At 34.6% G+C, this 68,494-nt stretch overlaps 2 protein-coding genes across 15 annotated transcripts; both read left to right on the top strand.

Annotated features, from left to right (window-relative positions):
* Positions 1 to 4,065: 4,065 nt before the first annotated feature.
* trdc (T-cell receptor delta constant) lies at positions 4,066 to 7,611 on the top strand. Of its 2 annotated transcripts, none has more exons than XM_076295211.1 (5): positions 4,066 to 4,529; positions 5,962 to 6,219; positions 6,423 to 6,482; positions 6,761 to 6,892; positions 7,282 to 7,611. In XM_076295211.1, the coding sequence occupies exons 2-4, from the start codon at positions 5,988 to 5,990 to the stop codon at positions 6,883 to 6,885; spliced, it is 417 nt and encodes a 138-aa protein (XP_076151326.1). In that variant the 5' UTR covers positions 4,066 to 4,529; positions 5,962 to 5,987; the 3' UTR covers positions 6,886 to 6,892; positions 7,282 to 7,611. The 2 variants fall into 2 exon arrangements, with proteins under 2 accessions (XP_076151326.1, XP_076151327.1); XM_076295212.1 differs by lacking the exon at positions 4,066 to 4,529 and adding an exon at positions 4,554 to 4,727.
* Positions 7,612 to 22,721: 15,110 nt separating this feature from the next.
* Positions 22,722 to 67,787, top strand: LOC143134651 (M1-specific T cell receptor alpha chain-like). 13 transcript variants are annotated; one of them, XM_076295197.1, is made up of 5 exons: positions 22,722 to 22,833; positions 65,958 to 66,158; positions 66,291 to 66,335; positions 66,481 to 66,583; positions 67,093 to 67,787. In XM_076295197.1, exons 1-5 carry the CDS (start codon positions 22,737 to 22,739, stop codon positions 67,094 to 67,096), a joined length of 450 nt encoding a protein of 149 aa, XP_076151312.1. In that variant the 5' UTR covers positions 22,722 to 22,736; the 3' UTR covers positions 67,097 to 67,787. The 13 variants fall into 13 exon arrangements, with proteins under 13 accessions (XP_076151312.1, XP_076151314.1, XP_076151320.1 ...); XM_076295199.1 differs by lacking the exon at positions 22,722 to 22,833 and adding an exon at positions 31,128 to 31,284; XM_076295205.1 differs by lacking the exon at positions 22,722 to 22,833 and adding an exon at positions 31,920 to 32,016.
* Positions 67,788 to 68,494: the final 707 nt, after the last annotated feature.

Genomic DNA, 68,494 nt, shown 5'->3' with positions numbered 1-68,494 from the left:
AGGCCTACCTGCAAACAATGTAAGAGGCCTATGCTGACTGCATCAGTGCTCAAAGTATTCTAAAAGTTTGTCAATTAATTGTTAATAACTAACTAACTAACTTCTATTCAACTTATATTTCTGGGACTCGTTCAAATGTTCATCCAAATTCACAATTCACAAAGTTCTCATCAGGTGAGTGAAAGTTAGAATGGTGGTCATTCCAGATGCCAGCATTTCATAAAACTCTCATAGTTTGAGAACTTTAAATTATGTGTAGGATATTGCTTGTTCACAACTTGAGCTGTGTATGCAAAGACACAGAGTTCAGAGTTCACACATGTTAAATAAAATATACTTTTGGGACTCCCTGCTAATACTTTTGGGAATGCTAAAGAATACACTAATCAGCAGAATACAGAATACACTAATCAGCTACAAGTCAAGCTCTTTCACTAGCATGTCTCTTACAGTATGCATTAGGAGGAAGGCTTTCACACTGCACGGTTTCGTACCAACTGGCTACTGTTACGTGAGTATGATGCCTACATGACAGTCTGAGTGACTGAAACTACAGAAACTACATGTCTTGTGGGGTGTTCACAATATGCAGCGGAGAGTACCTAAAAGTGGTTGAAGAAAGGACAACCAGTGAACTGGCAACAGAGCCCGAGGCAACAGATGCTCACTGATGCTCGTGGGGAGTGAAGGCTGGCTGCGTAGCCACAGTTTGGCCAGAATGCTGATCCATGTCCACTGCCAAAAGCACCTACAATGGGAACATGAGCCTCAGAACTGGACCAATGCAATGGAAGGAGTCCCAATGACATGGGTGTGCAATGGAGGCCAGGCCCATATTGCTCACCATCCACATCACCAACCCCACTTTCTACCAACCACTCAACTTCTTAATTAAAATAAAAGTATTTGGTCTGATTGTGTGACAACAATTTCAAATAAATGTTTGGTGTAATTTGTGCCCCCTTGGGAAAATGCAATGCCTGTTTGTGAATTTGTGTCTAATGCCAGGTCTGGGAAGAAGATGACCTCATAATTTTCTTTTACATCATGTGGACAGCCGGGTGCATGTGAATGTTTTATCTGGGGAAAAGATGGCAGCAGGGTGTTTGTTAAAATTTGCACATACCCCTTCATGGCAGAGTTAGGCAAGTCTTGCGTGACAATGTACCAAACATTAATATTGCTGTATATTTAACAGAAATATACTCTACAGCACCCTCCACATTTATTGCACCCCTGTTAAAGTTGAATAAACAGGGGTATACAAATAATCTTTTAGCAATTATTTAGTCTCTTAATTATCTTGAAAACAATGAGGAAAAATCCAACCTTGATGGGATGCAAATATAATCAGAGAAAAAAAAGAATATCCCATAAATAAACAAATATTTTAACAAAAATACAAAAACAATTTTTGGCACCCCTAGAAAATCTTATGAACTCTACTGAACTGAAGCTCTTTCCATTTATATTCAACTTCTTTAAGTTAATCAGAGGCTTGATGGTCTTTAGGGCCCCCACCATCAACTTTAAGGCACCTAATCTTAACCCTAGACCTAACCCTAGAGCCTTCCAGGCAGTGCTGCCTTTTAGCCAACAGTGGGGGCCCAAAAGACCATATCAGTAATCCATTCTAAACAGTACAAAGCCAGTGTTTACAGGCAGTCACATACCTCTGTTTCCCTCAGTTGCTTACTGTAAAGTCAAAACACTGGACGTATACTGTTTATTCACAATTACTGAATTAAACATGCATAGTGGTGTCTCGTAAGGATCCTGTTCATGTTGCTCAGCACTTGTAATGACATTTTTAAAGCACAAACACAGTCTGAAAGCTGCTCCCAGAGAAAAACTTTGTAGCCGCCTGGCTGTGCTAGCCACTAGCAGGGTAACTCAAGCTATGAAGCACCAGTTAAAACATAAAAAATCTTACCAACAGTATGCGGTGACCCCGAACAAGGAGTTCCCCTTTCAGACTTATTAGGGGCCTCAGAGTCAGAATTCCATTAAACTCCACCTCTTCCTGCTTAAGGCCTACTTTGTATGACCTTGCTTGCTGGCATTTGTTTATTTCCCAAAACAAACTCACAGAAATGTGCTCTTGGCTGAAATTAAATTAAGTGCATATTTCTACCTTGACATCATACCCTATCATCAGTGTAAAATGTTGAGTACTTAGAGTAGAGGGCATGAGAGAGTACCAGAAATGTTTGTGGTAATTTTCAAACTTTGCATACAAAAACATGCATAAATAGGCTAAATACATTGAATTATTTCAATGCATAGCCAAGCCTCTTAATACTTAGGGCACTTGGTTTCTTATGAGATATTGGTTATTTATTAGTAAGTCAAAGTAATATTTGCCTAAGATAAAATGTTACCGAATTGAAAGAATTCATGAGAAATAATACTAGGTTATAAAATGAACTGCAGAACTGTTAATGATTTCATTTTTGGTTTTAGGCAGGACTGGGATGTTATAGAGGCATATACCAGTAGTTCAATTTTGATAATAATATCACAAACTACACATGCCTAAGGGCACAGAGACCTGTGGGTTTTTGATATGCATTTAGACACTGTGACGATTGGACTGGGTACACACAGTGATACAATATCCAGTGAGCCCTGTACAAAAACCACAACTAACAAAGACTGCAATGCAAAAGCCCTATCCAAAACTGCAACAGGAAACTTGAAGTAGCCTAGAAAGCTATTAAAGAAAGCTATAGATCAGTGTTTCTCAAAGTGTGGTCCGGGGACCACTGGTGGTCCGCAAGCTATCCCAGACGTGGTAAACTATAAGATGAGTTGTTTGCAATATTGAACCAACTTGTATTTAAACCCAAACAATTCTGCAACACTGTCTATGTAAGATATGTCAGTTTAAATCATATGAATCCTCTGAAACAATAAGCAAAGTGAAAAGACAATAAGCAAGGTGGTTCAGTGAGTAGGCCTATTGTGTAGGCTATACTGTTGAAGTAGGTCTAATCTTTTCTTTAATTTTTTAGCTAGGTGGTCCGTGCGTTTCTTTTTTATTGGTTAAGTGGTCCTCCGTTTGAAAAAGTTTGAGAAACACTGCTAGATGACTACGCCTATTGTACATCACAAACTCTAGGTTCTGGACAGATAAAAAAAAGTCTGTAGTCCACACGCCTGAGTCCACACAGCATTATTGCTCCTGAGAAAATGTAATGATTTACAAACGTCGGGCCCAAGCCCTTCCTCAGACATGAACAACCATGCACAACAACAATAATAAACATGTATAAAATTATTTCATTAGGTTACAAATGAGGTATCATCTTTTGAGACAGTCACATGCTAGCTAGCCATTTTATTTGGCTAACAACCAAGAGCGCCCATTTGACGTTAGCTAACAATATAGATGACATTAAATTAATTTGTACTGTGTAAATTCAACAAGGTAAACATTTTTGCCTTGATATTTCTTACACCCCATCTGTCTAACTCAGAGGATTTCTAATGTTATATGTTCTTTAAGGAGGAAATAATTAGCCTTAGCACCAGAGCTTTGACCGCACATGAAGTGATAGGAGACAAAAAATGGGTGAAAGTTAATTTACTAATATAACACACATTATGCTATGTGAAATAATTAATTTGGCTGCACCTGCATACATTCCCCATCCACTTTGATGACTGTTACTTTCTGCTCTGAATTATATCACTGTGGGTTGGGGTACGGTACCACAGTGATACAATCGCCTTACAGAGCTGTACAAAAACTCATCTCATTGCATTGCACAGGTGTAATGGGGTTTACATTGTCTCACTTGAATTTCATGCACATTATGCCGCACTCAATAATAATAGGTTGATGATACCGATTATAAAAAGAACACCACACACTGTAACAAATATTTTACCAGTATTGTACTTATATATAATCCTAAATTGATTACTATTTTAAATGCACTTTAAGCATTCTTAGAACATTGGAACCAAACTCATAGCCTAGGCTACTTTGTCCACTAAACAAGAGGAGGGGCAAGAGCACTTCAGACAAGATCTAAGTCTCATTTTACTGCTTGAGAGTTTATGTATACGGTTCACTCACAGTGTACGTCTTCTACCACAGTGGTTTATTTTACACTGAGCTCCATACAAGAACTCGGGCTAGAATTGTCCATCTTCTTCAATTGAATTTTCTTCCAAAACTGTTATTGATGGCGCTTTCGACTTCAGTTTGGAAAATGTAATGTGAATCCACATGTATTGGATGTATCTGATGCATTAGTCCACTCTGTTAGGCTTAGGGTAAGCAGTGCAGCAGAAATCATTCTGTTCCAAATGTGAAAAAAGACTAAAAAAGGCTAAAAAAGTCTGACAACTGCTTAAATGTAAACAACCCAGATCCAACTCTTGCAAGTTTACTGCTCTTAAGCAGTGTTTGAGTTTTTTCCAGTTGCTGGTAGTATACTGAGGGTTTTTGTAAGAGGATCTTACTCTGTGGACTGATAAACTAACCTTCGGAACCAAAATCAGTCTCACTGTCACACCCAGTAAGTATCATATTTATTTAAATGTATCTTCCTATGTCTGTCCTAGGTGTCCGACTTGGTAATATAGGCTTAGTTGGAGGGGATGTGTTATTCTCTATTAATCAAGTCCTGTAGAGTTTTTGTAGATGGGACATAGGTAGTGCTCCTATACGGAACCCTTGACTTTTGGAAAGGGAATTTCTCTTCAAGTAACACCAAGTGAGTATATTCTTACAAAAGCAAATATTCTGCCTGGACTTCATTTGGCATTACTTAGCCTAACAGTTAAATGTATTGACGGGCAGTTAAAGAAAAGTAAATTTGTTGTAGTGATTGTTTCCTAGCCATCTATGGTGCAATGGCAGTTACTGTGATAAGAAATGTGACTCAATAACTATCCATTGATGCATATGAAGTCTTTCATTATGTCTGCAGTATTAGTAATAGAGGAAAAACTACCTTTGTTTATATAGTGTGTGATAAATGTTTTTGTGGTAAGGTTGCCTTGCTCTGTGGAGGTCTTGTGAAAATGTGTGTTGCTTTGTGTATGTTTTGCGTTTATAAGTGTGTGTTGCTTTGTGTATGTTTTGCGTTAAGTGTGTGTTGCTTTGTGCATGTTTTGCGTTTATAAATGTGTGTTGCTTTGTGCGTGTTTTGCGTTTTTTAAATGTTTGTTGCTTTGTGCAAGTTTTTATTTTATAAGTGCAAAAAAAATTATATAGATCTATATGTATGCTTAAATGTAAAAGACATATTAAATGTAGCCTATGCGCACTAAATGTGAGATTTGATTGAAGCACCTTTCATCACTACACTGAATGAAAGGCGATATACAAATAAGATTGATTGATTGATTTGTCTTTTTCTATAGCTTTGTAAATGTAAAATGTTACTGCTGATCATGTGATATAAACTGCTAAAACTCTGTGTATAGACATGAGTCATGACCTCATGTGAGTTAAACAAAGCACATTTAAAAGAAGCCAAAATGTGTACTCTTAGTATTTAGAGTTCTTGTATATATGGGTGCCTATTTGTGCTTGTTGTATGTTTATACGTGCAACAAAACTATAGCCAAAACTATAGCCAAAATATTAGATGTGCGCAGTAAATTTGAGATTAGATTTAAGCATCTTGTATTGTACAAATAGATTGATTGATTGATTGCTTGATTGATTTTTATTTGTTGTCTATAGCAGTAATTGTAGAATTTGTGTTGTTTTCTAAATGTAAAATGTAACTAATGATAATGCGACAAACTTGGCTTGTAGACATGACCTCATGTGAGAGGAAGCACATTTCAAATAAGTCAAATGTAGTTCTTGTGTTTTATCTCATGAGCATATAATTCTCAGACTCTTTGGGGCCAACAACGCTTCTTTTAAAATTTGTACAAAGAATGTTCTTAATCGGAAAAAAAGAGTTGGAGAAAAGTTTCTCTTTTTGTTTGCAGAGAACCCTCCAACATCTCTCCCTACCATGTCTATTCTGGATGGAAAGGTTTGTCTGGCCGAGGCGTTTGGGAATAAAACCGGGACTATGACAGTGACGACTGGCAGCAGACCAACTTCTGTGGATGTGTCAGATGCAGTCCTGGCCAGAACAACCAAAGCCTACTACTTTGCTGCCTTTGAGACTGACATAACGGAATGCAGTCTCCAAAGTCAAACTGCAATAAAGGAAAATACTTCCCAACCACCAGTCACCTCAGGTATGGCACTGCACTTTACACACACGCTTGTATATGTAGATTAATGTTGTTTTAATCTAAAAAATTATGTTTACAAGGGGTTTAGTGCTATTAAGTCTTTTTAATAAATGAACAAACGCTGGGTCTTGTGCATGTGTTAGGCTACGTTTAACACTTGCCTGCTCCTGCCTGTTCTTATGACCATTACGGTTTTCTGTCTACAGCTGAAAAACAAACTCAGTCTCCTCCTGTCAACTGTGATGACAATAACACCAACCAGACGGGTTAGTTGACATTTCAAGTTTAAATGTTAGCATCCTAGCAACCCTGTTGACAGTGCTCGCTACTCTGTTGTTGGTGTTTAAAGGGTTTTTGTGTTAGATTGCAAGTTTTGACCAAAACTACTGTAGCTACTTCTTCCTTGTGAATGTTAATTGAGGCACAGATTCACACCTTTCAATTAATGTAAAAGATAACAAATTGGTATTACTATAGCAATATCCCAAACATTTTTTGTACATTCTCTGTGAAGCACCAAAGATGTTTGTGTTGCCCTTTTCAGTGGTGGCTCCGGCTCCAGATCCAAAGATGAATTTTATGTCAGTGTTGGTTACTGGTCTGAGGATTGTGTTTGCCAAAGCGGTGGCAATTAACGTGATAATGACTGTCAAAGTACTGGTAATGTGATGGAGAGGTAAGAAAAACTGTATCATGAGACCACTTATCTGCAATGAATCAACGCTATAGTAACCATGTACCTGGCCAAAAGTGAATTTGCAGGAATATCACATTATCATTACACATTTGGAATGGATATTATTTATTGTTGTTCATTGAATGAATATTTTTTTTGGTATGGTATAGGCAATAGCATTTCTAAAAAAATATGTGCTTTGATAAAACACATTTATTGTCAATATACAGTCAATTGAAATAATAATTTCTGTGTGTTTTTGTATGGAAAAGGCCTGAGAATGGTATTTCAAATGCAAATTAACTGAATAGATGTATGTATGATAGATGTATGTGTCCAAACCACTGACATGATACCTGTGTGGATATTCTTGTGTTTTGTTTTAACAGTGCCACATGACTGTCAATATGATTGATGTCATCAATATGATTCTGCGGGCTGATTTGCAGCCTTTCATTTGCAGTAAATCATGTTGGATGATCTGTTGGATGGACGTATATTTACAATATTTCTTAGCTTTCACAATATTCATCTATGCATAGCATAACTTTTTAGTCATGAGTCTTTGTTCAACTTTATTCAAGTACTTGTCAATGCTTTTGTTTCATATAACATATTTAGTTAATGACTTTAATTGTAAGAATATATTAATTGTGTATCTTTCGTGTGAATTTATAATAATAATAATAATAATAATAAAGAGCAACATATTTTTGATTTACTGTCTTTGCTTTTTCGTTTATTTCAAGTATAGTTGATATATTTTAGATGCATTTTATAGTCTACATAATGTGACAAATTAATATAAAAAATGCAATGACAAGAATGAGTCACCCTAGAGCACCCTAAACCACTTGTTTAACTGCACAGCAGCACCAGGCAAAGCCTCTAACCACACTGCCAGATAAGCTGCTGCAAAGCTTGGTTTCCAAGAAACGATGAGTTAAGTTGTGTCACTGGGTGCATGGGCCTGCAAAATATAAACGGATGTTCATAACCCCAAAGTGATATGCATACTGATAGTTATACAGCATAATTTGGGTAGCTGCTCAGTGTTCTTATATAAAGTTATTGGGTTTAAACAAATAAGTAAATAAATACACAGATACATAGAGACAGAATTACATAATTCAGTTTGACAAGTAAAAATAAAACATCACTATCAAGAATGGAAAGTTTCTTCAATGTGCTTAGCCATGTAGCTAACCTGGTAATCAAAATATTATACAAACATAAAGTTTTGCATAGTATGTAGGCCTAAGTGTTCCCCCTATTGCAGTTAGCTAACCTAGAGTTCTATCTTAAAAGTCAGCCATTGGCCCAGAAATGCTTTTCTGTGGAATGTCAGAAACTGTCTATGGGTTGCCACACTGGATTTTCCGGGATTGTTCTCTATTCTGAGTGACTGTCCCGGATAATTAATAATCTTTTCCGTCCTGTTTTTTGGTGAAAATTAACTTCTGATTATAATGTCTGCTGAAATGGCATGCGGTTATCTTCTTGGTTGTGTTCAAATCCTTTAGCCTAGCCTACGCACACAGACATAAAAGGCATGCTCTTTAGAAGAAATATGGATTTCCTAGCAACTGCTGCGCAACTACAGTTATACCCCAGGCCCAATTTGTTACACACGCCTGTAGCCTGCAAGGGACCTGATGAAACTCATGAATAGAAAAGGAACAGCAGCAGGGAAAGGAGTCCAAAGTGAGTGGGAGTGTGTCTGTGTCAAAGAGACTCAAAGAGTGCATCTGGGATCAGGGCAAATATAGGTAAGAGACAATAGGAAATGTTTCAACATTGTAGGCTAGGCCTATAGGCTACACAGCAGACTTGGGGGACTCGAGTCACATGACATTTTTTAAGACTTGCTTGATCAACATGTATAAAAGACTCGACTTGACTTTGACTTGCTATTCATGACTTGAGACTTGACTTAGACTTGAGACAAATTACTTAAAATGACTTGACTTTTTATTTTTTCATAGATATTAAGGAGTTAACTTTTTACGATTTTAGAAAATCTAGGTGCTGTTGCATGCGTCAAGCGAGCGAACCTGTCATTGTACCAAGTGACGCGATGCAACAGACCAACAGCAAGTGCCAGATCAAATGAGACAGACTGAGGTAGGCTAACTTGTAAATATGGAAGGCTCTACGTTTATACCAAAACATAATAATGTTTGGCTTCACAGATGATGTATCTGACAAGTCAAAGGAGAAATGGACAGCAGTCTGCAAGTGTACAAAATAGCGACATAACCACCACCGTTGATTTTCATCCTTAGTTAGTCGTGTTAGAAACCTAACGTCAAATTTGAGACATGTTAAGAGTTGGCTTTGAATCTATTATGCTTTTTAGTTAACGCCATATTAGGTTAAAATGTGTGAAATGGCAAAGTGAAACATTTTCTTGTCTAAGTTGTATCTTGATATAGGCTATAGCGAAAATGTTGCCAATGTAACAAGTAGGCTAAGCGCCTCTCTTTCTCCCTCCCTCTTAAACACGTCCCTGTTCCATACGTTACAGCCTAGTAGTAGGCTAACAACAGCAAGTAGGCCTAGCTAACTGCCAGCAATCAGCATAGAAAAGTAGCTTATTTCACATGTTAGGCTTATGTATAATATGATATAGACGGTCCTAAAACCTCCTAAAACCCATTGCACTGTCGCGCTTGTAAAAGTTTGGCAGTGACGTCGGCGGCAGCGTTTGATTGATTGATTAGTTCACTTTTTCAACATTATTGGTTCCCTGGAGATCTGACAGTTCAGGACAGGTGTAACTTGAACTGTTTGAATATATTTTCATGATTTGATGTAGCTTAGGCTAATATTTGAGGCATATTGAAACAATAATAGGCTATTTTATAATAGGTCTACTTGAAATACATTTATTTTTATTCGTATACATTTCATCTTATTCTATGTTTAGATGTAGGCTATGTGGCTTAAAATGAATGCAATGTCTATTTGTGTGTTACAAATGAAACTCCAGCAGTTCATAACTAGCTTATTGTAGCTTATTTTAAAATAAAAACATGGGTAGGCCCATCATGAATTTCAATGACTTGACTTGACTTACTTGACTTGACCCAAGCTATGACTTGACTTGACTTGTTTGACTGTCACAAAAAATGACTTGGACTTGCTTGAGACTTCAAGGTTAAGACTTGAGACTGCTTGTGACTTGCACATGTGTGACTTACTCTGACTTACTCCCACCTCTGCTACACAGTATACCACTGCTACCACCACGCGCATCATGCACTAGGGCAGTGGTTTTCAAAGTGGGGGCCGCAAGGGGTTGTGAGGGGGGCCTCAGCAAGTTGTAAGGAAACATAAAAGCAACAAATAAATACATTTGAAAAATGTAAAATATACCTATTACTATGAGGGTTGTTATACAATGCCATTATAATAATTTGTTGCATATCTGAACAATATATATGATGATAATGACTGGGAATAATAGTAGAGTGATAGCTCTAGTGATAGTGACTAGGTTCTGTTCAAGTACCCCCTTGATATGTTATTAAACCCATCTATGGGTTTAATAACATATTGAGGGGGTCCTTGAACAGAACCTAGTGGTATTTGGGGGGCCTTGTCGTGGAAAAGTTTGGGAACACCTGCACTAGGGCACCAACAGAGGGGTAGGCTACCAAAATGTAGCTTGTAGAAGTAGTTTTACTACAAACTGCTTTTCACTCTTCTTCGAGAACGTTTACAATGCCAAGGCTAGAGTTTATGGGCTGTACAGTATGTACTTTTAGTGCTTCCAATCAAGTTTTGGTTTGCCAAAATACAACCATGTTTCTTCCCACGAATTAATACGTCGTATTGATCAGGTCATGATTGAATTTCTGGCAAGGCTATCTGCTAACTGCTGTCGCTCCATGCTCCATGATGTCATTATAGAACGGGATGGATTTGGCTGTGGATAACTTTCAGTGGATATAAGAGTCCATTATGAGTAGGTGTGTTTGCTTGTGTCCTGAGTGAGCATTGTATGCTGCTAGCCAGATTAGTTTTATTAAAAACATGTGGTAAAAAGCTAGCATCATCAGGTGTAGGCCCTAGTTTCTAACATTAATTTACGCCTTGAAGTGCGCAGTACTTTATTTGTAGGCGACATCAAAAATCGTGGAATTCACAGGTATTAAGATCTTAGTGTATACCAGGCTACAAGATAATATAAATACCAAGTCCCGCACTGGACTTGCAAATTTGCAACTCACGCTGTATCTAACCAGTCAGGAGGTAGGCTAATGGTGCTAAATGTCACTGTTGGAATTCTGGGTAGCCTATTTACATGTGCTTTAAAGTTTCTGCGATTGAGTCGTCTTATTTCAGTGTTCTGAGATGCATCAGCATCCCACTTGAGATGCAGTAGTCCAGACAGTAAGGCCTAACGTTAGGGTCACCAAACTGACGCCCATGAACCAGTGTGTGTTTTTGATACATGCTTTTAGGCTCAAAGGTAGGCTGCAGTATATATTAAGGACAAACAGTGCATAATGATGTCATATCATTGGGTCTTGGGGATAATTCAAATAATTCAAAAACAATACAAATGTTGTGACATATTGACCATGTAGCCTATAAAGGGTGCTCTCTTCCTTGTTATCTGACAGTTCATGCTGTTTCCACAAAGCTGGTAAATGCTTCTGTCCCTAAGATTGTAAAACCAATGGAAAACCAATCTGCTGAGTATGCTTGTGTTGTATATGCTGAACAACTTCAGTCAAGCATTTGATAAATATTTGCTTACATTTTACAGGCGAGTGATTATACAGTATAAAACATATAGAATATCAGGACCAAAGGAAAGAGTACAATTATAGTTAATTAGGCAATGTTAAAGGGAAACTTGGCAGGATTTCCCCCTCTGCTGGAGAAATTGTGCATTATGCTATTTCAAGCTGTGGGAAAAGGTAACGATAAAGCACATGGATTTGTTTACAAGCTAGCGAACGGTTAGCATAAGTTTGGCAGAACTATGTGGATATTACAAGGTAAGAAACACGATTTAAAACGAGTTTCTTGTTTCTCACTTCTCTTTCCGGGACGGTAGTCTCAATGTTGCAAGGTTGGTTTTCCGCCTGGGGACGCTAGGCGCAGCAGGGAAAGTCACCATTTTCACCGGAACAAGTAATTTAACCATCCAAATGATTTCTAAACAGGTTTATTACATTGAAATAGTTGCCAAGTTCCCCTTTAATTTATAGTTGATCAACTATATCATTATCTAGAACCATTGCCTACAGGCACTACATAACATTTAAGGGAAATAATAAACTTTGACGATATGTTGAAATTCCATTTTATATGGTAAGTAATTTGGTGGAGTATAGCAGCAAACGCCAATAGCTCTTGAAACTGCAAAAATAACTGAAGAGCTGCAAGTACCCCCCCTCCACACACACACACACATATACACACACAAACACATACACACACACACACACACACACACACAGAGATGGAGGAGGGCATGATTGCACTGAATGCAACAGTCCTTCAGCATCATATGCCATAGCTGGAAGGCTCTTTTAAACATTACAGGCACAAATAAAATCCCCCAAAACATCTCTTGTCACAGAAGTAAGCTTTTCGAGGAAGTAACATTTTTAAACTCATTGTACTCTCATACATTGTAATGTACCATTGCAGGTCAACAGAACGCCTGCCTCTCACTGTGGCCCCCTTGTGGTCAAAAGTGGATGTAAGCGTACCCAAATAATCCTCTACTGTTTGCTCTAAGATTATTCACAAATAATTCACAGCATACTGTTTTCTTTTCTATGATATTCAGAATTACTGAATTTAGGAATAATTATTCTAACTGTATAACTGTATCTCATTTCTGTGATACAGCATCCAGCGAGGAGGTTGTATGGAGGACAAGGAAAATATGTGTTTACCAGCCGTTAGTTCCACAGAGGGAACTGGTGACCCCTAGTGCTCAAATGTGGTCATCGCACAATAAAACCTCACTGGACAGGTAGGGGCTGTTCTTGTCATGAAATGCAAACCAAGCAACAGTATGTTTTAATGAGAAATGGTTAATACTAATGAAATTATTCATTCCCTAAACCCCATGTCATTCAATACTTGTATAGGTAACACTTTAATTGACAGTATCGGCATAAGAGTGACATGACAGCCCTCTCAACCAAAAAGCTGTGGAGTTGCTGGAGCCACCCATCCCTCCCCCACCCCACACCTCACCACACACTATCTCTCAACCCTCCTCCTACAACCCACACTGCCCATTACACACACTTCCCACCCCACCTACCACCAGGCACTTAAAAGCAAACTGGATGAGTGGACATTTTCAATACACAAACCGTTAGTCTTTTTAGGAGATTCTAATCTCAATAGGACCCCCCACCCCCTTCACCCACCCAAATATACAAATTGACAGTTACCCCGGAGCCACCACATACCACTTTGCCAAACCTTTACAGAAAACAACCTCTTTTCCCCAAGTGAAGTTAGTGGTCTTGTCAGTGGGCCTCAACAACAAGGACCATGACCCCAAAAACACCAGCATCAAACTGTTTCTCACTCTCTACAAACATGCCTCTACAGTCTTCCCCAATGCAATCATACATATTCCACTCATCAACTTTTCTCATCAACTTGTCTGTACCACATACAGCATATCCATTTACATTGACTCCTACCTCAACCCCCTTTCCAACAGACACCCCTCCTACCTCAAGGATATGTGGCATTACAGGATATTTGCCCTAGACTACGCCACCCCAGGAATTGCCAGGGACCCCAGGGACACCCAACACATAATTACAGGTCACACAAGTTCATTGACTGAAAAGGCAGAGACATGGCTTACAAAAATATAATATGATTTATTAAAGAAAAGAGAAAAGTCCACTCAGGACTTAGGCTTGTTTTCAGGGAACTTAGGAGAGGATGAAACATCCCCAACCAAGAGGCAAGTCGGAGTGCTCCATAAAAGACATATCAAGCTGGGTGATTTAACAATACAAGTCAATAGGCATGTGGGAGCAGGCCGCCCTTGCCAAATGCCCCCTTCAACCCAGTTTTTATTTTCCTTACCTGGATTATATAATTGGATCTTGGCCACACCCCTTACAGGATTTTGACACCTTCCTAGACACACTGAACTCACATCACCCGTCCATATCACTCAAGGCCACAATTGACCCACATCAAATTCATATCTTACCCACACATAACATTTTCAGTTCCAAAATGTATTTTAAACTCACAGATACTCTCTCACTTTTGCACAAACACAGCAATAACCCCAAGCACACATTTAGGTAGTCCATAGTCAAATCACAATTCATCCGCTTTCATCGTATCTGCTCCTACCCCACAGACTTCCATCATGCCATAAAACTTTTGTTTCAAACCCTCCGTAAGATTAAACGTTTCCTCCGCCACATTAAAAAATTGACCCTGGCCGGCCTTGCTCCCACTCACTCATACACCCCAAGCACTTCCCCATCATCCACTCCCACGCCCTTCTTCTAACCACAACCCTGACCCCAAACCTGACCCTGACCCTAACCCTAACCCTAACCCTTTTCCTAACCCTAACCCTGACTCTAATCCCAACCCTTTCCCTGACCCTAACCCCAACCCTTTTCCTAACCCTGACTCTAATCCCAACCCTTTCCCTAACCCTAACCCCAACACTTTTCCTAACCCTAACCTAACCCCAACCCTTTTCCTAACCCTGACCCTAACCCCAACCCTGACCCATCCCAACTTCTACCCCTCATCAGCACCTATTCACATGGCATACAACACCTACACCACACACTGAAACAACATTATACTGACTTCCAAACAACACTCCCCACTTTCCAACAACACACACTCATCTCTGCGTATAGACGGGATAAAAATCTTAAAGACCTCCTCATACGCACCACCTTCACTTGTCACCTACAACCCCCACCCCCTAAAAAAACCTACACTTCATCCCTCACTTATTCAACACCAACATCCATGGTAACTACATCTATAGTAACTACCCCCACTACCCCATTAAATTTAGACACTCCCAACTTAGGGCCCGTCCACACGGAGACGCTTTTTAGGTTAAACGCAGAGGTTTTGCTTCGTCTTGGCCGAGCGTCCAAACGAATCCTGTAAACGCACTGCCCGAAACCGCACCTTTCTGAAACCTGGTCCCAGAGTGGAGAAATCTGAAACCGTAGCCCGTTTGAATTCGTTTAGACAGCGAAACCGCACATCCTGCTTGCATCGATGATGTCATTGCCACACCTCAGCTGCCCTGGACTTGCACTTATAGTATTGCCTAGTTTTCATACATGACATTACCTACGATTACACTCCGTAAGATAAATATCACAACTGGTGCTGCGCAGCGCCGATAGCTTATGACTTGGTGGACTGAACACTGTTTTTCCCGGTGTTTTTTTTATACATTCTAGCTACTGTCAGTGACGCGAGAGAACTTAAGTTATTAGGAAAGTGCGGTGTAAGTTTAGGCTACATTAATTTGTGCGTAGTGCCAGTGTCATTCATTTATCATGTCTTACAACATATATACATGCATTCACAGTCGAGTGAAATCAGATATAAGCATACAAAGACGCTTAGAACTCACGTTAAGCCGATGGTAGCACACTGAATGCGAATGCGCGATTTGATGCAGGCAAAAGTAGGCTATTGACTGTTACTAACGAGGGTTTTATAGCAATAGTATAAATGTGCGACAGAATAGCCTAGAACTTGGGTAAGCCTTGCGTTTAGTAGCCTAATTGCGGTGACTCTAATGTGAATCACGGACTATCCTACAACCAAAGAAAGTAAAGGTGATTAGTAGGCCTACCTGCATTAGCCAAATAAAGGACGGGACTGCACCCTTCACAAACCGTAAAATAAAGTTTATTAGTTTTACAGTTGACTACAGTTGACAGTTCACCATCAGTCCACACAAACAATTCTGGTTTCCTTGCACTAGCCATTTGGTCGTAGCCTATTCTGTCTGTTTGTAAAGCGCAAATTTTGGTCAATTTCTGTAAAGAAACAGTGCCACCTATAGGCCTGGGGTATGAAGTAACGTGTTGAGTCGTGTTGAGATGGATCCGTTTGGACGCAAATATTCTTGATGCGGTTTCAGGGAAGACGGAGGAAAAAAAGATCGGTTTCGTACGTGTGGACAGGCCCTTAGTTTATGTTATCACCTGCACCCACTGTCACATGTTATACATCGGGGATTTATTTTAGATTTTTACTTCTCTTATTATTTTTTATACTTGTATGCTTTTAGATGGGAATAATGGGGCGAGAACTACTGGCCAGTGCACAATATAGTAAAAAAAAACTACCCATTAAACAAAAATCATAATTCTAAATGTCCTAACCCAAACCCTAACCCTAATCCTAATCCTAATTTGTTATGACAAAAACCGAATGTCACTTAATAACATAAGCAATATGTCATAAACGTTTATGACTTGTTTATGACACGTTCATGACAGTGTCATGTCACTTTTATGTTGAAGCTGTCAAGTAAAGTGTAAGCCTTGTATATATAGAGAGATAATGACAATATTTTCCCCCAGATGTTAGTTTACACTTAATGTTTATTAGAAGTGTGCTTAGCTGCATTGAACAAATATAGGCCACAGGTGATTGTTAGCTCTGACAAGCCTATCAGTTTAAAGTAGGCTAATGGGTCAACTGTGTGTGTAGTAGACAGCATGGCATATCTGAATCAGCTTCTTGAAGACAGGCACTGATGCACATGATGAGAATGAAGGTGATCACTTAAGGGACACAGTTGATACATGGTTCCCAGATGGAAGTCACAACCTTTGTGTTATGTAGTTATTTGAGCTAATTCTAAGACCATGATGGCTAGCGGTTGCGTTCAAGGAAGCATTTTTGGAGTTATTCTATGACCTAAGGAAAGAAATGATTTTGTGCTGTGTGTACACTGCACTGGCCTTACACTAGACCTGACTGAAGTTGGCTTTTAAGAAGATGCCCTCTCCAGTGACCACCAGTGGATATTGAGTCTATGTGGTCATCATCAAGACAGCTTCACAGGTTAGAAATGTATAATGTAATCTTATTTTGTGTATTCTGTTCTCTCGCTTGTTAAAGTTACAAAATCCTCAGGTTCAAAAACAGTTCTCATATGGTTGGACTTATAGTAACTCAATAGTGCTGTGTTAAACTAGTTTTAGAATACTTAGTTACCTAACTTGACTGATTAAAATATTTTCATTAGTTTTGAGTTGTACTGTAAATGTATTTTTTTTGCAACACACTCTACAGCATAAGAACAATGGGGAGAATAGGCCTCAACCTGTGTGGCGGGTTTTATGTTAGGGAATGTTGCACTGTGGTTGTCCTCATCCAGCAACAGAGTGATATTTGGATCTGGAACGAAGCTAGTTGTAAAGACACGTGAGTATACCTAATTTCATCAACCTTGTATAAAAGTCAACTAAATAGTATACAGTATATTAACACAATTTATAAATTCCGTCCAAAATAGAAATTCAAAAAAAATTTTTTGCTTGCAAAGCATGTCTACTATGTTACAATTCTACTTTTTTAATGGGTAGATTCTTCACACCATTAACCTCATTAGGTTACAATAGGCAGCTACTTGAGATAATAGAATAATTTTGGAAAATGGCACTAAAGGGTGACTGTTGAAACAAGTATGTTTTATATATCTAGTAAAATATCTAGTAAATATCTCTAATGCAGGATAAAGGAGGAGGTTAATACATAGTTGTATTATGAATATTAGCAAAGATCCTTGATTACTAACTCCGCTTTAACCCTCTCTGATATTAGTATGCTTCTGTTAATGATAGTGAATCTTCAAACTGTTACAGTTTGTAACAGTTAAGTGAGCTGGGTTTGAATCTGAACATCATGAAGACATCAAAAATGGCAATATTAGTGTTTGAAATGCATGATTTTACAGAATACACAATACACACTTTGTGCCAGGGAAGTGCATGTAGTTTTTGACATGCCATGTAGCTCAGTGTGAATACTGGTGGAGGCAATAAGATTTTGTTTGGACATGGTACAAAACTGCTTGTCGAATCACGTAAGTCCCTTTAATCCATGCTCACATCCCTAATGCCCTCATGTTTATGTAATACCATCTATGTTTATTTTGTATTTAAATCCATATTTGATACTAATATAAGAGACCAAAAGTATTATAAGGCTGTAAGTTGTGGGGAGTCATAATAATTTGACCAGAGTTTGCCACTGAACTATTTCATTAAATTCTTCCATGGGGCGCTTTCCCATAATATGTAATTGCCAGAATTATCTTTTTTAGCATATTTGCATAGCAAATATTATACATCAGCACTCGGCCATTGACTTTATTAGTTGGAATTGACCAAGACAGATAGGCTACTGTTTTGAAAATCATGATGAGCAGCTTCAAGTCTTTGACCACATAAAAAACATTGAAATATTCCACAGTATTTACTTAAGGACCTTGAGAACAACAGTAGTTTCTGAGGATGTAGTATTTGATATAGTCCTAAGTAGAGTGTGACTTCAAGTGGAGGAGGCTATAAGATAGTATTTGGAAATGGTACTAAAGTTGTTGTTGAATCTGGTAAGTTTGATTTAAATGTGTGAATATCATTCCATTTCATCTCAATAATAGAATATTTCATTACAAATGTTCCTGTATCCATATACAAAAATAGGTGTTTGATGTTTAAAATTCACTTATGAAATAACTAGAGTATGTTATAGGGTAATTCACAATAGTATGCAATGCAGCCTCAATTATCAGATAAATGTCAAACAGCAGTGATAGTTGCTATTGGTAGTTTTTGACATGGTGTGTTGCTCGGTGTGAATAGAGCGGACAAAATAATCTTTGGACATGGAACTAAAGTGATTGTAGAAACACGTAAGTCTGATATTTAATGTTGCCCAATAACTTGTGAATGGTGCTCAGGTAAGTAAAAATGTTCCATACTGAAGTAACTGACAATTTTATCACTTTTTCTTTCAAAACCAAAAGCAGATATTATAGTTTATTAAGAACAGTATGATCATTATTATATAGCACTCAATCCTGTGATGTCAAATTGGTTTCTTTTTTCGGATACATAAAAAGATCAAAATGTTAGTTAATGCAAACAATACAGCTGCCTGTTTATGTTACACATTTGTATAGTGTGTGACTGCGGGTACAGGTGCTAAACTAATCTTTGGTGATGGAGCTAGACTTGTCATACATTCAAGTAAGTTTTTAAGAGTCATCATAAGTTCATATTAGTTATGGTTATTGACAATTTTATGAAGATAAGAGCAACATAGCTCTTTACTATTTTAGGTTTGAGAGATAGTGAGAGGGCTGTGTACATGTGTATAAAGGACAATTTGCTGTGCAAAAGTTTACTTTAACATTGTATGCCAGCACAAGCCATAATGTCAAAATAATATGCTTTGGACAACCAGCTGATCAGGCTTTCATAGAGACGTGTGACAGGGCACTATGACATGTTTGGACATAAAGTGTGAATCACATAATGTCCTAGCCATTATAGAACTGAAGGAATTATTTCATTACTTTACTCAGTGCTGATAGCAATAGTGTTGAGCTACTACCATCCAAGTATTCTATATTTCCTGTATTGTATTGTCTTTTATTCACATTATCTTGAAAGACCTGTCGATAATGAGGGAATCCACATAGTTATGTTGCTCAAATTTCTACATTCTTCTCTGTTTGAGAAGAGGGATGGCAGTTTTGGACAAACTGAACAGATGATTAATCACCAATTACCATTAATTTTTGATGATAATCATTAATCTTAATGACATGTACAGTATAAGGCCAGAAGAGAACTTTATCCCTCTGTATTGTTATAAAGAGTTGAATGATGTCTAAAGTTATTGTAATACAGATTTCTATAGTGTGCTTGCTTCCTCCACTGGAAAAATACTTTTTGGTAAAGGCACCAAACTTTACATCCATTCAAGTAAGTCATTACAAAGTGCATATACTTGGATATATTACAGTGGCTTTTTAGTGATATCTTCCAGGTATTGACATGCTGTTGTAAGTAGGCTATTGTTAGTATGTTACAACACCTCATTTCTTAAAATAATTGTAAGATACTGGTACAGTGTTAACATTATTTTAAGAAATGACTACTATTAAGATTCAGAGTATATTGTGTCATGGAGACTAGATCAGTGATGTGGGCAGAGAGTTTTTGATATGTAGCGCATCTCAGTGTGAATACTGGTGGAGACAAGATCATCTTTGGCCATGGTACAAAGCTGATAATAAATTCAAGTAAGTCTCACGAACAAGCAAAAACTTACTATATGAGAGTAAAATATGAGTAAATAGTGCACAGCAGTGTATGTCATTTGGATTATCTGAGAGAATAATATCAAAGTTATAGCTTATAACATTCGGTTATTAAGTCATGATACAATAACAGGCTGATAATTCTCTTCCCGGGTCCAACGGCTTTCAGAGCTGCTCATGTTTCTCCATAGACAGTAAAATAAACTTTTTCCCACTATTCAGTGTAGCCTTTAAAGCAAATTGTCATCCTACTACTCACTTGTTGCCTCAACCTAAGAAAATCCTATTTTTCGTGGAAGCCTGGACATTACCCGTGATTATATCTGGCTGCACAGCTGCAGTAATTACTCTGTTAAAGTTAAACAATTTTGTTTTATCCTCACTAAAATGGAGGTGATGGTGACGAGATTTACAAGTTGCGAAAACTGCCTGGCTGCTCTAACGTTTTTTGACAAAAAGCTTTTGGGCTCGTGATGTCAGACTTAACAACCAAATAGTGACCTCATGTTATCAGTTTAGTGTAGTAGGTTTAGAATAATGAAGTAGCGATTCATTGGTAAGGCTGGTATTTGATATGGTGTGTAGCCTTGTGTGACTACTGATGGAGGAGGAAACAAGATTATATTTGGAAGAGGCACAAAACTGAGTGTTGAATTGAGTAAGTTTTGATTTACTCAGATTTTAACCTAATATAGCTGTTAATAACCTGACCATGTTGTGCTGAGACAGGACTTTCTGTGTAGTTCTGTGTAGTGAAGTCAATGCATCTTTATTCATCCACAAGCATGCACATGCTTAATACATAAATACATACATAGATATGTGCATGTGCTGTATTCAATTATGAATGAATACTGAAGAACAAACATACTGAAGACAGAACAAACAATCCGGTCATAATGAATACAATAATTAATGAGTTCTCCAGGTTGTTATGGTTTCGCATGGTAAATATGAATCAGTTTTCCATTTTCAATATCTTAACATAACCCATTTTGAGATGAAGATGAACATATACATAAACATGTACATGGAAGAGTATTTGACAGGGAGTTTGTCTCGGTGTGACGAGAGGTGGAAGTGATAAGATCATATTTGGAAATGGTGCAAAATTAACAGTACAATCACGTAAGTTATATGGTTTCTACATACATCTTCATCAAATTGTTTTGTTTGTCCTCTGGAGTCATGCTCATGAAATAGAGAGAAAACTTTTCAATTTGTGTTATATGTTTCATTATAATAATTGTATTATTGCTATGTAAAGATATGTAAGTTGGCCAAATGCTTAGCCATTTTGTGTGGATAGGACAGTATGTGATACAGAATAGTATAGCATGATTAAAGTCCTATTTGGGAGTGGTTGCAAGTTAACTGTCGAAGCAAATAAGTGTAAGACTAAGATAATGTTCCATGGGGGTAAAATATATTCAGATAAGGACAAAAGTCAATCTGCTTTCCATTTTCACTGAAATCTGGTTTCAAATCGATGCCCAAAGTATTTTATACATTTCAAGCGAGCAGTTTAAGAATGAAGAATAAATACATTATTGCTGTATGTTGTACCTGAACATAAGTACGTAGATTGAACATTTACGAAGTAAAGTGCTTGATCCTTGTATTGATGTTTGAACTTATGGCGGTAATCGGCAAAGCAGTATTTGACATATATTGGAGTATAGTGTGTCAGGTCAAGGAGACTACCGAATCTTATTTGGGAGAGGCACTAAATTAACTGTTGAAGCAAGTAAGTTAAGAATGTCTTCTAGAATGTTTTTGAAATCTAATGTAAAATCCAAGATGAAGCTTTCACATGTAGCATTGTAACGATGGTCATTTTTAGACATTGCATTAGAGTGACTTTTCCAGTTAAGTAGGAAACAGTATTCTGAAAAAATGGGCATTCATACCCATCTGCTGATAGAATATAAACATGGTAAGATGTGAGTTTTAACTCTTGATATAGTGATAGGCTATTATAGAGGACTAAGATTAATATAATCAACATGATCTATTATATTGTATTGTAAAACATTGTGATATCAAATTGGTTTATTGCTCTGATACAGTAAATGTTCAAGATGCCAATGAATTCAAACTATGCAGCAACCTGTTTATGTTATGTAGTTTTGTAGTGTGTGAATACTGGTAGTGGTGGGAAAATAATCTTTGGCAGTGGAACTAAACTTGTCATACATTCAAGTAAGTTTTTAACATATATTGACTAGTTCATAATAATTATGGTCATTGACAATTCAATCAAGATGAGAGTGACATAACTCTTAGTTATTTAAAACTTGAGTGAGCTTCTATTCATGCAACTTTCTATGTGCAAACAGAGTACAGTGATGCTGGACAAGAGTGTATTTTGATAATGCAGTACTAGTCCCAACAGTAAGGATAGTTTAAAACTAAGAAAAGTAATGTGTTTGGTATATGATACAATATATTCAGGCACTATATTTTTGGTGCATTCTAGTATTGGCATCGTCTATGAGTATTAGGTACAGCGTATATCTTAGTGTGACTTCTGGCACTGGTGGTAACAAGATCATATTTGGCCATGGCACTAAATTGATTGTGCAGTCAAGTAAGTGTAAGATTTATTTTGCATTTGAGAACTTGTGAATATATTATCCTTCATAAATAAAATGGTTTTATATACATATGCATATAAGAATTAATGAATGGTTATAGTAAATGTATAATTGTTACATAACAACATAAAATAGATGATATATTTTTTCAGAGATTTAATTGGTGGAAATTGTGGGGTGACAGAAATGTCTGAAGAGAAGTTTAAACCTGTATTTGCCCAGTAAACTGCTGGTTGTCCATATTTGTGTTAGTAATCATGCTTTCTGTCTTACCTAAGTAGAATTGAAGAGTTCACATTAGTTTATTCGGTATAACATAGCAGTGACGTGTATCTGCAGAGTGGCTCAAAAGGCTCAGAATTAATTTTACTTGAATATGAACCCTGCTACTAATTTGGGTAAAATAGTTTTAATAGCATAACAAAATTGGATGGTCATACCGAACATTCTGTGAGATAATTATTGTTATAAGTGTTACACTTTTAGAATCAGCTAGAGATTCAGTTTTTTTGTATGATGGCAGACACAGTGTGTATGGTTCAGGGAACAAAATTATCTTTGGGCGTGGAACTCAACTCTATATAGAAACAGGTGAGCAAACACAATTATTGTAATGTATTTGCTCAATTTAAGAATGGTTTTGAATGGATTTGGTCAGACCATTAGCTGAAATTAATTAAACTTAATCTAGTAAAGTGATTTACAGCTAAATTGACTCGCAACATTTTATTTGAACTATACTATAGCATTGATGACATAGGTTTTACTAGCTCTGTTGCATAGGAGGTTACAATGTGAGAGAATTTGATCATTTTAGCATATGCTTCAACCTGTTAATATTTATCTTATTTGGCGGCGGCACAGAGTTAATCATTGAAGTGATGCTGAATATTGCAAAATGATTTTATACATAAATGTATTAGTCAAGCATAGGCAGACAGCTACAGCAGCAGTTTGCTAGTTTATGATATGGTGAGTGTGACGGTGTGTCTGGAAACAACAAAATCATATTTGGTAGTGGCACTGCAGTGCTGGTCAATTCAAGTAAGTCTCACTTTACCAAAAGATTAGGCATTACTTTTGATAACAATTTAAAAAAATTGCAGGATTTATGTGCCATTTTGCATGGCATTCACTGTAAATTCAAATTAATCCCTTTGCTTCAAATTAAAAGGATAAGCAATATTCTGTTAAAATAATATTTAGGCTAAGACATAACAAACCTAATGTATTTCTAAACAAGTTAAATTGTGTCTCTTTCAAGTAGTTTTAATGATTCAGTGCAGCATTTTTGTCATGACATCACATGTAGTGTGACTACTGATTATGGAGGCAACAAGCTCATCTATGGAAGTGGTACTAAGCTCTTTGTAAAGTCAAGTGAGTTTAAAAATGCTTTTCTTTTCAAAATGGACATATTTCTCTCCTTCCTAAATAATTATATGCATCAACTATCGATACAACTTTGATTACATTTGATAGGTGAAATTAGAGTGCTTGTAAGCAATGCTTGTGTATTCCAGAGCAAAGCTATGTTGTCTCAGTATTAACCAGTTTAAAGTGGTATACAGCTGATTCCTTACCATAGGTCACTGATCAGCTTAGATTTTGTGTATGGTACCGTACATTGTGTGACGATAACGTCAGATAAAATTGTCTTTGGCCATGGAACTCAGCTTTATGTGGAAATAGGTGAGCAAAAGTATCAATATTGATTTTAATTGCAATTAATTGGATATTTTAAGTACCTATTTATCAATAATGTGAGTGTTCAAATCATCCTATCAGCCACATAAGTTGATTCAGGTGACGAGTACATTATTGTAATGGGATGCTATGTAGTGTGAAGGAGGGCACTCTTGGGAAAATTATCTTTGGCCAAGGTACCAAACTCAATATTGAAAAAAGTAAGTATTTATTTTTCATGGCAGGATGCAACGTACAGGGTCACAAGTAACATTCATATATTTAGAAACATATTGCCTATTGTAAACGAGCCATTTTAACTAACAAATATTGTTATTTCAACACAATTTCATTCATAAAAATGTTTCAAAATGTTCAGTTATGGTTGGTTTTTAGTATACCTCAAGTGTCAGAAACAGTAAATAATAGGTTATTATTAATACTTATTAAAGTGCAATAGAAGTGCACTGAAGTATTTGACATGGTGTCAATCTTAGTGTGAATCAAGGAGCTAACAAGATAATCTTTGGCAGTGGCACTAATGTGATAGTGGAATCACGTAAGTTTCAGAGTTTTTGGTTTTACGGATATATTGACTAAATTAAGAATCGTATTGAGTCTAGTTTTAGGCTATTTTTAATGAGCAATACAGTACATGATGCTTAAATGTTGTATACCAGTAAAACAGGATTAGCAAAATACTGTCCATATGGTAATATAATGTGACTTATATTTGGTAGTGGCAATGCAGTGCTGGCCAATTCAAGTAAGTCTCACTTTACCAAAAGATTAAGCATTATTTTTGATAACAGGGTAAGAAATATGCAGGATTCATGTGACATTTTGAATGGCATTCACTGTAAGTTCAAATTGATCCCTTTACTTGAAAATCACAGCATAAGCAACATTCTGTTAAAATAATATTTAGGCTAAGACATAACAAGACTTTCTTTTAAAACTAATGTCTTGCTAAAATTACATTTGTGTCTATTTCAATTAGTTTTAATGATTCAGTGCAGCATTTTTGTCATGGCATTACATGCAGTGTGACTAGTAGTTCTGGAAGCTACAAGCTCATCTTTGGAAGTGGCACTAAGCTCATTGTTGAGTCAAGTGAGTAGAAAATAGCTTTTCTCTTCAAAATGGACATATTTCCATCTTTCCTTCTGAATTGATTCTACATTAACTATTGAGGCAACTTTGATTACATTTGTTAGGTGTAATTACAGTAGAGTGCTTGTAAACCATGTTTATGTATTCCAGAGCAAAGCTACCATGTTGTTTCAGTAATAACCAGTTTAAAATGGTATACATAGCTGATTTCTTACCATAGGTCACTGATCAGATAAGGTTTTCTGTATAGTACAGTATAGTGTGACGGTAACATCACATAAAATTGTCTTTGGCCATGAAACTCCGCTTTATGTGGAAATAGGTGAGCAAAAGTATCAATATTGATTTTAATTGTAATTATTTGGATATTTGAAGTACCTATTTATCAATAATGTGAGTGCTTAAATCATCCTATCAGCCACATAAGTTGATTCAGGTGAATAGTACATTATTGTAATGGGATGCTATGTAGTGTGAAGGATGGCAGTCTTGGGAAAATTATCTTTGGCCAGGGTACCAAACTCAATATTGAAACAAGTAAGTATTTGTTTTTCATGGCAGGATTTTCTGATGCAACATACAGGGAATTAATCCCATTAATATATATATATAAACATGTTGCCTATTGTAAATGAGCCATTTTAACATGACAAATGGTGTTATTATAACAAAATGTAATTTAAAGAAATGGTTCAAAATGTTCAGACGGTTTATGGTTGTTTTTTAGTAAACCTCAAGTGTCAAAAAGCCGTTAGTAATATCTTATTAGATTATTATTGCTACTTATTAAAGTGCAATAGAAGTGCACTGAAATATTTGACATGGTGTCAGTCTTAGTGTGAATCAGGCAGCTAACAAGATAATCTTTGGCAGTGGAACTAATATGATAGTGGAATCACGTGAGTTTCCGAGTTTTTGGTTTTATAAAGGATATATATTGACTATTTAAATTAAGAATCTTGTAGTTTTAGGGTATTCTTAATGAGCAGTACAGTATATGATGCTTAAATTTTGTATAACCGTAAAAAAGGATTTGCACAGTACTGTCCATATGATAATATAATGTGACTCGTAGTGGCATTGCATTACCTAATTTTGCAGTTACCCACTTTACCTAATGATTAAGGATTGTTGATTAAGGATTGTTTTTGACAACAATGTAAGAAATATGCAGGATTTATGTGCCATTTTGCATGACATTCAGTTTAAGTTCAAATTGATCCCTTTGCTTCAAATTAACAGCATAGGCAATATTCTGTTAAAATAATATTTAGGTTAAGACATAACAAGACTTTCTTTCAAACCTAATGTCTTGCTAAAAAGTACATTTGTGTCTCTTTCGAATAGTTTTAATGATTCAGTGCAGCATATTTGTCATGGCTTTACACATAGTGTGACTACAAGTTCTGGAGGCAACAAGCTCATCTATGGAAGTGGTACTAAGCTCATTGTTAAGTCAAGTGAGTTTACAAATGCTTTTCTCATCAAAATGGATGTATTTCCATCCATATTTGCCAGTTTAAAATGGTATACATTTTATTTATAAACATACGTTTCCTACTGTAAATGAGCCATTTTAACATGTCAAATAGTGTTATTTCAACAAAATGTTACTCAAAACAATGTTTCAAAATGTTCAGATACTGTAGGCTATGGTTGTTTTTTAGTATACCTCAAGTGTCAAAAAGCAGTTAGTAATAGATTGTTATTGCTACTTATTAAAGTGCAATAAAAGTGCACTGAAGTATTTGACATGCTGTCAGTCTTAGTGTGAATCAAGGAACTGACAAGATTGTCTTTGGCAGTGGCACTAATGTGATAGTGGAATCACGTGAGTTTCAGAGTTTTTGGTTTTATAAAGGATATATTGACTATTTACACTGAAACTTATTGACTTATCTTATAGTATTCTTAATGAACAGTACATGATGCTTACATTTTGTTTAACAGTTAAAAAGGATTTGCACAGTACTGTTCATAAAATAATATAATGTGACATGCACATGAAATACAAAATGCAATTTCAGCCGTTTTGTGTTCTTGGAGGTAGAGGAACAGTTTGTAGAACTAAGCATATAGTCTGCACCCTGAAGTTAATGTGCTGCAGTGCAACATTGTGGGATAGCTGATTCTACTGGAAGAATTTTCTTTGGTCGTGGAACCAAACTTTCAATTAGTGCAAGTGAGTACATAACTCTTCCAGAGGTGTATGCTTAGCTCATTTGTTAATGAAGATGTTAACTTATTCATATGGTAATCTTATTCATTCGTTAACATTTGCCATGTGTTGTATTTTGTATACCCTACCTGAAACAAACCTGAGCATGCAAAGTTGTTTGAAAATTGTACAATATCAAAGGGTTGATATCAGTGTAGCCAAAAATTAAGCAGTTCAATGCCTTTAGTGAATACCTATTTAAACCTTTTAATTTAAAACTCTATGTATACGGTAGTCTTACAGATGACTAACAGCTCTGACTATTAATGACACAATAAGAAACAAGATACACTTCAGGGGTCTTTAAACTTTTGGCCTTTTTGTTGGAGATGTACAGTATGGAGTCAGTATTTGTTGTGGCCTGTACTTCAGTGTGACTACTGGGGGGTATGAAAAGATCATATTTGGCGGTGGTACTAAACTGAGAGTGGAATCACGTAAGTTTGTTTTAAATTTGGTCCCACTTCAGTCCTTTTTGAATGTTTCCAGATAAAAAAAATTACAGTCAAAGCAACATTAATGATATTTGATGTTTAAAATTCCCTCCAGTTGAAATGTTCAGATTAAAATTGAGAAAAATCCTTACAATTTAAACCCAATATTCATGAAGAATTCTATAGACATTTATAAATGTTTATAAAGTATTAATAATGCGTTATAAAGACCGTCATAAGTCTATGTAACCATAACAGACATGACTGCACTACTATGACATAATGCTCTAGTAAGTCATACACATGAAGCTGACCTCCTTAAAAAGCATTTGTTATGCTGTTAATAAGAAGTAAAAAAAGCTCTATGGTACTTTAAGCTTATACTAATAAAATAAGGGCTTATACAATAAAATAAAAAAAATGCTTTGATTAGGTATGTTTACGTCTAGTGCAGCATGGTTCAATTGCTAATTGGTAAGCATCATTTGCATACACACAAGTTAATGTAGTGAGGGAGAATGGTGTGTGTATTCTGGTAATAGACTCACTTTTGGCCATGGAACTAAACTACTTGTAAATTCTGGTGAGTTACCTTTGTGAAATGTACTTTTTTGTTTTGTTTTATATTTTCTGACATTCCTACTAGCTCTTTTAGCGTAGAACTCTATTACATTTCTTTACATTGAATTAAAAGACATATTCTAATCTCGATATTGTCATGGATAGGAACTGAATGTTGAAATGCTTCAAATAGTAACATGAGTAACATGTTTTGTGATATCGAGGATAGATTTTCAACAATCCGGTCGCTTTGTTTGTAATGCTATTCATTAGGCTGTGAAATGGACAGAGATGTTTATGTAGTCAGGTATAATGCTGTGTGGATGCTGGCGGTGCTAGGAAAGTTATCTTTGGGAAAGGAACCAAACTTTTAATTCATACAAGTAAGTGACCAGTATGCACTAGGTAACTGCTATTGCCCTTAAGTTGAATTAAATTATGACTTATTATCAACATTTAATGAACAAATGTATTCATGCATGGTGTTGGATGCATTCTTTTCTAAATGAGGTGACCGATCTTCATAGTGATGTTTACACTTCAGTTTTCAGTACGGATCATGGTTTGTTATGGGCTGGAGTGTAGTGTGTCAGGTCAAGGCGACTTTTCCTATTCAGGAGTGGCATGTATTTACAATTAAAGTATGTAAAATGTGAAAGTGAAATGCCTTTTAGCAGTGACAGTGGTCAAAATGTCTTCCCTTGTCACTAAATTGTCAAATCCATGATTGATGTTGTGAAACCTGCAATATTTTAGTAATGATGGTGTATATCAGAGTGGCTCAGAAATGGCAGAGTAAATGTGTAATTGAAGATGGATCCTAATATATTTAGAACCAATTTTCAAGTTTACATTGTAATCAATGTTTACCTGTTAGGATCAGATGGTGTAGAAACAGGATAGACATTCAGCTTTTATGTATGGTGATAGACACAGTGTGAATGATGTTGGGCAGAAAATAATCTTTGGGCGCGGAACTCAACTTTATGTAGAAACAGGTGAGCATATCACAGTGATTGATGATTTGGTTTAGTGTTGAATTAAAAGAGTACATAATATATTGTGGATGTTTACATTGATAGTAGACTGAATTGCTGCTGAGGAGCCTCCACATTTGTATTTGGATCATAGCCTTACGTTTTACAGTAATGTGACATTGTTGCTTAGAGTACAGAAATTATATTAGATCATCTTTTTTAGGCAACTTGTGCAACACAGAAATGAAGTATTCTCTAAGATGTATGGCCCACTTAGTGTAATCTTGATCTCATGGCAGTGTTTGACTTGGCAGTATTTGTTATGGAGTATAGTGTAGTGTGACAAGTGGATCAAACTACAGAATCCAATTTGGGAGCGGCACAAAGCTAACTGTTGAAGCAAGTAAGTTCCAGATGTTTTTAAGGATTGACAATAGTGATACATTTTCCATTGTCACTGAAATTACGTGAACCTGCATGTAGTTAGCAGCATATAGCTCTACAAGGGTGCCTATCTGGTGATTTGCTTATTAGTAAAGGAAAGAGAAAGCTTTTGTGCATAAAACTCATGTAATCCTGTTTTACAAAACAAAGATATTTATAACCAAGGAGACATAAATGAATGAAAAATGGCCAGTATACTTTCATAAGTTGAATTACACTCCAGTGAAATAATGCAGAGTAGCAAGGACTTGAGTGATTTTTTTGCAAGTACTTTTATACTTATAAACCAAATATGAAAATAGATTAATAAGACAAAATCCCTGTCCACTGGATGTTTTCGGATCCCAGGTGCTGGTGATACACAGGAATATCAGATTTTTGAAGTAAAGATTATGACTGCATACTGGTGTAATACAAAATGTTTATTTAGAGCGAACAACACTTTTCGGCGTGAGCTAATTAAGGTTCGGTCCACGAAATGCGTCATTCGCTCTAAATAAGCATTTCGTAATGTTACACCAGTGTGTGGTGATAATCTTTACTTTTAATGTATGAAAATATATGAGTTAAGCATGCCAGACTACTTTTTGCTACACTTCCTTGAATTTGTCTACACTATTCTTCATAAAGTAGTTTATGATATGATGAGTGTGACAGTGTGACTAGCACCAACAAACTCATATTTGGTAGTGGCACTGCAGTGATTGTCAACTCAAGTAAGTCCTACATTATTGAAAGTTAAATGATTGCTTTTTGATTTTAACAAAATAAATATTTGAAAGTCAATTTGCATTACATTCACAGCATTAGTAACATGCTGTCAATAATATTTGCTAATTAGATTGTCTCTTAAGCTTAAGATCTTGCTAATGGATACACTTGTACCCATTTTCATGAGTTGTATTGCTGCAGTACCAAGTATTTGTCATGTCATTAAGCTTAGTGTGACTACTGGTACTGGAAACTTCAAGCTAATCTATGGAAGAGGTACTCAGCTCATTGTTGAACCAAGTGAGTTGAAAATAGATTTCTGATTTGAAAAATGTATTCTTACTACAGAAACAATTGCATGCACCATTGGTGTCATTATGATTACATTTGTGAAATATAACTACAGGGGTTGTTAATGCAGTTTGTGCATTCCAGCCCAAAGATACCATGGTATGTCAGTATTCACCAGTTTGAAATGATTTCTTAAGGAACACATGTTAACCATTGATACATACACTAATATGTGTATATATTATTGTCCAACAAGGTCTGTATTAAGCACCATTGCACATTTATTGGTATTTACAATTTATTATTCTTAATAAATAGGTAATTTATTCTTGGCAAATCCTTAATACAATTAAGATTACTGGTATATAGTATGAATCAAAATAAAACGTTTATAGACTCTTAATAGACTGTCTGAATATGTGATATATGAAGACCATATATTAAAAGGCTATAAAGTTTAAATTTTGATCCATACTATATGTCATTAACCTTAGATTAAGACCAACTAGTTGCAAATTGTTGAATGAAGATCTAAAAAATGTGTAATGAAGCTAAATACAGACCTTATTGATCACTAATGCATACACATATTAATTATGTATTAATGGCTAACATATTTCCTAAACTAAACTGTTACCAAGTTGATCAAATAGGGTTTTATGTATGATACTACACATAGTGTGATCACTACATCAGACAAAATTGTCTTTGGACATGGAACTCAGCTGTTTGTAGCAACAGGTGAGTGTACATGATCAATATTGACATTAGTTGTAAAGTATTTGAATAATTTAATTATTTAATATCAACAATTTAACTGTGTAGTCAGCCATATATTTCACAAAAGTTGTGACTACCTTATTGTAATGCAGTGTTATGTGGTGTGAATACTGGTACTGCTGGGAAATTTATCTTTGGTCAAGGTACCAGAGTTAATATTGAAACACGTAAGTACATTTTTTGAAGGAGGTTGATTGTCACCTATGTTAAGTCACGTATAGTATGTCTAAAAGTTCCATGACATTTTTGTGTTGATTGCAACAAAACTGAACCTTCAAAAATGTGTTTCACAACTACTGATGTAGAATTTTAAGGGGTTAGTAAAAATGACTGTAATGTCGGAAATAGTAAGTAATAAGTTATTCAGAGCTGAAATGGCAAATGGATGTCATACACCAGTTTTTTTGGTATTTGGCATGGTGTCAGTCTTAGTGTGAATCAAGCTAACAAGATTATCTTTGGCAGTGGCACTAATGTAATAGTGGAATCACGTGAGTTTCTTCTTTTTCCAATTATGTACAAGCAATTAATTTTGAAATCATATATGATAGCATATTTACATTAGGGTCATGGTAAAGAAATGAAATAAAAAAAAACATTCTAATCTTTACAGATATTGTTATTCATAGGGAAGGGATGTAAAAACATTTCAGACTTAAATAGTAAAATAGTTCAGAATATTTATGATACTTTTTCATAAATCAGGTTGATCAGTTTGTAATATTCTTTGCTTTACAGATTGAGAACATATCGTTGTTTATGTAGTTAGGTTTAATGCTGTGTGAATACTGGTGGTAGGAAATTAATATTTGGCACAGGGACCAAGCTTTTAATTCATACAAGTAAGTAACCAGTATCCACTGGGTAACAGCACTATTGTCCTGTAGTTCCATTATGTTTTATTACTAACATTTAAAGATCAAATTCATTCATGCATGGTGCATGGCATACATTCTTGTCTGAATAAGGCACTTGATCTTCAAAGTGATGTTTAAACTTATTCAGTATAGCACTGGCCATTTAATTAAAATTTTTATATGATTAGCTTTTTTTCCATTAGGGTCTTTGTGATGAGCATATATAAAAGTAGTTTTATATAAAGAAGGTTTGCTCTGTACTGTCCTTGTTGAAATATGAAAAGTTTCATATTGTGTGTAGAATTAAGCATGCAGCACTTAGGTTAATCTGTTCCTTTGCAACACTGGGTTAGTTTATTCTAGAATCTCGGACCTTGGTCTCGGAAATAACATTTAAATTAGTACAAATGTATAACTTATTGATGAAATAGTTTTCTAATATGCTGTGGTTGACAGTATGACATCAACTAATAACTAAAACCTTATCTGGATATTAGCCTTCAATTGGGTATCTGAAAAACACCTGTCTGTTAACATGCACTGTTTTGCTAATTCAATAAAAATACTGAAATGGCTGAAGTCACTGTAGGCTTGCTTTAGCCACTAGCATAAATTATGAAAAACTATTGCGTTTTAATACTTTTTAGGTAGATTTACAGATTGGTACTAATTCTGACTATTGCTGAACTCTTTAGGTATATAGAAAATAAATCCATTATGAGTCTTTTAAAACTTCTCATAGAGATGTATGGAGTCAGTATTTGATGTGATCTGTACTTCAGTGTGACTACTGGAGGGATTAACAAGATCATATTTGGAAGTGGTGCTAAACTGAGTGTGGAGTCACGTAAGTTTGATGGTTCAAATGTCAGTTTTTTAATATTTCCAGATAAACCATAATATTATTAATGTTATTTGAGTGAATTTGAAATTCACTCAGGTTGAAATATCTAAAGCATAATTTCCCAAAAAATGTAGGTCCAATATATGCCATATGCAAATATAGTAATGTGAGTTTAATATTTAGTTCTACAGCAGCACGTTTGCTTCAGTAGGTAATTGATAGAGGTAAATCACGCTTGTTGTCTATAAGTTAATGTTGTGAGGGGGAATAGTGTGTGTATACTGGTGGTAAAATTACCTTTGGTCCTGGAACTAAACTACTTGTTTATTCTGGTAAGTTACAATTTTATAACTTGTCTTTCTTATCATAGTTTATCATATAGTTGGCAATTATTTAGACCATAAGCTATATTTGTATGTTAACTTTGTCCCTTAAAAACGCCCTCTGATATCATCAGGGACCATCAAATATGGTAAAAAAGAATGTGAAAAATATATATTTTTGATATCTAATTATATATTAGGGGTGTTGTGGCAGCAGTAGAGTCCCCACTTGGTTAGCAGTCTGCCCGGGTATGATACCAAAAGTCCTGTTGGTTTGAATAAAAGAGTCTGCAAAATCCCACTTATCTTAAATATATTTTATGGTATTGAGAATACATGTCTTATATAAATCAGGTCGAACTGTCTTTAATATTATTCATAGGGTTTACAGATTGAAAACAAAGTTGTTTATGTAGTGAGGTTTAGTGCTGTGTGAATGCTGGTGGTGGCACAAAAATAATTTTTGGGAAAGGGACCAAACTTTTAATTCATTCAAGTAAGTGACCAGTATGCACTAAAATGCTATTGTCCTGTAGTTGAATTCCATTTGTTTTATTATCAACATTTAATGGTGGAATTGGAACAGAACATTTAAGAAAGCCAACACAGGTTTTGAGACTGTTAGATAAGTCTGTGTGAATGATGCTGGTACTAAGCTTATCTTTGGTAAAGGGACTCGCCTTCTAGTGCAAGAAAGTAAGTAATGTTTTGCTTTCCTGAAAGTAAGTGTCATAAGATACACATAATGTATGATTATAGGGAACTACGTATAAGGCATTGCATTGCAGTAGAAAGCACATTTTTAGTCTAAAGATGAATGAATGACAGATCAATTTAATTGTATACTGCTCATCATATATGTGTATTCAAGGAGAGAGGTTGTGGTACATTTCTGTTGGGTTTTCGGTATGATGTCTATCTCAGTGTGAATAACCAGGGATATAAGATAATTTTTGGTCAAGGAACTAAGCTGACTGTGGAATTAGGCAAGTAAAATACATTGATGGTCATATATATCAGGGGCATCTCTAGAAATGTATTATATACATTCAGGTACTACTATTCAAAATGTGTTACCTGTTTTAAAATAAGACAAAGAAAAAAAACTTACTGAAAACATGTCTCTCAGCTGTGTACTGATATCTTTTGAAAGAGTTAGTTCATTAAACTACTGTGTGAGAATGTAATTGTTACTATATAGTCTACATACACATTCATATCAAATAGTTCAAAGTTATTTATATGATAGAGTACATGTATGTTTTGTGAATAGTTCTGAGTTTTGGGCATGGTGTCTGTCTTAGTGTGACTAGTCAGAGTGGATATAAGATCTTTTTTGGTGAAGGAACTAAACTTATTGTGGAATCAGGCAAGTGAAATTCAAATAAATCTCTCAATTTGTGTCTTAGGGAAATTTGTTAACAGGGACGATATATTTGTTGTGTAAGATTGTGATGGGTGGATTTGGAAGCGAACTGACTTTTAGAAAAGGAGCGAAGCTTTTAATCCAGACCAGTAAGTGGAAACAGTTTGTAGAATGATTTATAAATAGAGAAATATGACATACAGTAAGCTAAAGAGTAACATCTATGTGTTGCACATTTCATTGCAATATTATTCATGTTATACATTTTAGTTAAAATATGTCGCAACCTTGTTATGCCATCCTCTTCAGTTTACATGTTTTTAGCATACAAAATACAAAGAGGTACAAATTAGAAATCAATTCAAAAAGAGAGAACTTGGATGACAGTATGAAAACCATATTATCATTTGTACTGAAAAAGAAAGAATTTGGAAGTTATGTGCGATGGATTTTTGGCATGGTGTCTTGCGTAGTGTGACTAACCAGGGATATAAATTCATTTTTGCTCAAGGAACTAAAGTGACAGTAGAAACAGGCAAGTAAAATATGCAAAATCACTGAATGTCTATGTTCTGTTAAGACAGTTCTTATTAAGATGTTAAATTGGAAAACAGTATAAAAACACAAAACAGTAATTGATTAAAAAAATAAGAGGGAAAACAACCACTGTTAGCCTTCCATTACAATACGATTTTCAAACCACTGTTAGTCTGCCATTATAATAATGATTTGTATTACTAAGACATGTCCAATTTTTGTTCCAGGTTGATTTTAAAGTGTATGTTACATGTTAGATGAAATTACAAAAGTAACTATTTCTAAACTATTACAAAAAACCTGATCAGCATGTTATCTCAAATATTGCCTGATACCAAGTGTGTAAGTGTTGTCGATAGTTCTGAGTTTTTGACATGGTGTCTCAGTTAGTGTGACTACTCAGGGAGGACTGAAGATAATTTTTGGTCAAGGGACTAAACTAACTGTGGAATCAGGCAAGTGCAATCCCAATAAATCCTTTAATTTGGATATCAAAGCTTCGGATAAGCTTTTTATCCAAACCAGTAAGTGAAAATAAAAATGTTCAACCTTTTAAGATACAGTAGTAACTCCATGTGACAAGCACAACTTAAGTCGAAAAACAAATCGGAAATTAGTGAGCTATAGTAGTAATGATAATCAGGTGGTAGCAGGAGCAACTATCCATGTTTATGTAGTCAGATGTATTGCAGTGTGAATACTGTTAACCAGGCAAGGGTCCTCTTTGGACATGGAACTAAACTCATTGTCCAAACAAGTAAGTCACACCGTACTGTAATACCAAACAGTGTTTTCCTTTGTTTTAGCAATAGCAAGTGTGCCAACTAAGAATATCAACCCAAATATGTTTCAAATAGCACAAACATACCTTATATTAAATAGATCACATTAATATACAGACATACAGTATAATAAATTTAAATGTAACTAAGTAATATTTATGAAACATTAAAATAATGAAAATTGTGAATGTAAATGAATTATACAGTAGGAGACTATTTCAATTGCAACTATCTTAATCAATTAAATTGTTGTCATCAGAAAAGCATTTCTTATACTACCATGTACATATACATTTTTTAAAAGTTAAAAAACAAAGCATGATACTGCATGTATGTCAGGTCGATAGTTCTGGGTTCTTGGCATGGCGTCTTTCTTAGTGTGACTGATCAAGGAGGAAGGAAGATATTTTTTGGCCAAGGAACTAAACTGACTGTGGAGTCAGGCAAGTGAAATATTATTTAAATCTCTCTTTAAAGTTTTAAAAGTGTCTTGCTCCATACAAAGGCACAGTGTAGTGAGTGAATTTGCAGACAAGCTGACTTTCAGCAAAAGCTTTTTTTATCCAGTAAGTGGACATTTTTTGTAATTGTCCTATTTTAGAGGTTAAGAGAGATTTGACTGAACTGTTTTTAGAATAGTATTAGCAATAGCAATGCAACATTGAAAACAGATGGCATGTATATAAGATTTCTTGGGAGAGATTGAATGCCCAATCATAGAATTGCGTAGTACACAAGTACACAAATATTTTGATTTCTGATATAATTAAAACCTGGGATACTAGGTACGGCACAATTATCTAAAGTAGTACTTATCATCAAAATCTATACATCTGATGAAATTATTTACAATTATTCAATAAATGTTCTGTCAGACTGGTATAAGGTAAATGTTGTGAGACAGAGCAATGTGTGTCTGCTAGCTTTGGAGGAAAAATAACATTTGGGCAAGGAACGCAGTTGATTGTTCAGGCCAGTAAGTGAGCCATTTTTTTATACTACATAATGTTTAGGATTTTGGTGTGTTAATATGTATCATTGTTAACAGCCAATATCAGTTAATTTCGCATTTTGCTTTTAGCAGACACTTGTCAAATGGATTTTAAAATGTGTAGATTTTATGTTTATTAAGTAGATCAGTAGGCACTTGAGATAGATTGAAACATACATACTCCCTATGGTTCACTAGTGTTTATGTCATGATGCTGCATGATGTGTGGATTCTAGTGGATATGGCAAGCTTAGCTTTGGAAGTGGCACCAAATTGCAAATTGAATCAAGTGAGTATATGGCAACATTATGCAATGTGTCATGTTTCGTTTTCCTTATTCTTTACTGTAATACTATTGACTTTCAGTGAGCTCTCAAGATTTTTACTAAATGTATGACCAATAACATTTCTTCATAATGCACTGAAAATGTGTAATGAACGAGAATGCAAACATACGGCTTGTAAATCATAAACTGATAATGTAAAGAGTATGCTATATGCTTTGGATTGGAAAATCATCAGCTATAATTTTTGATGAGCCATTTCCTAATGTGTGAATACCGGAGTGAAGCTTATCTTTGGGAAGGGTACCACAGTACACATTCAAACAAGTAAGCCTGATTTACCTGTTTCACACTATACACTGGATTAGGCATTTATGTGTAGATAAATAGTCAATTTCAATTTATTTGGGCATTTTACTTTTAACAGACACAATGGCTTTGGGATTTTTAATATGTTATGTATATATCAGTTGATATTTTAGATTGAAACATAGGGACTCTTTAAGGCTCATTGTGAGGTGTTTATGTCATGGTGCTGCATGATGTGTGAATTCTGGTGGTGGAGTTGGCAAGCTTATCTTTGGAAGTGGCACCAAATTACTAATTGAATCAAGTGAGTACACTATAACATTATGCAATCAGTCAATGTTCCTGGTTCTCCAGGTTCTTCATTATTATTGTCATCCAGTGACAATCCAAGATTTATGAATGAAAGGCCGATAATAATGTTGCATCCTAATGCACTGAAAACAATCAATGAAAAGAGAATGCTAATCATCTTAAGTTGTTTTTGGAATAGCTAGCTTGTGTTTTGTTATGTGCTTTAGATTAGAAAATCAGATGTAATTTTTGAAGCCATTGGTACAATTCCAGTGAAGCTACATGAATTGACAACATTAGTGGTATTTGTTATGAAGGTTTTAATTGTGCGACTACTGGAAGTGGATTTGGCAAGCTTATATTTGGAAGTGGCACCAAATTGCTAATTGAATCAAGTGAGTACATCACAGCATTATGGAACATGTCAATGTTACCTGTTCTCCTAGTTCTTAATTGGTAATGTCATCCAGTGATAACTCAAGATTTCTGACCGATAATAATACTGCATCATGATTCACTGAAAAAAAAGAAAAGACAACGCAAATCACCTGAAGTATTTAAGATGATAACTATAAGTCAAAAACTGATATTGTAATGAGTGTCACTTTGAATAGGAAGATCAGTAATTTTTGTTAAGCCATTTCCTATTGTGTGAATACTGGCGCAAAGCTCATCTTTGGAAGGGGAACCACAGTGCATGTACAAACGAGTAAGCATAATTTGCTTTTTCACACCAAATATTAGTGAATGGTGGACAGTTAAACTCACACTGTACAATTGATTTGAGCAAATGTAGAAATTAGAAGTAATAATACTCAATACTCAAATGTATGTAGAAAGGTAAACTTTAGGTTGTTGTGTGAATACTGGTAATAGGGTAAACATGGAACATGGAACCAAAGCCATTGTCCAAACAAGTAAATACTTTATAAAAAAAAAAAATACAACAGTATATTATTAGGGACTTGATCTTTGACTGTTAATATTTTAAATTCAAAAGTTATACATTCATATTTACAGGTTAGTGCAATGTATAACACGTTACTGTGTTAATGGTGATTTTACACAGCACTGGTTGCAAAATTTAGTCTCATAAGATTGCAAATTCATACAAAAAAAAGAAATAATGAAAACCCATCATGCCACATTTAGGGAGTATCCACAGTATAACCTAAAACAATCATGTTATAATAATTTTCTGAAGTAGTATTTTTGTTTAAGGCAATATGCCAGAAAAATTTATTACAACTATTCCCTGACAGTCTGTTAGGTAAGCGCTATTTGGTAGAGCAGTGTGTGACTGCTAACTCTGGAACTAAAGTAACATTTGGAAAAGGAACACAGTTAATAGTTCAGACCAGTAAGTGTACTGAGTTATTACATTTATTTTACACATTATCTTGAGAATCTCTCTCACATACATTCATATGAATGATTGTAGTGCCACAAATTCATTTTCAGGATTGAGTGTATTGATGTTTAACAATACTAACCATCAATTTCCATATACATGTAGAGTTTACCTTTTAGCAGACTTTTATCTAATGTGGTTGCCAGTATAATGTGCACATTTTATGTCAGTATAGCCATTTGAGATTGAAACATAGGGACTCTTTAAGGCTCATTGTGTGGTGTTTGTCATGGTGCTGCATGATGTGTGAATTCTGGTAGTGGTGGATTTGGCAAGCTTATCTTTGGAAGTGGCACCAAATTAATAATTGAATCAAGTGAGTATATGGCAACATTATGCAATGTGTCAATGTTACTGGTTCTCCAGGTTCTGTATTATTATTGTCATCCAGTGAAAACCCAAGATTTATGAATGAAAATAATAATGCTGCAGCATAATGCACTGAAAAAAATCAAGGAAAAGAGAATGATCTTAAGTTGTTTTATTGGGAAAAGCTAGCTTGTAAGTTATAAGTGACAATATCATGAGTGTTATGTGCTTTAGATTAGAAAATCAGATGTAAGTTCGTCATTGATCCACTTCCAGTGAAACTACCTGGACCGATAAAGTCAGTGATTTTTGTTGTGAAGGTTTTAGTTGTGTGACTACTGGAAGTGGATTTGACAAACTTATATTTGGAAGTGGCACCAAATTACTAATTGAATCAAGTGAGTACATCACAGCATTATGCAACTAGTCAATGTTGCTGATTCTAAATTGTTATAGTCATCCAGTGATAACCTGGATTTCTGTTAAATGACAGAAGGATAATAATACTGCATAATAACACACTGAAAATCATCAATGAAAAGACAATGCAAATCACCTGAGGTATTTAAGATGACTTGTACTGTAAGTCATAAAGTGATATTGTAAGGAGTGTTATGCACTGTGAATAGGAAAATCAATTGATGTAGTTTTGATAAGCCATATCCTAATGTGTAAATGCTGGTGCAAAACTTATCTCTGGAAGGGGATCCGTAGTGCTATGAGAAACAAGTAAACATAATTCACTTTTTCACACCAAATATGGTTATTATATTATATTTTATTATATTGGTTCATGTGTAGATTAATTCTGGACAGTTTAACTCTGTATTAATCAATTTGTAGAAAAGAAATCAGTTGGTACTTGAGATAGATTGAAACAGAAGTGCTACTTAAGGCACATTGTGAGGAGTTTATGCTATGATGCCACATGATGTGTGAATTCTGGTGGTGGATATAAACTTATCTTTGGAAGTGGCACCAAATTGCTAATTGAATCAAGTAGGTACACTATAATATACAGTACATATATATGCAATGTGTCATTGTTACTGGTTCTCCAGGTTCTTTGTTATTATTGTCATCCAGTGACAACCCAAAATATCTGTTAAATGAAAGACTCATAATAATGCTGCATCGTAATGCACTAAAAAAACAATGAAAAGAGAATGAGAAATATCTTAAGTTGATTTGTTGGAAATAGCTAGCTTGTAAACTATAAAATGATAATGTCAGGGGTGTTATGTGCTTTAGATTAGAAAATCAGATGTAATTTTTGAAGTCATCGATCCAATTTTAGTGAAACTATATGGATTGATAGTCAGTAGTATTTGTCGTGAGGGTTTTAGTTGTGTGACTACTGGAAGCGGAGTTGGCAAGATTATATTTGGAAGTGGCACCAAATTACTAATTGAATCAAGTGAGTACATCACAGTATAATGCAACTAGTCAATGTTGCTGGTTCTTAATTGTTATAGTCATCCAGTGGTAGCCCAAGGTTTCTGTTAAATGACAGACTGTTAATAATACTGAATCATAATGCAATGGATAACATCAATGAAAAGATCATTCAAATCACCCGAGATATTTAAATGACTTGTACTGTAAGTCATAAACTGATATTGTAAGGAGTGTATTATGCACTTTGAATAGGAATATCAGTTGATGTAGTTTTGATAATTAAAATCCTAATGTGTGAATGCTGGTGCAAAACGTATCGCTGGAAGGGGAATCACAGTGTTTATACAAACGAGTAATCATACAGTAATTTACTTTTTCACACCCAATATGATCATTATATTATATTTTGTTATATTGGTTCATAGGTAAATGGTGGACATTTGAACTCGGTATTAATCAATTCATACAATGGATGTAGAAATGAAATCAGTTGGTACTTGAGATAGATTGAAACAGAAGTACTACTTACAGAAAGGCTCATTGTGAGGTGTTTATGTCATGTTGCCACATGATGTGTGAATTCTGGTGGTGGATATGGCAAGCTTACTTTTGAAAGTGGCACCAAATTGCTAATTGAATCAAGTAAGTGCACTATAATATGCAGTGCGTCATGGTTACTGGTTCTCCAGGTTCGTCATTATTATTATCATTCAGTGACAACCAGAAATTGCTGTTAATTGAAAGACTCATAATAATGCAGCATTGTAATGTACTGAAAAAAATCAATGAAAAGAGAATACAAATCAAAAAGCAAAAGTTGTTTTGTCGGTAATAGCTAGCTTGTATGTTAGGAGTGTTATGTGCTTTAGTTTAGAAAATCAGATATAATTTTAGAAGTCATTGATCCACTTCCAGTGAAACTACATGGATTGATAGTCAGTGGTATTTGTTGTGGAGGTTTTAGTTGTGTGACTACTGGAAGTGGAGTTAGCAAGCCTATATTTGGTAGTGGCACCAAATTGCTAATTGAATCAAGTGAGTACATCACAGCATAATGCAACTAGTCATTAATACTGGTTCTTAATTGTTATAGTCATCCAGTGGTAGCCCAAGGTTTCTGTTAAATGACAGACCAATAATAATACTGAATCATAATGCACTAAAAAACATCAATGAAAAGAGAATGCAAATCACCTGAGATATAAAGATGACTTGTACTGTAAGTCATAAACTGATATTGTAAGGAGTGTGCTATGCACTTTGAATAGGCAAATCAGTTGATGAAATTTTTGCTAAGCCATTTCCTAATGTGTGAATGCTGGTGCAAAGTTTGTCTTTGGAAGGGGAACCACAGTGATTGTACAAACTAGTAAGCCTAATTTACATTTTCACACCAAATATTACAATTCTATTCTATTCTATTATGTTGTATTATATTGGTTTATGTGTAGGTGTTGAATGCACACTGTACAGTTGCGCAACAAATATAGAAGTCATAACATTGAATATTCAAGTTTGTGTAGACAGGTATGTTGTTGTGTGAAGACTGGTAATAGGGTAAAAATTCACTTTGGACATGGAACCAATGTCATTGTCCAAACAAGTAAGAATACCAACGGTATGTTCTTAGGAACTTGACCTTTACTCTCGCCTAATAATGTTTAAAATGTAACTTTTGCAAAGAATCCAGGTTAAAAGACAATCCATTGTACTGAAATGTATGATGGTCCAAACGTTATACATTGCACTAACCTTTCTAAACCTAACAGTTTTACTGTAGATCACGTTACTGTCAAGTTATTGGTAATTTTAGACAGTCCTAGTTGCACCATTTACTTTTATAACATTGCAAATTTTTTAAAATAATGAAAACCCAGCATGTCAAATTCAGAGAGTATCAGCAGTATATCCTAAAAATATGTTATAATAAGTCTCTGAAGTGGGCTAATAGTATTTGGTAAAGGCAATACGACAGAAAATGTATCACAACTATTCCCAGACTGTTAGATCTGCTAAGTAAGTGCTATATGGTAGAGCAGAGTGTGACTGCTAGCTCTGGAACTAAAGTAACATTTGGAAGAGGAACACAGTTAATCATTCAGACCAGTAAGTGTACTGTGTTATTACATTTATTTTACACATCATCTTGAGTATCTCTCTCACATACGTTAATGTGAAAGTTTGTAGTGCCACAGATTAATTTTCAGGATTTTGTGTATTGATGTTTAAATTAACAATAACCATTCATTTCCATTTACATTAAATGTAGTCTACCTTTTAGCTGACTTGTATCAAATGGAGTTGACAGTATACATTTCTGCACATTTTATGTGTCAGTATAGCCATTTGACATTGAAACATAGGGACTCTTTAAGGTGCATTGTGAGGTGTTTGTGTCATGGTGCTACATGATGTGTGAATTCTGGGGGAGTTGGCAAGCTTATATTTGGAAGTGGTACCAAATTACTAATCGAATCAAGTAAGTACATTACAACATTATGCATTGTGTCAATGTTCCTGGTTCCCTTGGTTCTTTGCTATAATGCTATACATCCAGCAAGGTTCTATGAATTCTTATGCTCAATGGAAGGGGGATAGTTTGAATGTCAAGTAAACAACCTGTGCAATCACTGCTTCATAATAAATAGAGAATTCAGATGTCAAGAAAGTCAGATGTTGTTTTTGATGAGACTGCATGGATTTATACAGTCAGTGGTATTTGTTGTGGAGTGTTTAGTAGTGTGACATCTGGAGTTGGATTTAATAAGCTTATATTTGGAAGTGGCACAAAGCTGATGATTAAGAACAGTAAGTTGTTTGCAACCTTTTTTTCTTATTCCACAGTAGGGAAATAAGTCCTGACACAGTACTTCACAGTTAAGTTGTTGTAAATCGTATAGTTGGTACAGGAAAAAATGGATCTGCTAATGTACATTTCTGGGGAAAATAGCATGTACTGTGTTAATCTTAGACTTCCACAAATCTTGAGCTATATGTATGGGGCTAAAATACTGTGTGACACAGAACACCAATAAGATAATATTTGGAACTGGCACAAAGATGATTGTTTGCAACAGTAAGTGTATGCTTTGATATATACACTTTTTCAAGTTTAATCAAGTTCATATACATTATATAGGGTGATCTCTGTAGTGTAATATTGATTTAGAATTGGACACAGTTAACTAGATGCCCACTTTCACCCTAATAGGCTGTGGAGCCTGTTTGATATTTTTAGAACACCTTCTATCATTGTGTGAATCTTGGGGCAACAAAAATAACCTTTGGAAGTGGGACTGCCTTTTATGTTGAGACAAGTAAGAGTTCTTATGTTTTAATGCTTATGGTCAGTTTCACTGTTGTATGAAATGTGCTTAATAGAGTGCTAACGTGGTCATTGTTCAACTGGAATTTGATATTTCGGAAAAAACAGAATACTGTATCTATATGTAGCCTATGTATTTGGCTGTGCACTTGAAACTATTACGATAAATTTAGATTAATATTGATTCAAAATCTAAAATGCCCAGCCGGACATCAGAAAGTGAGTTATTATATAGACCTCACACACTGTGTGACTAACACTGTTGGGAAAATCGTGTTTGGTGCAGGCACAAAGTTAATAATTAAGACACGTGAGTACATTTTCTAATATGCGTCATTATTCTTTACAGCTTTTTTGTTCTTTTACTATGTTCCTACTTACTAAAACCTATGATTAAGTATAGTTAAGTAAAAATAAATCATTAAGAAATACATGACTGATTGGTTTGACCTCTGCAAAATGTAATTTTGTTTAAAAGGAAATATGTTACTAAACGTAAATTTAATCCAAAAACTACATTCTGTCAGTATCAGATTTTTTTTAACCTTTCTATACATGTGTGCACACACATTTTTAAATCCATGCCTCCATTATTTATGGTTAGACTGAAACTTTAGCAGAATTACAGAGATATTCTGTGCATCGTGTTTAAGGTGGATTGTCACATGCATTTGTAATATGCAATGTAATTGGCAAAATATAGTCAAAAAGTATCCTTAATTACGACTCAGTCCTATAATCTTAAAAGCTTGCACATTAAATGAAAAATATTTAAAAGGATATACTGTTTGTTAAGATTGTGGTTGTCCGTGAGCTTTGTTAATGGAGTTATTGCTACTGAAAAGATGGCAGTGTGATGTTTGGAAACAAGCTGGTGTTCGGTCTGGGCACAAAACTCACAGTTTATTCCAGTGAGTACATTTTAAGTTATTTAATTCAATAGCCAAACATTTTTAGAAAGTATTTAAGCAAAAAGACAGTGCAGTTGGAAAGTGCAACATGCATCAAAATGCAACTCCCAAAAATGTAATTCTTACAACAACAATGTAATTATAAAGGGGTATGGACAAAGACATTCATTAAAACACTTAAACACTATTGTACTTAAAATCATAAGTACAATAGAATTAACCACAATAAAAAATCTGAAACATGATATTTAGGAATACTGAAAAATATTTTTACAAGTTTTTAGAGTTGCAATTGCCATACTTATCTGAGAGGAGTTTTTGCAGAGACAGAAGCTAGTGTGTGAATGACGGAGGTCTAAAGATCATCTTTGGAAGTGGAACAAAACTATTTGTCGGATCAAGTAAGCATTATTCTTCAGATGTGTATCAGCATTAGCTTGCTTAAAATTAAGAATGATTGTTAAAGTATTATTTTTAATGAAGAGTACAGGAGGAATAGTGAAATAGTGTTCAGTCATCATTAGATACATCAGTGTGCCTTCTTATTGCAAATTTATCCTGATGACAAGGGACACAATACTTAAAGTTTTGTTGACAGATTTATTGGTAGGTATAGCCACAGAAAGAAAGGTATTATAATGTCTTAACTTGAAGCCATCATTAACTGTCAACTAACCCAAGGCAGGCAGGTTTTTGTTATCTGCATCCTTGTTGTGTGAATACAGTGAACTACAAAATTATCTTTGGAGCTGGCACAAAACTCATTATTGGCTCAAGTAAGGAAAAATTCACTGAATATTAAATCTATATATGTTCAAGTCAGGTAACATATAAATGTAGCCATGATTACTCACAATAACCTTTTGTGTAATAAGTCAATGATCGTCTTATGTTGGTCCTTGAAATAGAGTAAAATCCCTTTTTATAGTGCTAATGTGTTTGCTTAAACTGTTCTATATGATTATTTTCATGATTAGATATAAATGACGAGTTTAAAGGGTCTAAACCTTTTAGATTTGTATTACAGTATTATACCATGCTGGTATTGGTTTAGGCAGTTGACATAGTGTGACATACGATGCAAACAGAATCAGTTTTGGGACCGGAACAAAATTAACCATTGACTCAAGTAAGCTTTTCCCTGTATGCTGTGATCTAATATGCACACATTTATACTGTTATTATGAGTCTTATTACATCAAATAAAACCAATAATAACTATTAAACTCACTAAAACGTATATTTTAGGCTGGTGATCACACCAAAATGTATTTGTCACAAGTAGGAGAAAAATGTCATACTGACCACATGAAAAAGTTGTATTGTCATAATCACTAATCAATTAGTGGCCAGTATCTTGCAATGAAGTAGGCTACTTGTTAAGAACTCTTTAGTGCATCAATTTGGTGTTTATAGTGTGCAGTGGCTGTTGGCATATAGGTGAACAGTTTATTGAACAGGCCTCTTGCATAGTGTGACACAGAGTGGTGTTCAGAAACTTCTTTTTGGAAGTGCCACCAAATTGACCATAAACAGCCGTAAGTAGCCTAATATGTTTCAGTACACTATTATATGTATGTAAAACATCTCACATTACAACAATACCAAACATATTTTATACTTAGATGGTCATATTGTTTATCTATGAAGTAGAGTTAGTATTTCTTTTATGAGGAGCTACACTGTACTTACAGTATTAATGCACCTTTAAGTCATTACTAGTGGTCATTGTTGTATTTTGTGGCATTATTCTTCAAAATGCAGTGGTGCCTTTAAAAAAGTGGCACTGAGAGTACTTTTTGCTGAGCCACTAGCCACTGTGTGAATGATGGTTTTAAGATCATCTTTGGAAGTGGAACAAAGCTATTTGTCAAATCAAGTAAGGATCATTGTTTAATCGTCTACCAGTATAACTTAATCAAACACATTGTTTTCAGGTGACTTATTGTAGGTGTACATCCTTGAAATGTTGTGTTGCATTTAATTAATTGTCTCCAATATTTATAATTGTCGACATATAGAAAGGTACGTACGTACGGTATGTACTCCGGTGTGTGAAGTTTTATAAACATGGAAATTATATTTGGAAAGATTAATTGTTGAAGTAAGTTTAAGTAAGGGATAATGATCCCCAATATAAAGAATTAATGGACAAAAAGTTTCTTCTGCCAGGTATACAAATGATGTATGAAAATACAGGATTAAACATATCAGTAAGTTAAGTTTTGCAACATGTTTAACATTAGCAAAATAGGATGAGGCCAGAATTACGTCCCAGCGACACAATATTGTCTTTCTGAATGTAAAATGAGTATTTTCAGATAGAGCTTGACTGATTCATGTTGACATTTGCCTTGATAGTAACATATACAGGCTGGTTTTTGCTATACAGTAGCTTGTTGTGTGAATACAGGAACCTACAAAATTATCTTTGGAGCTGGCACTAAACTCATTATAACTTCAAGTAAGGAATATTTCACTATATTAAATGTATGTATTTTAGAGTTTCAACTATACAATATATGATCGCTATAATAGTCTTTGGTGAAATCTTTCAGTTAAACAAATATATGACCCTCATATCATTAAGCCCATGAGCATTTTGAAAAATTCTCTCAATACAATTTTGGATCTTGATTCAGTTGTGTTCAGACTTGTATAGCTATTCTCAAAAATTGTATTTTCATATGTAATCTGTTTATCATCTGACCATCTTCTGTTGACCACAATACTATTCCATTAGCATTAGTACCTGTCAGATTTGTTGCATGTACTACTGATATGACAAATTGTTGACTTTATGATGTTAAGAAATTGATTGAAAATTGGGGTGGAATAGAGTGTCAGTCAATCAAATTGTTGCAGTAGATTAGTATTTGTTTAGAAGGTTGACATAGTGTGTCATACGGAGCAGACAAAATTATTTTTGGAACTGGGACAAGATTAAAAATTCATACAAGTAAGTTTTTACTCAAATTACAAATTATTCCTTATGCTCACTGGGTAATAAGTGTCTATTAGGGTTCTCATTTTTAAATGAATTTAATAAATGGCCAACTTTTAACGGTTTCGTTAGTGTGATCAACTAGTCTAGATGAAAAGCTGTTTATTGAACAGGCCCCTAGCATAGTGTGTCACAGACTGGGCTCCAGAAAATTTTATTTGGAAGTGGAACCAAATTGATCATAAATACCAGTAAGTAATATAATGAGACTTTGATGTCATTAGATTTATCTGATATATATGTAACACCGAGAATATAAAAATGATGTTTTATGTTACTGTGCACATGAATAGAAAATAGTAAACAACTAATCATGTTAGGAAATATTCTTATTACATGAAGAACACACATATTTTCATTTATATTCCCCAATTTAATAACCCAGTAATGTTGATGTTCTGTCAAAAGCAGTAGAAACAAGCAGGAACCATATGGCCAACTAATTTTATAATTATCTAGTGATTTCTATGTACCAAAGGTCTAAAAGACGTAATTTAGCGTATAAACCGATGCTGATAGGAGGGGATAACCATTCATCTCTAGTCCAATGAATGTCAAATAAAGGAGAAATTAAATGAACACTATGGAAAATACCACAGAAAATGATATCAAAGTTTAGTAGTTTATTGATCATATTTAAAGCATGCATAGTATCCAGTGTTTTGTCTTAATCTCGGAGCCAGTGTTTTTGTTGAGCCCTATGCCAATGTGTGAATGATGGAAATCGAAAAATCATCTTTGGAAGTGGAACAAATGTCATTGTAGAATCAAGTAAGATGTTCATGTAATCATTGTGCAATGTATTTGTGTCTTATATACAAAGCATTTATATATTACATAAGGCCACAGCATTATGTTATCAAAACAAACTTTGGGATTCCTGGAATGGGAATTAACTTAATGCGGTAGATGAGTCCAACAAATACAAATATTTAGTTATAGACATAGTGTTAGGATTGGGATTATGACTGATTTATAATGCATTATATTTTGCCCCTTTCACTTTGTATTTACTCAGATTGTTGTAGTGATCCATGTGGTACAGTTGATATTAGTAATTCTATAATCAATCTGTAATTCTCTTCAGTAATATGTTAGAGGCTAGCTAGTAATCTGAACTGTTACAGTATGAAAAGAAGCAGGCAAAATACAGGAATTTCAGGACATACCACAGTATAAGTTCTTGTTAAGACCATACATGATGTGTGGATGGCGGGACAAGAAAGGTAATCTTTGGAAAAGGCACAACTTTAGTTGTGCATACCAGTAAGATATTTAAAATTATATTATTCCGGGTATTAGTTGAGTTAATAATTGACTTAACAGTTGTTATATTCTTCAACTGTTTTTATTTGCTTTCTTATAGTCCTAGTCAACATGCTATCATGAAGTAGTTTCCATCAAATTAATAATGCATTTTGTCAACTGATAAAGACAGTCAAACGAAAATAGCTAGTACATTAGGAATTAAGTCAGGACACGTGTGCCCATAGGTTATTGTAAGAAGTAAGAATAGAGAAGTATTCGTCATCAAAATGTTCAAATTAACTTGATAATATAACGCCAAGCTCATTTATTAAAATTTAACAGCTTAATCATCTTAAGCCATCAGAACAGTTTTTTGCTGCACTAGTATTAGTGTGTGAATGATGGGACATGGAAAATTATCTTTGGAGAATGGACATCACTATTTGTTGAATCAAGTAAGAAATTTGAAAACTGCCCATCTAGCAGTCTTACAGATAATGCTTAATTATTTCGTATTTTTGTTTATTGCCTATGCTATTTTGTCATAAATACAAATTAAGTACAATTACTGGCATGTTGGTTATCAAGCTGTGTATATAATCCCAAAAAGTCCAATTATTGTGGCTTTTAATCTTCTTGTTCCCCCAATATGGGTTCAGTGGCGCAACAATATAAAGTGATCGTCCTGGTTTATTAACAGATGCACATGCTAGATATTTGAAAGAATGGTTTAGTTTGACATAAGTAATATGAAAGAATTGTACATGAGATGGTATTGCTATCAGGGATATTAGTCTGAGGCCTGTCATTGTGTGACATCAAATAACAGGAAAATCATATTCGGTGCTGGGATGAAATTGGCTGTAGAATCCCGTAAGTACTGATGTTAATTTAATATGTGAGAGTTAATATATCCAGTCCTCTATCCCATCAAACATTATATAGTTGTTTCAACTAATGTTTAGACTGAATTGATTGATTAAAAGCCTCTTTTTGCGAACATCGCTAAGGTCAACTTGTGTGAATGGCATATATTCAAGAATGTATTCGGTAAAGGGACAAAGCCAAGAGCTGAGTTGTGCAAGTTGCAGCATTTAATTTATTCCCCGTTTGTATTTTTGATGGCAGTGTTCAGGTGATAGATTACATGCCCTTTCAATTAGAAGTTTCCTCTTGCTGCAGTTGTGAAATTTTACAGTAGACTATCAAAGACTAGAAAAAGTGTTCGGATAAGTTCCATTCAGTCCCAGGTTGATACAACATAGCTTTGCATTGTGAAATGAACAGATATTTAGTACAGAATGTGGCATGTATCATACATACTTGGACACATTCCAAGCAATGATTAAGGAATGGAGGCAGTGAGGGTTTTTGGTATGAGCCCAGAGTCTGTGTGAATAACAATTACAAGATAATATTTGGAAGAGGTACTCTACTTAGAATTAAAGCCCGTGAGTAGAAGATATTTTTTCATTTTTTTAAAAAACAAACCAAATTGATGGCGGAAGTTATTAGTTTGACATTTGACCAGACTTTCTAGGACTAGCGCAGATATGGTCATTCTTTATAGCCCAAGTCAAAGTAACTATATTATGAAATATTTGGTGTTTCAAGACAAGACACTGTATATCTGTTGAGTGCCCATTATTAAATAGGGAAATGTAGAGGTAGTGTATTTGCTGTAGCATTTAGCATTGTGTGTATAATACCCAGAAGATTGTCTTTGGAAGTGGAACAAAGGTGTTCATAAAATCAAGTAGGTCTTCCGTTTCGGCTCATTTGAAACAATAAGGATATGGGGATCAAGGATAAGGATTGTGTATAAAACCATTTAGAATATATTTGTGAAGTCTAAAACTGATCAGATAGTGAATACTCATCACAATCACTTCATTAAGTTGGTGTTAAGTTCACCTTTAAATATGGTCATTAACTGTTAATTAATGGTTAAGAGATTAGTAAGGCCTAGCTACCTTTTAAACATCACTTTATAGACTGAGGTTATTACACAGAATATTTGGACAGTGTGACTGGGACTGGTAGTTGGAAACTATTCTTTGGAGTAGGAACCAAATTAATCATTGAAAAAAGTGAGTAAGAAGTGAATTCCTATAGTAATATGTAGAATATAGCCTAAACAGTGGGTTGATTTACTCAGGTAACAATATATTACTTATACTTTCAGTTGCTAAATATTGTAGTAAGGCATTAAGATTGCCAAGTCTTTCAATCAAGGTATGTTGCTTGCATTGTTGTGCTGTGGCCGGTTATGTTGTGTGTCTTCAAATGACTGGAAAATCATATTTGGAGCAGGAATAAGATTGACAGTACACTCCAGTGAGTATAACTGTAATGTGAATTTGAAGATGTTAAATCAGTTCTAGTATGTATATTTTGAAATGACTTGCAGATAACAGACCTCCAGTAGAGGCTTTGTCTCATACTTGTAAAATGTTTATTGCTCAAAAATATCTCACAAAAAGCTCAAAGCAGTTTTAATTATTAGTTAATTAATATGATAAAATACTGTAAAGCCTAAAGCAAAGCTGAGGGGAGTAAACGTATAATAGGCCTACAGCATGTTTACATGTAGTACAGTATTGATAGTTTTTATAATAAGACCAATACCTGTGTGAATGACAATATCAAGATAGTATTTGGGAAAGGGACTCAGCTCAGAGTTGAATCAGGTAAGTTGCTGTCCAAGTTAAAAAAAATAAAAACAAGTGTGGGTGTATTTACCACATTATGCTTCAACATATCCATGTATGTTTGCTAGATGATCTTTTTATATACTTTTGAGTTTGGACAGTAGGCTAAAGGCACGTTTGCTTAAGCTCTACTCAGGGAGTTTAGAGAAAGGTTTCAGCACCCAAAGTCTCATATACTCAATAACATTTTAGTCCCTTTTACTTCACATCCTTCTGTATAATAGTAGGATATAACTAAGATGAAAACTCTGAGTTATGATGTATAGTTGATTAACATTGATTACATTCACAATACTGGAAATTGCATTTGATTGAATCACTCAAAGTTTTTGTATTGAGGCCAAAGTCTGTGTGAATAACAACATCAAGCTTATATTTGGAAAAGGGACCCTTCTTAAAGTGAAAACACGTAAGTTATAGCCTATCAATTAATCTAAAATGCTGAAATAAAGATAACCTTGTATTTGACGTTTTAGCATTCAGTCATATCATCAATTTTTGTTCGTCGTGCTCATAATATGTATGGCTTATGACTATGACTTTATAGACACAGGAAATTTGGTACATATAAACATATTTACTAGATTTTGAAATGTTCAGTAGGCCCCAGTGTTTAGTGTATTTGCTTTGAGATTTCCTATTGTGTGTATGGTGGTAATCAGAAGATCATCTTTGGAAGTGGAACAAAGTTGTTAATAGAATCACGTAACAATTTCAAACAATACCAACTGCTTCAAAACGTGGAGTGTTTTAGGGTATTTTTCAAGTAGCATGTTTTAATACACAGTGTGGAAATATAAATACAAACCCACTCAGTAGAAGACAGGCTATAAAAGCGATACTACAGAAAAAGCTATTCCACATAGAAAATACTGGTATATAACCAAAATAACTATCAACAATTAAGACCCTGTAGTAGTCCTTTGTGATATACATTGACTGAAAATAAATTCCATTGAATGGAAGTAGCAGCATTTGATTGAATCACTCACAGTTTTTGTATGGAGGCCAAATACTGTGTGAATAGCATCAAACTAATATTCGGAAGAGGGACACTTCTTAGGGTTAAAACACGTAAGTAGTACTTGATACATTTTTTCAAAAACAAAGAATATATATATATTTAGTGACAGCATGAAGCATATTGGTCTGAGTTTGAAGGGGTATGGCTAATGGCATTTGCGATGAATGTGTTGTACAGATAAATTTATTTTATTGTAGATTAGAGTAGTATTTGCTTTGAGACCTTCTGTGTGTATGGTCAGAGGATCATCTTCGGAGGTGGAACAAGGCTATTTATAGAATCACGTACTGTATGTGTAACGTTTTTACTTTTATATCAATTTGTACAGACTCAGAGATTGTTTTAGTCTGTGTTAAAGTAGCATATCTTGCAACACAGTATGGGAATTTAAATCAACACAAACTCTCCAGTAGACGACGTAAAAAGTAAAAAACTACACTCAGTCAAAAGTTAAAACACATAGAAATAAGTAATGGTATGTTCATTTATTGAAGTTTAAGGTTCATGCTCTGTTGGGACAAAAACATCTCACATGTGACACCACTTGAGTGTTAAAATACCAAACCAAATTAACATAACCAAATCAACTATCAAAAATGAAGAACATGAGAACGTGCTAATCTTAAATGATAAGTAGTTGTTTCATAAATTAATTTGTTATCGCTAGTGCAACATCCAGTACCTTGTCGACAGTGAAGATATTTTTTCCTGTGGGTTTTTGCTACATAGTCAGTGCATGTGTGACTGCTGGCAACAAGATAGTTTTTGGGAGAGGCACAAAATTAAATGTTCAGACACGTAAGTTATGGAAGTTTTTATACGTTATGTCTTTTTGCATGCATATAGCTAGCTTGTACTTTCACCAGTCAACAATTGATGTAGTAAAATTAGACTAAAACAGTATAACCATGTGAGAGAGATCAATAAGTCATACTGGCAGTGTAAGAGATAATACCCTTTTACATTTCAAACAATGTAAAATGGTCAACCATTTATTTTTTCACCCTTTGTGAAGTGGTTACAAAATGTTACTTCCTTTTAATGCTTATAAGCTGGTCCACACTATCAACGCTAAGACAAGCAGCACAATACTAGCTAAATGTAGTTTTATTACTTTTATGAAAGTATCAGTATCATAAGAAAGGTTTTTGTCACAAGGCTAACATATGTGTGAATGTTAATAGGATAATTTTTGGAAGTGGGACGAAACTAAATGTACAATCACGTAAGTTGCTTTTGCCTGCTGTCTTCTTTTTACCAAATATCTTTTTATTCAGCAAGTAGATTATTTCATATTTTTGGGTGGCAAAATGAATACATTTCATGGAAAGATTTCTTGGGTAGGATGTAAGTTATATTGTTTATAGAAACAGTAAAAGAGGTTACTTTTCTTCTAAATGTAACTTTATCATCATACTAAAAAACTATAAAGCTGCAAAAGAAACATGTGACAGCACCAATCTTAAGACATTATAGGGATGTTGAGGTATTTCATATCTGAGGTAATTCACAGAGACAGGGTGTCTTACCAATTTATTTAATAGTTTACCACTATTCAAAAAATGTAATATATACCCACCATCTAAATAACCAGCCTCCAAATAGCCTACCATTTGAATGCCATATGGTGCAGTCAGTGATCCCAGTGCACCCTGAGTGCAGTTAATGTAATGTTACCCAATGCTGTGTGAATACTGGATATAACAAGATAACCTTTGGGACAGGCACAAAGTTGACAGTTGATGCAAGTGAGTCCCTGTTCTTTCTGTAGATATAATTCATAGATTTATTTGTGATAATATTACAATTGCACACATATATATCATAATTAGCACGAGGTAATAACATTTGTTATTCCTGGAAAATGTAATACATTAGTAATCAGAGTGCAGGGATAATCATAGCATGTCTAACTCATATGTCTAAAACTATACTTATCATTTAATGCTATACATTCCTTTAGAGTAAAACAGAAAAAGCAATAGAGAAAGTCTACCGTAAGATGGTAGAAGCAAATGGCATTGCATCAGATGTATGCAGGTGAGCTTATTAAATTATAAAAAAATACTAATCTTATGTAAACTTGTTACATAAATGGCTTCATATGTGTATGTATGAGCACATAAAAACACGCCAAGTTCCAACCCAACATAGAAGGGTAATTCATATGTTTTTTGCTTTTATAAAACATTTTTGACTTGTCCTACACATGAAAGGTTATTGCTCAAGGCCTATGCATTGTGTGACAAATTCAGGATGGAAGTTAATCTTTGGGACAGGAACTAGACTTTTAGTAGGCTCAAGTGAGTATCTAATGGAAAATAATGAGTTTTCTAATTGAAAAATATTTTAATGTTGCCAGTTGTTAGTACATTCAATGTATGACTACAATTGAATGTGGCATTGGCCTTTAATTTGGCATTGACATTAAAATGGCATTGACTAGAGACACGTTGAATGTCTTGTACAGATAATAATGAATTGATTTAAAAATATTCTGAGAGCTGAGAGTATTGTATTGTAGATTAGAGTAGTGTATTTGCTTTGAGATTTCCTTCTGTGTGTATGGTCAGAGTATCATCTTTGGAGGTGGAACAAGGCTGTTCATAGAATCACGTATGTGTAACGTTCTATTTTTAATTTTTTATATCAACCTGTGCAGACTCAGAGATTGTTTAAGTCTGTGTTAAAGTAGCATATCTTTAGCATATCTTATAACACAGTATGGGAATCTAAATCAACACAACCTCTCCAGTAGACGACGTAAAAAGTAAAAAACTACACTCAGTCAAAAGTTAAAACACATAGAAATAAGTAATGGTATGTTGATTTATTGAAGTTTAACGTTCATTGTTGGGACAAAGAAACCACTTGAGTGTTAAAAAAACAGATCAAATTACCATAACCAAATCAACTCGAGATAGAGAACGTGCTAATCTTACATGATGTAGTTGTTTCATAAATTCATTTCTTTGTGATGGCTTGTGCAACATCCAGTACCTTGTCGGCACCGTAATTTTTTCCCTGAGGGTTTTTGCTACATAGTCAGTGCATGTGTGACTGTTGGCAACAAGATAGTTTTTGGAAGAGGCACAAAATTAAATGTTCAGACACGTAAGTTATGGAAGTTTTTATATGTTGTCTTTCATACATATAGCTAGCTTGTACTTTCACCAGTCAACAATTGATGTCGTAAAATTAGCCTAAAACATAACTAAGTGGTTACAAAATGTTATTTCCTTTTAATACTTATAAATTGGTCCACACTATCAAAGGTAAGACAATCAGCACAAAATTAGCTAAATGTCCACACCCAAGTTCGGTAGACTGCATTTACATTATGAAAATTTACCAAACCAACGGTCCAAATGAACTTGGGTCCGACTTCGGACCAAAGGATCTAGTGTGAATGTGCCCTAAAATAATAGTGACAAAAAATCTTACGCTGAAATTCATGTTCATTCATTCTTGGTCATTCAAGTTATACTACTGTATGCCTTGAAGCAAAATCTTCAATTATTTTTTAATTAACAAAAATGAATGGCAGTGCTCGTGCCCATTTTGTTTTAAAGTGTAACGTGATACGGCATTTGGACATTTACTCATGTTAACCTTTAAATAATGTAACCTTATATTAGTGGTGAAGTTGCACGATGGGATTTTGTTGGGTGATCACTGGCAGTGTGACTACTGGATATAAGATAATCTTTGGGAAGGGATCCAAACTTACCATACAATCAAGTAAGTCATACAAATTGTAAAAATGAGTTTGATGATAATGAATGATAAAGATGAAAGAAGTTGATCTCATCGGTTATACAAGGATAACTTGTGAATATACAGGCTTAATATCTGGAAACAATATCTGGGAGGACCTGGGAATCCATCTAATATATGCACATAGACCAGTTTATTATTCCAAATTTCCTAGTTGCAGACAGGTAAAAAAACAACATAAAATAGATATCACATTTCAAATGTAAGCATATGTAGACAAATGTTATTAAGTGAAATTGTATTAGTGTTATTATTTTCTTAATGAACATGTGACAATATGTTTAAGTCTTTTTTTCAAAACATTACATCTTGTTGAAATTCTTGTTACATCTTGAACAAAGCTTTTGCCACAGAATGGTTTCTATTACTAATGACTTTAAATAGTTGTACAATCACATACTTTGAGAGATAGCCTTCTGCTACCTGGATATATTTGTTTCTGCTGTATAGTATGACACTGTGTGAATAACTATGGAAAGCTTACATTTGGACTTGGGACAAGGGTTGTTGTCAATTCCAGTAAGTTAAAGGGTTTGATTTCTTCTTCAGCATGTTTTAAATATTAAAACCAATCCAGTTATAATACATTATTTGGTGTAAAAGAGAAAATATAAATTGAAACGGAAATGTATTCCTAATGTTAAGGATATTATTGTTAATATATCATGAATAATAATATCTTTAAGCATAAATTAAACATTATGTATTATGGCATCCAATATTGTAGACGACATATAAACTTTCACTTGCGTGAAATATAACGTAACATTGGCCTAATACAGACTGTTATGAGACTGCTGAGAAGCTTATCATAGGTCGCAGCATTGTGTGTCTCTTAACCAGAAGCTTGTTTTTGGAATGGGGACTAAGTTAATAGTTCAGCTACGTAAGTAACTTGTAATACACTGCACAATCTCTACAAAATAACAATTTCCTTAATTTCCAAATTGAGGATTTATCGTTTGTCCATAAGGAATAAATCTAGGCCATATTTTTCCACAAATACGAAAGGAAGCAGTACTTGATGAGCTAATTAGGGTCTCATAAAGTATTAATTGGTAGTGATGTCATAATGTAATATTAACCATGTAATATGTAATATGTAAGCTGAACAGTTTGAAATTGTCCCAATACCTTTTCAGATGTATACAAAGGAATTATTGATTGTTAGACCTGAGCTTGGGTAGTGTTTATAACTAAGTTTATTAACCACAGCGGATGTATGCCATAACTTCAACTGGGATTGGAATATTATTTTTTGGATCTGGAACAAGGTTAAATGTTAAAAGCGAGTAGGATACTTTTAAGTAGGCCCCATGTGTTTTGTGATTATATCAATAATTGTGGGACTGCTGGATATCATTTTTGGACAGGGAAAACAGCTTTTTTTAAATCAATTGATGTGGTACAGTCTAAGAGGCTTCTCTTTGCTGACCTGGGGTGCATTTCCCCAAACCATAGTTGCTAACTTACTGTAGTTAGCAACTGTATTGGTTGCAATGCAATTTCCTATTGCCAACTAACTAAGTTGTTAACAGGTTAGCAACTATGGTTTTGGGAAACACACCCCTGTTTGTTTTTGCTGAGTGGTTTGACACTGTGTGAATGACTACAACAAGCTTATATTTGGACATGGGACAAGAGTTGTTATCAATTTAAGTGAGTAGAAGGTTTGATGAGAAGTTTTGGTACTCTGTTATTCTTGGAAATATGAACCAGATTGGGAATTGATCAAAAACAACCAAGCATGAAGTAGCTGAAATCATGTTTCAATTGATTAACATAATAATGACAAAATCTTAGACTGAAGTTCACAAACTTTACTATATATGCATTGAAGCAAAATTTTCAATATTTTTTTTGTGAAATTAAGTGAGCAGGTTCATAGCATGGTTGTGTAAAAGTGGAAAGTTGATGTGGTTAATCAAAAGGCAAATATAGTCGAAACAATATTTTATAGCAATATTCTATAATTATTGGCAACAGTGAAAGTAAGTTGCTATTTATGATGTCAAATTCAATCCATGTAAAATAACTCTAAAAATGTATATATACTGTATGTAGGACTGCAGCACTATATATATTATATATACAATATTGCAGTTATTTTGTGTATCATTTTGTTTTAAAGTGTAATAGGGTGATATGACATTTGGACATTTCAACTTTTAAAGAATATAACCTTATTAGTGGTGAAGTTGCAAGGTGGGATTGTGTTTGGTGATCACTGACAGTGTGACTGCTGGATATAAGATAATCTTTGGGAAGGGAACCACACTTACCATACAATCAAGTAAGACATACAAATTGTAAACATATGATATAGGTGATAATTTGTACAAAGTCCAAGAAGCATAGTTTGATGATAATGAATGATAAAGAGCAGTTATCACATTGGTTATGCAAGGATATCTTGTGAATATACTGGCTTTAATATCTGGAAACAATATATGTCTTGCCTTTCAAATATCTAGTTTCTGACCTGGGAATCCATCTAATATACAAAAAGACAAGTTTATTATACCAAATGTTGTAGTTGCAGGTAGAAAAAAAAAAAAACGTAAAATATCAAATGTAAGCATAGACAAATGACATCAAGTGAAATTGTATTAGTGTTATTATTTTCTTAACAAACATGTAACAATATGTTTAAGTCTCATTTTCAAAATATTACATCTTGTTAAAATCCTTGTTACATTTCAAAAAAGCTCTTGCCACAGAATGGTTTTGATTACTAATGACATAAAATAGTTGTACAATCACACACTTTGAGAGGTAGCCTTATGGATATCCATTGGTTTCTGCTGTATGGTATGACATACATGGTTTGATTTCTTTTTCAGCATGTTTTAAATATTAGAGCCGATCCAGTTGTAATACATTATTTGGTGTAAAAGAGAAAATATAAATTGTAGTGCTAACGTCATTGTATTCCTAATGTTGAGGATATTATTGTTAATATATCATGAATAATAATATCTTTAAGCATAAATAAAACATCATTGAGTATTATGACATCCAATATTGTAGATATATGACATATAAACGTTCACTTGCGTGAAATATAACCTAACAGTGGCCTAATACCGACTGTTATGAGATTGCTGAAAAGCTTTATCATTACAGTATAGGTCGCATCATTGTGTGTCTCTTAACCAGAAGCTTGTTTTTGGAATGGGGACTAAGTTAATAGTTCAGCTACGTAAGTAACTTGTAATACACTGCACAATCTCTACAAAATAACCATTTCCTTAATTTCCAAATTGAGGATTTTACGTTTGTCCATAAGGAATAAATATAGGCCATATTTTCCCACAAATACGAAAGCAAGCAGTACGTGAGCTAATTAGGGTTTCATAAAGTATTAATTGGTAGTGATGTCATAATGTAATATTATCCAAGTAATATATGTAAGCCGATCAGTTTTATATTGTCCAATTACTTTTTCAGAAGTATACATAGGAATCATTGATCGTTAGACCTGAGCTTGGGTAGTGTTTATAACTAGGTTTATTAACCACAGCGGATGTATGGTATGACTACAACTGGGATTGGAATATTATTCTTTGGATCTGAAACAAGGTTACAGTAAATGTTAAATGAGTAGTAGTTCTTGGCTTTTAAGTATGTGTTTTAGGATTATATCAGTAATTACGTGATTTATCTTTGCTGACCTGGGCCACATTTCCCAAAACCATAGAACTAAATTAGCAACTTTGTTGGTTGCAATGCAATTTCCCATTACCAACCAACTAAGTTGCTAACAGGTTAGCAACTATAGTTTTGGGAAACACACCCTTGATTGTTTTTGCTGAGTGGTTTGACACTGTGTGAATGACTACACCAAGCTCATATTTGGACAAGGGATTAGAGTTGTTATCAATTTAAGTGAGTAGAAGGTTTGATGAGAAGTGTTGGTACTCTGTATTTTTTGGAAATATGAACCAGATTGGGAATTAATCAAAAACATCCAAGTATGAAGTAGCTGAAATCATGTTATGCCCATATCATGTCATTGTAGCAGAAAAACCTTTAGTTTGTGACACACTCTTGCTTGAGCAAGAGTTATTGATCTAGGTCCAGGTACTGTGTGTCTGCTAACCAGAAGCTAATTTTTGCAACAGGGACGAAATTAACAGTCCAGCCAAGTGAGTAAAATGCAGTGTATGGTGATATATAATATACTGTATATCTACACATTGAGAATTTGTCCTGAATTTCCTCGTTCAAACCTTAGTGTAGAATAGGCAGAAAAGTTCAAACATAGGTAAAAATGTACTAAATATAGACCACATGATACTTTAAAATAAAATACGACGCAGACTCTCCTGAATACTATAATCTGATGTAAAACTGCTATTAGTTGATAATAATAGCCATGTAACATATTAAAGATAATTTTCAGATCAAGCAATTACCTTACAGAATTATCAAGCTGTATTAATTTAGGTGGAGCTGAAAATATGTATTTGCCAACACAGATGCATGGTGTGTTCTGTTTTCTTTTTGCCATGTTTTCTTTTTGTCCATGGATATAAACATGAACAGATAAATGGGGATGGGTAGAAATATGATCCACTGTTTTAACCTGTATGCTGTATTTATGTACTTTACATTAAAGAAGTAGCCTAAATTATCAGTGTAGGAGGTTAGGTTTTTGATGTTTGATCAATGGCTGTGTTACTTCTGGATTTAAGATATTCTTTGGGAGTGGAGCCAAACTTACTATAAAACCAAGTAAGTCAAAATTTGTGTAAGAAAGGATTGCTGTAGCCAACCAAATAATTAACTCCCCAGATCATAAGAATTGATTGAGATGTTTTTTGTATTCATCAAGCTAAGGATTGCAAAATTCAGGCTTTAGTTTTATACCCATAGTTTTCACTGTGTGAATAGCTACAATGACAAAGTAATTTTTGGATCTGGGACAAATCTACTTGTCCAGTTGAGTAAGTAATACCAATTTTAGCATCAAACACTTTTAATATCTAGTTTTGAGACTATAGAGGCAATTGTGTCTATTGTGTCATTTTTGTCCTGTAGTTTGAAAACAACAAGGTCATTTTTGGACAAGGGACAAGTGTTTTAGCTAACTTAAGTGAGTAGATTTTTTTTTTAATTAGACACTTTGGTTCAATTTATGAAACAAAACAAAATCATTTTTGTTATACTTTGATGCTGCATTTAAATATCTGGACTGGTGTTAAAGAAGAAAGATTCATTGAGATATTAAAAAACATTCTAAGTTCTAAATTCTAAATTCTAATCATGAACACATTTGAAAAAAGGCCACATTTGCTAGACAAAGATAGACTGCGGTGTGAATACAAAAGATGATTAAAATTTCACATACTATTATCTGAGTGATTAGTGTGGTAAACAGCACCTTTTCTAATTTATTTAAAATAAATTATCTTCCATGAAAAACATTGTTAGATAAAGTAATGACACCTCCTTCATATTCAGAGTAGCTGTTCAGAGAGATAGAATAGTTAAAGTAATTAAACATTAAGCTTATTCAGTCTTCCATATATGCAATGTAAATGTATTATCAGTTGTTACTGAGAATGTGCTTGTGCACTCACAGGATGTTATGGTTCTGAAAGGTATTCACAGGTGATTAAAAAGGCCTAAAAGCTACAAAATTGATTGTCGATAATATTTATATGGCAGTTCCACAGTAATAGTTCAGATGTTTGTGTAGGCTTTGTGAACATAAAGTTAGATGTGAAGTTTTTGTCCAATGCTTATGTTTAGTGTGACTACTAGTGGTGTTGGCCAATTAATTTTTGGCTCAGGAACAATGTTGATGGTCGATAGTCGTGAGTACCATTCCTTTAATTCACAACATTTTCAAAGCAGATGTCTTCAATTTTTAAAAGTCTTTTGAATTCAGAAAATGATATCATATACACTCAAAATCCCGCAACTTGCAGCTGATGTATTTCAGTAAGGCTAGGTAACAACATGTAATTGGCTTCATAATGTTGGCCTCCATATTTAGGAAGTTATCGGTTTAAGTGTATGCAGTGTGTGACTGGATCTGGAGTAAACAAAATATTTTTTGGATACGGAACAAAACTCAGTGTTGATGGCAGTGAGTACCCCAAAACATAAACCTGTTTGAATCAAATCTTATTTTTAATTTCCACAAGGTCTACATTCTAAAAGCATTATAAACTCATTGATATCAAAAATCTGTATAGATACATTTAGATGTTTAGAAAGTATTCATACTGCATCATAGTATCTGGCATGTCAATATCACATGTATATATGACCTATAAATAGATAAACCACATTGTTAAAGTGTTGTACTGTAGTATAAGCCCTGAACAACTATTATGAAAGCTAGGGTTACATAAGGCATCATGAAGAGCATTTAGTGGCTTAACAGCATTTGACATAAATTATTTGACATCAGTGCCATTATCAAGAGGTAAAATAAGCTTGATTATACATTCTGATACAAAAATCGGTAAGTGCTTATAATATCATTAACATTTAAGAGTGCAATTGTTACGGTATACATGATTATACGTATCCAAATCATGATCATGAGTCGTTATGAATGCTTTGCTACTCTTTATGGAAGTGTTTGTAATTCTTTACCCAAACATTTTACCAAAATCATAGTCATATTGAGCATGATGACACGTGTGATACGTATCATATTGGGTTAACATGATGATATTGGGTTAACATTATGATGCATAATGATACATAACATTATATATCATAACAACTATCGCTATAAATATTAAGATACGAACATAGTATTACATTATATTGTAGTTAGAGACAGACAACAGAAATCTGTTTTTACAGAGTAATTGTTATGATTTAGCATATTGTGTGACTGGCAGTGATTACAAGCTAATTTTTGGTTCAGGAACACAACTTGTCATTGAAACCAGTGAGTATTATTACTGTAGTCAATCTGTACAAAGTTTTTTGAGAATTTGGATCACTACATAATTGATAAACATGCAGTGTTGAAATTGTGGATGTCAATGCTGTGTGTAAAAACTCAATATTATATAAATATATATATATATATATATCCAATATATATTGGAAAAATAGGAAGTGGAGAGGACTGAATATTGTTCGTTAGCCTGGTTGACAAAGCTTAGGGCCCATGCATATGCTTTGAGTACTACATTGTCTTGGAAAATGTAGTATCCACCCAATTAGCTACACACGCGTTATGAACGTATACAGTGAGACAGTGTGTGAAAAGTGAAAGATGTACAAGTGAAAAAAAGACCAAATAAATAATGTTTGTAGTGTAGTACAGTGTAGTATAATCAAATGAATGACTTTAATTGATTTGTTTAGTACTTCAGGGGCACCTTATTTCAGGCCTTTTACATTTTATCAGGTTTTGCAGAATGTCATAAATCGACACTTGTATGCTAAGCAGCACATAGGGTCAGTAGGTTATCATTCAAATCATAAGCATAGTGTGACTTCAGCTGGATTTAGCAACATTGACAATTGATGATAGTGAGTATCTGTTCCCTTTACCAGTTCAGTTGTTTGCATAGAACCGATAAATATGTGACAGATCATTGCATTTATCATTACTCATTCAAACAAGTAATTTTGACACTGAAGTATCCATTTAAGAGTGGGAATCCACTAGTATTTAATGACTGATTTGTACCTTTTTGTTGTGGGAAAACATTCACCAGACTGCACTGTATAATAGTCTGTAACAAATTCTTATAGGCTTTAAAATTGGAATATTTGTGAAAGTGAAAATACAAAAACATATTACTTTGTGTTGTCTTTCTGTCAGATACACTGGTTGAATCCATACATATTTTCAGGTTTTCACAGAAAGTTGTCACAAAAGCTATCAATGACGGGCCTTCATGGCTCGTTAATCTTTGTTATATTGGATTGACATGACCATTACCATAAATATGTTTTAGTAAATAATTGCTAGATATTTCTTTTGGAAAAAGCATCATGGACATTTGTCTAAAGCTAGTGACTACGTAAGTGTCTACGTAAAAAGCATGCAACAATTGTCCAAAAGCTTGCTAGCATGCTAAGTGGCATCTTTTAATGCCATGCTGTGGATGCTTTTCTTAGGGGTATTATGCCCCACATGTCCTTACCATGACCAAATTGCATCAAGGGGACTACGACTCGTTGATTAACACATATTGTTTTGTGTGTGTTCTTTTAGAAGAGGGACCAGATACACCAACTTACTATGAGCTGGAAAAAGAAAAAAGTAAAGCCTGCCTGGCCACTGACTTCAGATCCCATAATGAATCTGACAATACGCACCCTTTCAATAATAACACAGAAGCCACTCGTATTCAGGGGGACAAGTTATATAGCAAGGCTGTCATCATGTCAGAGGGAGACACTTGCCCGTATACAGGTATAGTACATCTTGGATATACTCAACCAATCACCTAGAAAGGGTTACAAACCTAAAACATTAACAACAGATCATAATTTCACACTCATATTACTTGATACTTACTGAATCATATTTGTATTGTTCTTCTAGGATCCAATACTTGTGAAGCTGGACCAGGTGGAGATATGGAACCAGGTATGTTCAAACATCATTATCAGACTAACAACAATATGTAATGGAGAGATGTCTGATTAATGGTTAAAGAAGAAATTTAACTAGAAGAAAGTCAAGTAATTTTGATCATATTTGTATTAATAATTATTGTATTTTTGTTTTCTAGATCCAAAGTTGAACTTTTTGACGCTGAGTGTTCTGGGTCTGAGAATCCTCTTCCTGAAAACCATTGTGTTCAACGTTCTGATGACTGTCCGGGTCTGGATGAGGTAAAGGATTACTGCCTCTATGTTGCTAAAGGACAATACGGAGGCCAGTTGCTGTCATTGCAAGATATTTTTGAATAGTGAGAGAATGTGGTCTCATTTTATTAAATTGTGGTCTCGTTTTACTAAATTGTGGTCTCATTTTACTAGATTGTGCACACAATCTAGTATATTGTGTGCACGTTTTACTAAATTGTGCCCACATTTTACTAAAATTAAAATGAGACCACAATTTAGTAAAATGTGCGCACAATTTACTAAATTGAAAGCACAATCTAGTAAATTGAGAACACGATTTAGTAAAATGAGCATGCTGAAGTAAAGTTAGTTAGTGAAATGACTGCAAGTTAGTTAGTAAAACGACTGCACATTTTCTGGATATACAGAAAAAAAATATCTTGCAATGACACCTCCGGGGTGCCGTAGGACAAACATGAATTGCCTGTTTCTTTTTATTATATACAGTATTAATTATATTATTAACATGTTTGTTTGTTTTTGTCTTTCTACAGATAGTCATGTCTGTGACTTGGGAGGGAAATTTTTCTACCCAAGTTGCCTGAATCATATTTGACTGGATTTCACACACACACACACACACACACACACACACACACACACACACACACACACACACACACACACACACACACAATCTTAACAGTATATAGTGTAAAAAGTTAAATCTCTCTGTTCAATATTTTGAATTATTCCGACTAGAATATTCATTCATTCATTCATTCATTCATTTAACAAATAGTCTACTGAAACTAAATATTTTGATGAAACAGTTCTTATAATACATTTTTGGAGTGCATGAAATCATTATGCCATATTGTTATACGGAATGTCTGCTGTATCTATACATGTTAATCTACTTCAAACCATCAGTTCTGTAATGCACACCTAACTTCAATTATGTGTTAAGCCTGATTGTGTATGGATTTATGTCTGCAATGTTACATTTTCCTGACCAGTGCTTTAGTTACAGAATGGCTATAATTGTACCAGGAAGCCAATTAGCTAATTACTTGCTTAATTGTAAATGTACGAGTGAGTTACTTTTTGAATTGCAATACACAAATATTTTATTTCAGTATTGTAAAGCATGTTTTTCTTTCTAATAGTGTATATACTGACTTCAGCATAATCATTTATGTCTGTGAAGATATTTTGCTGAAAATAAAATAAATTAAAAAATCATGAATATAGATTCATATGTTTTTTTCAGATATCATGATCATAAATAATGGCGATTATGAAGTGGTTTGGATGACATTGCCCCTAGTGAACTATACAACAGTTTCAACTGAATAAAGGTACCTGCAGTTTAGGTAACCAAACTGTAACCAAAAATAAACACTGAATTTCACATTTTTAGCATAAGTGGTTCTTGAAATAATGGCGTGTGCATTACGCCATTTAGTGCCCCCTTTTTGGTGATTTGTGTCATATTTGCTACATAACATCTATTTGTTATTATGAATTAGCCGGTGAGGTTTCATGAGGATCAGCCATTTACAATGATATCTTGACTGCTGAAACTTGGCTGTATAGGTGCAGTGGCGTCGTTAGCCCTGGGCATTCGAGGCATTCTATAGCCCCGAATGTCTTGGGAATAGCCCCAGATCTCTATGCCTTAAAAGATAATAATGAAAATCGCCCTAGAGGTTTTTATGAGGTTCCAATCGAACGCCACGGCCAGCAGCCACAACTGCAACATTGTAACTAACGCTGACCTGGCGTTCCTTACAGAGTCGGAATAATTTGTTGCAAATTCAACATCAGTGTTCTACTCTTCCCCTCTCTGCCAAACTGATACCAGAGCCTGTCTACAGTTGAATAGCCTATTGCAGCGTATAGTTAGTTAATATGGATACAAGAAGGGTTTTTTTTTTGGGGGGGGGGGGGGAG

The sequence above is a fragment of the Alosa pseudoharengus genome, unplaced genomic scaffold (assembly GCF_046254945.1).
Source record: "Alosa pseudoharengus isolate Yale_2024_CS ecotype anadromous, Long Island Sound unplaced genomic scaffold, YU_APseudo_1.1 YU_APseudo_1.1_scf_2, whole genome shotgun sequence".
Classification (NCBI taxonomy): Eukaryota; Metazoa; Chordata; class Actinopteri; order Clupeiformes; family Clupeidae; genus Alosa; species Alosa pseudoharengus.
Note: the sequence above shows the minus strand (reverse complement) of the source record. Positions and strands in the feature narration are given on the sequence as shown.

What these genes read in the sequence shown, in the direction of transcription:
- trdc (XM_076295211.1), top strand. Translation starts at nt 5,988, where the DNA reads ATGTCTATTCTGGATGGAAAGGTTTGTCTGGCCGAGGCGTTTGGGAAT. An exon ending in CCAACCACCAGTCACCTCAG is followed by an intron (nt 6,220 to 6,422) that starts GTATGGCACTGC and finishes TTCTGTCTACAG; the next exon opens with CTGAAAAACAAACTCAGTCT. An exon ending in CAATAACACCAACCAGACGG is followed by an intron (nt 6,483 to 6,760) that starts GTTAGTTGACAT and finishes TGCCCTTTTCAG; the next exon opens with TGGTGGCTCCGGCTCCAGAT.
- LOC143134651 (XM_076295198.1), top strand. Translation starts at nt 44,415, where the DNA reads ATGTCAAGAAAGTCAGATGTTGTTTTTGATGAGACTGCATGGATTTAT. An exon ending in AAAGCTGATGATTAAGAACA is followed by an intron (nt 44,566 to 65,957) that starts GTAAGTTGTTTG and finishes GTGTTCTTTTAG; the next exon opens with AAGAGGGACCAGATACACCA. An exon ending in AGGTGGAGATATGGAACCAG is followed by an intron (nt 66,336 to 66,480) that starts GTATGTTCAAAC and finishes TTTGTTTTCTAG; the next exon opens with ATCCAAAGTTGAACTTTTTG.